Consider the following 72,089-nt stretch of genomic DNA (forward strand, 5'->3'; position numbering starts at 1 on the left):
ATGTGTGCGGTTTTTCAGAAAGCCGTAATATGCTTCGCGTGCCTTTTATCCTTCTGCAATTTGTTGATTTAGTGTTTTTCGATGATGCTGAGCAATTTTCTAATTGAAACCATGCCCTTAAACACAATATTAAAAAAGTTAATTACGCAAAAAAAATTAACAACTTAATTATCCCTGACTTTATAATTCTCCCAAATGGGCCCCTGACCCACGACCACGAGCACACCCGACCGGACATTGGGAGGCCCAGAGTTCATATCCTGGCTCCGCCGTTTTTTAGCTTTCGGCGGGTTCCTGAAAACTTCAATTCTTTGATTCATTGGGTTAAGTATGGTTCATTCATCTGCACATATTCGTTTATATATATATATATATATATATATAAAACTGAGAAGAAAAAAACCCTTAGTGAAAAACAGCAACAACGGACGATTTAATCTTCGACGTTTCGGCCGGAGTCCGGCCTTCGTCAGGAAGACGAAGGCCGGAGTCTTCCTGACGAAAGCCGGACTCCGGCCGAAACGTCGAAGATTAAATCGTCCGTTGTTGCTGTTTTTCACTAAGGGTTTTTTTCTTCTCAGTTTTATACCCACGCCTTCGGCCTCCCGCCACCATGCCCGTTATATATATATATATATATATATATATATATATATATATGCCTTTCGAACGCCTGGCCTCCAGCATGCGCCCCATGCCCTTTCACTGCACGCGCGCGCTCAAAGTGCACGAACGCCGACGCGTTTTCAAGGGTATACAGGAGGCTCGCGCTGGAGGCGGGACAACTGACGTTGCTTTCTACCGTTGTCTCCTTATCAGAAACTATTTGGAAAGAAACTTTTGACATATCTACTCAAGATATACTATGTTCAAATAAAAAATCCACAGAAAGTCTCTAGCTTTTCTAATGACACTGGCTACAGGGAGTGAACTGAACATTTTCAACACGAAGTAAACATAACTGCAGTCATCCTGATGGCACTGTCAACAGAATGTCAGCAGAAAAAAAAAATCAACGTAAAGTTGATTCGGTGGTCAAGAGATTTTTGTTTGACTCAGCTAAAGAAAACCATCAGAAAGGTTTCAACAGAAAATGAAAGAAAATCTGTTTACCATGTCAACATGAAGTCAAAGTCAAAAGAAAGTAATCAGAGTCAACAAGAAGTCAACACGTTTTCAATAAAATGTCAAAAAACATATTTGTAAGGGAACCAGCCGCTGCGCTGCCGGTCATAAGTAGTCGCCAGTGTTTTCAGCATCTGCGGTTGAAAGCATGGCAGAAAGAAATGTGTAAACTTGCCTTTACTTGAGGAAACAATAAATTAAACACACATATGGCACATGTTTCACCGTTTTAGAAATAAGACTCCACCTCCAGACATTTTTACATTATAAAACAAAAGTAAGAGACACAATACAGTTGGTCCGCGTTAAGACATACTTAGTTGGATTATACAGTTTACATAAATACATGTACAAACGCCTCCAATAGCCTTTGAAAGAAGGGGAAGAGGCGATTGGTCGCAAAGGTAAGGCAGACAATGAAAAGTTCGCGCGTAGCAGGTTCAACTGGAGTTATCTCATTTGATCTGGCTCTGTGGCATTTGTGTGAAGATAAAATGTAGCACAAAGGCCCTGCAGCGCTTAAAGGGTACTTGGCGGGTGACGTACAGGCCACCTAAAGGAGCGAAATGTCGTTCACATCTGCGGCAAAATTCCTGCCTAGTTTGTTCTGCAAGGTTTAGAAAGACGACGGTTAATAAACAGTAAAAAACGGAAAGCGACAATGCTTGTTTGTACCTTTCACTACGCATGTTCAACAATACTAAAACTGGGCACTAAATTAAGAAAAAACAAAAAAACAGGTATGTTAGTGAGGCATGAAGGACTAAATTTAAGCTTTACATTTGAATAAGATCATTATCACCGATCACCCCAAGCAGGTAACATTCAGAGCCAACCTACCGAATCGGTACATGAGATTTATCGTCCACTTCAACCCCTGATATATTATGCCGTGATTGAAATCCTGTTGTCGTGAATTTGACACGCCGTATTCCGAAAACACGATGAGTGTTAAAACTTGGTTAGAGGCAGAGGCGTATGAAGCGGATACCAGTGAGGTCTCAGATTAGTGAGGGTGAACGGAGTATAGCTGCATTTGCGTCTTCGGGTGTCAGTCATCCCAGCTGTTTTTTTTCTTCTTAGAAGTAGTTTAGATTTTGATGTCTGAAGTGTGTATCTTCTTTTCTTTGTCATTCTGCACTGCCTTGGCCGTCCGTTAAAGAGACACATCACGTATGAGTTGAATAAATTAAGGTGTTTTTTTGCTGAGGAACAGCCTTGGGTGGCTACTTCTTCCGGTTCATAGCTCCAGTCGTGAACAACAAGATAACAAGGCTGAAGAGGCAGTTTTGGCTCCAGAGTAGAATGCCTGAATGTTGCTGGGTGGCCCTCACAGAGGGGTGATAACTCTTCCGTCTGCTTACGGAGTCTCCACCTTGTCTTTAATCTTTTATGAGGTCATCACGCTGTTATTGTCATTGAACATTACCACTCGTGAAAAGGCACCGGGTAACCCCAAGAACACGCAGCGTTACAAATTACATCAAGGATGCGTTTGTTTTCGGCGTCCGTCAGGAGGGAGGAGGCATACTGGTGGCCACAGTAGGGAAAAGGGGGCACTTGCCCTCCCAACGGATGTCGCTACCCTTGCAAGGTGAAGCCAGCAAGCAACATTGAGGCACTCTACCCCCGAGCCATCCACAACGATTGCTTTACGGCGATATAGCTTTACGGGCAACACTTTTCTGAGATTTCGGCGGGGGTCGGTTGCCTTGTGGTCTAACAGGTCTCAGCCCGCAGCGTGGAGAGAAAGCTTGCGTTGCAGAAACTTATGGGTTCGTACCCGTTCCGATCTGGATGAGTTTTGTACCGACACGCGTTCGTGTAATCGCTACTGCGCGATGCACGTTAAAAAAAAACAGGTTAGCGGTTTAACTGCACTGGCTAAATTTCGCACATCAGCGAAGAGACAAGTTACGCGTTGCGGCGTACTAGTATCAGGGCTACATAAGCACGCAAGCAACACAATTTTAAATTTTTACTTCGTCCGCTATCGTCGCCGTTACGGAAAAAAATTCTCTCCGCTAGTACGCGAGGTCAGGGTTTTCTCGTCCGCCATGCTGCACGGAGATCGTTTAACCCCGGAATCCCCACGGCCGTTTTACCAGTCATCGGAGAAGGGCGACCAACGGTCCCCACATCCCCCCTCCTGAATATGTTTAGTGGGCCAACTTGATAAAAAAAAACAAAAAACAAAAAAAAAACCCGGCTTTCATACAAAAATAAAAAAGGAACAGTAGGCTTACCCGAGCCCAAAGGGGCTCGAAGTCGTCGTCCCTGCCCAGTGGTCTACAGGCCACAGCAGGTCGAGGTCAATGTCCACGTCCACCAGGTCCTGTATTCCGCTGGGCCCGACCTGCACTTCGGTGAGCGGCGCTGGCGGTCTGGGTGGAACATTTTACATATTTTTTTTAAACATTTTTCTGAGTGAGAGCTAAAATGAATAAAAATATAATGTGTGTCTCTACCTGCACCACCGAACAGTATAACAAGTTTAAACCAATTAAAAATAAATAAATGGGGCCTACTATGGCCAAAAAGAAAATTTTAATATAAGAGCCAATTCGCAAAGAAAAACAGGAGATACTACGAAGCCACAGTTATTGGAATGGACCTGAAGAAAGTCAGTGCGGGCGTTTACTTATAAAAAAAAAAATTATTTGTATGTATCTATACCTAGGTCTGGGGGGAGGGGGGGGGGGGCTTGAGAGCAAAGGAGGCTTTGTGTCTCCTAGCTGGTGGACGACGGCGACAGAGGGTTGTGTTCATGATGTTTATTCTGAAAAGAATATTTCGTATAAATATTATTTTTTAATTTTTTTTTTTTTTTACTTGGGAGGGTCGGAGGATAAAATAGTGGTATATTAATATTAATGGAAATAAAGTATTTCTCAAGTACTTTAATTACCTGTTCAGTATATGTCATTATTTAAAGAAGTTGTGATTGAAAGCTCAGGTTGTGTTTGAAAAATCCTTTCTTTTCTATTATATTTTTAACTTTTGTTTTACCTTTCATGGCGCTGGGCGCAGTGTCCCCTTTCAAATATATATATATATATAGATAGAGGTATAAGCGACGTGGAAATCTAAGTTTGAAGATAAATATTTCAAAATTGTGTCGTATATTTAATTTTTTCTTTTACTTCGTAAATGTACTCTGACTTCAAATTTTAGGAGAACAGATTGAAATAGTTTATCTCCTTAAGATAATATGAAGCAGTTAGGTTGCTTGGACCGTTCAATTTGAATATCAATATTTTATTTTATGTCTTCCTATTTTATGTTTTCATTTTACTTATTAAACTTGAAGTATTTGATATCTTAATTCATTCAATCTGTCAGGAGTGGTCTTTATATTTATGATTTCTCTTACATATTAAGATATTTGTAACACTATTTCATTGAATCTTTTAGAAATGGTCTTGATATTTTATGTTTTGAAATCGATGTAGTTATCATAATTGTTTAACTTGGAAAGAGTGATTTCAACACGTAGTAACCAGTTAATTCATATAGATGATCTCACTTTCTTCACAAAAGCAATAACATTAGGTGTATTTTTTTTAAGCTAAAGGAAGTTTTTTAAAGCTAAAGGAAGGGGGCGCGGCATCGTCACGGAAACTACGATGACCTTGTTTTTGGTGCAGATGCTGCTATCCGCTGCCGTGTCAGCGGCGCAGCCAACTGCCCCTCCTGGATGCACACTCACCGTCAACGCCCCTTTCTTCTTGGACGCGAGCACCCTCTGCATGGTGGATACGCCCGACGACCCGGCTTACATCCCGCCAAAACTGAACGACGAAAACTTCTTCGCCTGGCAACCTGGAACCATATCCGATGCATGTCTTCAAAAGCACTCAACGCAGCTCTACCAGTCGGGGCGCGGCATCGTCACGGAAACTGCGATGACCTTGTTTTTGGTGCAGATGCTGCTATCCGCTGCCGTGTCAGCGGCGCAGCCAACTGCCCCTCCTGGATGCACACTCACCGTCAACGCCCCTTTCTTCTTGGACGCGAGCACCTTCTGCATGGTGGATACGCCCGACGACCCGGCTTACATCCCGCCAAAACTGAACGACGAAAACTTCTTCGCCTGGCAACCTGGAACCATATCCGATGCATGTCTTCAAAAGCACTTTACGTAGCTCTACCAGTCGGGGCGCGGCATCGTCACGGAAACTACGATGACCTTGTTTTTGGTGCAGGTTAGTTACTTTAAAAATACCGCATGTTTTCACGATGATGACCCTTGCCCGCTTGTGATGTCGTGCCCCAACGACCTGGTTGATTTGTGTAAAAAAAAGCTACTGTGTCTAGTTCTGAACTATAGTTACGTGGCGTTTCTATTGCAGCTTCTCATTCTATCGGGTGATGTAGAACTAAACCCCGGCCCCATAGAAACCGATAAACTAGAGTCTATTCTAGCAGCTGTGCAGCGAATAGAGGCTGGACAGTCCGCAATGCTAGCGTCAATCACGTCGCTTCAAAACAATCAAAAAACGACCGACACACAGGTCAATGAACTGTTGGAGAGGGTCGCTGCGGTCGAACGCAATCTCGCGGCGGTCCCGTTACAAGCACCCCAGAACCCACCCATTGACAACGATAACACAGTAAACTCTGAGCTCTAGGAAATTAGGACCAGGTGTGACGACGCAGAGAACAGGCTTCGGCGGTCAAATCTTTTGTTTCTTGGCATCCCAGATTCGCATTCTGAATCTTGTTTCAATCAGAAGAGAAGATACTCGAGTTCTGTAGGGAGAGGCTTGGACTAACGCTAGATGCCAACAATCTTGAACGATCTCATCGTTTAGGTCGTTTTTTCTCTGAGAAAAACAGACCGATTATTGTAAAGTTTCTGAGGTTCAAAGACAAAACCGCAGTCTTGGCATCGGGATCTACACTGAAGGGCTTCCAATTTGCTGTCCGAGAAGACTTATCACCCTCTGTTCGATTAGCACGGAGTAAGCTGTTTCAATTCGCAACGCCACAAAACGTCCCATTCAAGACTCGTTTCGATAAACTCCGTATGCTAAACAAATGCTTTGTATATGAAGCTGCATCAGACCGTGTAAAAGAATTTTGTGCATAACTACGCTCTGTAAAAAGCCCATCTCGTAATGCTCCCAGTTCATTAACACGTACGGTAACAAAAAGTTCGTCATATCACGTTTCTTTCACTAATATTTGCAGCCTCATGCATAAAAGAGAGGAACTGTGCAGTGTTTTGGAAGATAGTAATTCTGATATTGCTGTGCTGACCGAGACATGGTTGAAGCCAGATGTTCGCGATGACGAGCTATTTCCCGATCACCTTAATCTCTGTATCTACCGAAAGGACAGGCTACTCCAACGCGGTGGTGGTGTTCTTATCGGAGTCAAAAGGCATATCACTTCGTTCTGCATTCAGTTACAATGCAGTTTGGAAATTACTTGTGTCTGTCTTTGTTCGGCTATAATAAAAACTGTAATTGTTGTCTGCTACAGACCCCCGAAAAGTGACTCTGCATTCACAAGTGAATTGCATAAAGTCCTATTGGAGATAACTGAACGTTTTCCAAAAGCGAACCTTCTGTTATTCGGAAATTTCAACTTTCCCAAGATAAGCTGGTCAAGTCTAACAGCCGATGCATCACGTGATTCTCGCGAGTTTCTGAAACTATATTTGCTTTTTAATCTAACCCAGGTCGTTTTGAGCCCAACCCGTGGGGATAACATCCTTGACCTTGTACTCACTTCCTCCCCTGATCTTGTTCGTTTCGTTACCTACAGCAATGGATTCAGTGACCATAAAATTTTGCACATCTCGCTGTCCCTTCCCATTTTGGTGAAGATGCCTGTCAAAAAGGTGATACGGGACTACGGTAGAGCAGATTTTGTGTCAATGAACAGAAATTTGACCACTTTCTTGCAGTCGTACCAAATCCATTTTAATCTAAGGAGTGGGAATGGCAACTGGATTTTATATAAAAATGAATTGAATGCCCTTATTCAGGCATTTGTACCTACTCTGTGGATCCGAAGTGATGGTTGCCAGCCCTGGTATAACAAAAGACTTAAATCACTTGGCAATAAGAAAAAACGCCTCTTTCGCAAAGCAAGACTGACCAGCTGTTCAAATATCTGGGAGAAGTATTATAATTGCCTTAAGGATTATATTCATCTAATAAAAGCTTCAAAGAGAAAATATTTCAATCAGGACCTTCCAACTATCCTTCAGGACAACCCCAAAAAGTTTTGGAATATAATCACGTCAAAAAACAACAATGATATCATTCAACTTGTCGATGAGGGTGGCAACCCAGTTGAGGAAAAAATGTGCTCAGAGGTAATGAATACCTTTTTCGCATCCATCTTCACCGACGAGTGTCCTTTAAATGTGCCTGACCTACCCGCTGTTCACTACGAGGCCATGGCCCCTATCAACGTTTCATCGGCCGGTATTGCCACTCTTATCGATGGGCTCAAGCTTTCATCATCCTCAGGGTCGGATAACATATCATCGAAGATTCTGAAAAATACTAAGATTATATCTAGTGATATTTTGCAACTGATATTTAATCAGTCACTATCCGAAGGTTGTCTCCCATCCGATTGGAAAGTAGGTAGGATTGTTCCAGTCCACAAAAATGATGATCGTTCCTTGCCTTCTAACCATCGTCCCATTTCACTAACTTCCGTTCCATCTAAACTTCTTGAACATATCATTTATTCGCATATAATGTCTCATTTAGATTACAATGACTTCTTCTACCATCACCAACATGGCTTTCGCAGAGGTTACTCTTGTGAGACGCAACTCTTTGAATTTACACATGACCTTCATTGCAGCCTTCAATATCGCGACGAAACAGACGCAATATTTTTAGACTTCTCCAAGGCATTTGATCGTGTCCCACATATTCGTTTAATCTCTAAACTTTCTCGCCTTCATCTAGACCCCCACGTCTTAATGTGGATACGTAATTTTCTTGACTCGCGAATGCAGTACACAGTCTTAAATGGGTACGAATCTGATTTAATTAACGTCACATCTGGCGTGCCCCAGGGCACAGTCCTTGGGCCTCTTCTTTTTCTAATATTTATTCATGACCTTCCAAATTCTATTTCTTCTCACATACGTATTTTTGCAGACGACTGTGTTCTATATCGCGAGATCACTTTACCTAATGACCGCAAACTCATCCAAAAGGACCTAGATAATTTATCTCAGTGGTGTAACACCTGGTTGATGCCACTAAATAAGTCTAAAGGCAAATTAATCCACTTTTCTCGTAAAAGAGTTCCTTCCTCCTTCCAGTATGTGCTGGGCGACGAGATCATTGAAGAAGTCGATAGGTATAAATATCTCGGTGTCGTACTAACTTCCGATATCACATGGATTAATCACATTAACACAATTTCTTCGGACACAGCAAGGACCCTTGGTTACATCCGGCGTTGCTTGAATGCTGGTCCTCCAAAGCTTAGGAAACTTGCATACGAAACCTTCATTCGACCAAAATTGGAATAGGCATCTACAATATGTAATCCACACCAAAATTACTTAATCACCCGACTGGAAGCAATTCAAAACCGAGCAACCCGCTACATTTTATCAAACTATGACTATAAAAACAGTGTCTCTACCATGAAAACGAGCCTAAATTTACTAACTCTGGAGGTACGCCGCAAGGTTGCACGTCTTTGCTTACTCCATAAACTTTACCACTACGATCCCACTGTTCGAAGCTCATTCCTGCGCACTCCCGCACGGTCATATCGTCGGCTCAATAACTCTTACAATTTTCAACGTATATCGGGTTCCAGTAATGCCTTTAACAAATCATTTCTCCTACTAACAATTGTAGACTGGAACAGTCTTCCAGAATCGCTCATTACAATAACTGACCCTGTGGTTTTCAAAAGCTCCATCATGTCGTATTTTTCCACACCAAGTTAAGTTTTTTTTTTGTTTTTTTTTTAGCTACGTTGCATGAGAGTGCGTTGTTATGCAATTTTAGCTACATTGCATGAGTGTGCGTGGTTATGTAATTTTTATGTTGTTGTTTTTTTTCATTTCTTGTATAATTTCTTGTGTTGCCCCCTCCTTATGTAATGTCCTCGACAGAGGACCCTTAAAGGGGTCATGAAACGCTTTTCCAACTTTTTCCTGTTTCGCTTTCCTCCTCAACTCATAAATCGCGCATTCCACCAAACAGTTCAAGAAGACGAAAGAAAGCGAGGCCCCCCTCGCTCGGAGAGAGCCATTGTCCCCCTAGAAGATTAGCCCGTCGCTCAAAACTCGGACAAAAGTTTCTTTCCCTACCCCGTTCACCCCTAAGCTGACAGTGCTGTGGAAGCTACGTGCTCCTTGGGCTAGCCACACTTTTGCTACGTGAGCGTGGCAAATGTAGCTGCAGAGAATGAGGTCAGGTGATGAAACGGAGGCGGCTGATTGGTCCGGCAAGCGTGTAGCTTCCACCACAATGCCAGCTTAGGGGTGAAAGGACTAAATGAGGTCCGGTTTCGTGTGACGTCAGTTTGGACCCGATGACGCGTTTTTGGGACCACGGATGTATCACAGTGAAAAAGCAGAGAGGTTACGAAGGGGAGGAGGTACGAAATAGTCCGCTGTGTTTTCAAATTTTCGCACTGAAAGTCAGGCTTTTGACTTTCTACCTTTTTTCTTTTGGCCCAACTGAACGATGTGCTATTAGTAAAATCCCAATCTAAAATGATTTATCCCAACCCAAAAATTGTTTCATGGGCCCTTTAAGGATTAATAAATGAAATGAAATGAAGTTAGAGGTTACAAATCTTGTCCACACCTCCCTACCTAAGAATAAGTAGGTCTTCTATGCATGCAACACGCTGTTGGTCACACCTATGTGTCCTTTTTGTGTCTGTGGTTTTATCCACCTTTTCATGTCCTTTTTATAGCTGTGGGTTTATCCAACGCACATTATACATGGTTTTTTTCTGCGTTTCCCATCTCGTTTTTCGTCGGTTAAGGTTGTTCGAACCCAAAGTAAGCCTTTTTTTTTTCCTCTATTATTTCTGTGAAAATGTGTTAATTGACAAAATGATGAGCTTATATTGTGATAGACTTACCCCGTTTTATTAAATGTGTGGGGTTGGAGTCGCTCCCTCATAGGGTTTCCCTTAATTATTTAGTTATATTAGATAATAAAAATATTGTTTTATCATGTCCAACATTATTTCCAGCTTAGAGATTGAATGAAGTAATTTTTGTTTTTGTGCAGTATTTAGATTTCAAATATTTAATAAATTAGCCTTCGTTCGTAGAGCCGGACAAGTGAAAAAGTAATGGTTTATATATGATTACATTGCATGCTACAAAAGCATCTATTGTGATTTTTAATATTCAATCTAACAAAATAAAATGGAAATCTGCTATGATTTGTTAATGATTGAGTTAAGTAATATGTTGAACGAAAAAATGGTGAAATGCTGTATGTTAACCGGATCCATTGGATAAGTGCACTTTCTGTTCCCTAGCTCCCTCTGCCACTGAGCGTTCCATAAACCATTAACTTTTTAAAATTAGTTCCCAGGCAGCACAAGGTGTTGGGCCAATATTGGAAGAGCATTAACAAAAAAAAGGTCCAATGATGGTCCACTTTAGCCAATCTGCACCCAATATTGTCTATGCCATAATATATAGCTAGGGTTCGGAGTTTTCGGTTTAAACCGATAAAAACCGATAAAAGTACGCCGAATCCATTTTCGTAAATTCGGTTTTAACCGAATAAGGTCAGGTTTCAGGCTCGGCCTTTTCAATTTAAACTAATAAAAACCGATAAAAGTACGTCTAATTCCTTTTCTAAAATTCAGTTTTAACTGGAAAAGGTCACTTTGACCTTCCAGTCGTACCGCAGAGCCTTGGCGAAAAAATGGAACGACAGTGTCTATAAACAGATGTCCGAATGTATGGGATAGAAGGATGCCATCACGTTGTTTTGGTTTAATGTGTCCGTCATCGCACATTAAACCAAACGTGAAGTCCGAAATGCTTCATGACTTCGCCATGTACGAGCGTGTTTTCAAACTCGTTGTGAAAAAAACTGACTTGATGCAAGCTCTGCATGGTGTGTTGTGCCTCAAAACGTCGCACCGTGTCTCTTTTTGCGGTCACAATTGATTTATTGGCCGATTTTGGCTCAGGCAGCGCTTCACCTCCTCATCCGGCCACTGTTCAGTGTTAGCGTTAAGAGGGCATTCTCGAAGCTCAGGGTCATATTAACAGGCAAGAAAGGCTGCGGATCAACGAGGAGAACCTGGGCAAGTACATGTGTGTTTACCAGAATAAGATCACGTAATCCTGATGTACAAAAGGTCAAGTTTCATGTTATTTCGGCATAGGCCTCGTATATGACTTGCTTGTACCAAAGTTGTTGTTTTCTTGTTTCTATTACAGTTGCACATATTTGCCGAATAAAGTGTCCGTTTATATTTCAATGTATCTGTACCGTTACTCTTTGAGTGATAACAAATATCAGAGCTAGAAGGACCATCTTATCCGGTGTCCGTTGGTGTTCATTTTATATTCACCGAAAAAAGCCGATAAACTTTTGTGGGCATAAATATACGCCGAAAAAAAACGAAAATTGATTTTTAAAATAAACACCGAAAAAAGTACGCCGAATTTTGAAAAAATAGAAACCGAAAACGCGGAACCCTATATATAGCATCTTCAGTGATGGCCCAGCTTCTCCAATGACCAACCAATATTGGAAGCACATTGGCATAAAATGGGCAATCTTGGCCTGTCAGTTCCATTCACTTGCGAATATTGGATGAACACTGGCAAAACATGGACAATGTTGGTCTGACAGTTCTATTGGCTTACGAATATTGGATGAACACTGGCATAAAATGGAAAATGTTGGCCTGTCAGTTCCATTGGGTCGCGAATATTGGATGAACACTGGTATAAAATGGGCAATCTTGGCCTGTCAGTTCAATTGGCTTGTGAATATTGGATGAATAGCGGCGTAAACCGGACAATTTCGCCCTTCGAGTACCCTTGGCTTGCTAACATTGGATGACAACTGGAATAAAATGGTCAACGTTGCCCTGTCCGTGCCGTTGACATTCCAATATTTGATGGGGACTGAAAATGGACACTGTTGGCTTGTCTGCAGCATTGGCTTGCCAATGTTGGATAAACACGAGCTTATAATGGTTACTGTTTTCCTGTTAGTACCATTCGTTCATCGTCATTTCAAAAACACAGTGGCATATAATGGTCAAAGTGTGTTAGTCTCGCAACACCATTGGCTTAATAGTGGACGCATGTTGAAATAGGCTGGCTTTGGCAAATTTAGTTTTACCTCAACAAGTTGAATTTGCTCGAGCGATTGTCAATTTAATGTTATTTTTTTCAAAGCGCGATTCAGGTGCTTTTCTGCAAAGTAAACAAAACAATAACAACGTACAGAACTTAATGGCGATGTTTTGCTCCTTCACTGTGCATACTAAGCAGTCGCGAGCGATATGGGCTCATCAGGACCGCCCACTGGGAAAAAAAAGAAGAATCGATGTGCGCGTTATAGTCACCATAATAGATTATTATGTTGACTTTATGATCTCGACAGAAAAGCTTCGTACTCTAACTACGGGCTTGTGGGCTTCACCTCGTGTCAGGTGAAGAACTTCTTTGCGATTGATTGGAACAAGACGCTATTCTGAAATGTGGTTGTACAATGACGGCTCTATGACTTTACGGCACTACTGGTGCTACAATAAGAGCCCTAATGCCTCCCACACGGCGCCAAGGCACTGATAGCAGACGACAATGTTGGTTTGATTTAGAGTCTAGCCCCTTTTTTCCGCATTTGATTTATCACTGTCTCTTTTCAATTTTGACATTAGGCTCCGAGCTGATTTCAGAGCTTCGTGTCTGTCAGTCCTTCTCCGTCCTCTTGCTGAAGAGTTTATCATGTATAAGCAATCTCTTCTACATTGGTTTTTGGAAACCCGGATAGCAAATACCAGCAGAGAGAAACGAAAGATTTCGAGGGAGAGAAGTATGCAGGGGAGGGGTCGCGCCGACGGCCTCGGAACTAACGTCCCTGAACGGCTTCCCCTCCCATTTTCCCCACGCCGTCACTAATCTCTCCTTTGTGGGTGAAGTGGACTCGACGACCTTGAGGGAGGACACTGCGCATTCCTAAGCTGACAGTGCCGGGGAAGCTACTTTTTGATATGATAAAGTTCCTTTTCCAGTGAATTATTTTTCATTATTTAGTATATAAAAAACTTAGTACTGCCTTCTAAAATAAATAGATGCGCAGGGAAAACACCGGGGCCAGCTTGCTGAAATCAGTGTCTCAGCTCAGACTGGGTGAAAGATGTAAAGGCTGGAACGCGCGAGCGTCTTCAGTCGAGGTTTGAGTCCCGTTCAGCTCGTACGCTGGCTTTGACAGTGCTTTCTCTTCCCCCGTCTCGGCTGAGACACTGTTTCTAGCAAGTCGGCCCAGGCGCTTACTACTGTTTTGTTCGTCCGACTTGTACTTACTCAAAGCTTGATTGATCCAGATTAAGATATTTATAGTGATTAAAAAAAATGTTCGAATAGTACGAAGGTTATTTATCAATTGCTTAGCTCTAATCTTGCAACATCATGGCGTCCCTTAACCTTTCATCCAGCATTAAGAAGTTTTAAAAATTATAATCTCGCCATCTAAGTTCACACCGATATTTCTACACGTAAGAACATGACAGCTGAACAAAATTTTATGCTTGAATCAATCAAGAATTCAAAAAAAAATCACGCATATAAAATAGCTTGCCGTGTAAAGACAATTAGTGGCAATTACACTCGCAGTGCGCGGTGACATAGCTGACACTCAACTTGCACCCATCAAGCCGAACCTTGTCAAATAAGCACTACTCAACGCTTTGTGGTATTCGGCTTTGGACATACCTGGAAGACTTTTTACTGCAGCACACATCTGCCGCCAAAATGACAGCCGTATTTTAACAAGAAAAATTAAATAAAAAAACTTCGAGCACAGAAATAACCAATCAGAACGTCTCTCGCGGTCTATTAGAATAAAAAGCACTACAAATAGCGCTGTACAGGGCTTTTCGGGCCGATCGCTGTGGATTCCGCGTTGAACTCGTCGGAGATCCCTGGCACACAGTCCGACACGGTTCAAACTCATCGGAAAGTGACAAAACGCACATTGCGTAGCAAGAATACCCATCCCCAATGGTCAAGAGGACCTCTCCTTGTCACTCACATGGAAGAGAAAGCGGTCCGTCGTGTCTTCGGTCCGTCGAAGCTAGTGGTCACATGTATGCCCACAACAAAGGAAGATCACCGGTATGTAGGCGCTGCCGAAAGAATATCCATGGTCTTGGCAATCCGCATGTTGAAGATCGCACTTGGCACTAAGACGAAATGCGCTGCTGGTGATCGGAACTCTAGAACCACCGTTCTTGCCCATGGATGGCGGAGATACCGAGCCGCTTCGCCCGATAAAAGCAGTCTGCTAAGCAATCAAATGCACTCGGACAACCTGGAAACGGACCCACGGTGTCCTGGTATCAGCATGATTATCTTGCCCTTCTTGTTCCTTCGAAAAAAAAGCTATTTCTGCCACAAAAAAAAAAATAAAAATAAAAAAACATGGATAATTTGCGAAGCGCACCTGCCCACTTGCAGTTCGCGGATGCGCGTGTTGGAAATTGAGGAGGCCGTCCCCACCGCCTTCCAGTCGTTGCCTTATCGTGTGGCCTTGGTGCTCGCGATTCCACTTTCTGTGTGCTTGTGTGTGCGTATTTGCGTGTCTGCGTGTGTTTCGCGGTCTGGACTCCATCACCCCTAAGCTGAGAGTGCAGAGGAAGCTAAGAAGCTCGGTGAACCAATCTCAGGTTTATTTTTATTCACGTGATCACACTCTCTCCCGTAACCACGCGCAGAGAGCGGTGCAGGTGATGACTGGTCCGGCCGGCGCGTAGCTTCCCCGCCACTGTCAGCTTAGGAATGCGCAGTGTCCTCTTCCCTCAAGGTCGTCGAGTCCGCTTCACCCACAAACAAGAGATTAGTGACGGCGTGGGGAAAATGGGAGGAAAAGCCGTTCAGGGACGTCAGTTCCGAGGCCGTCGGCGCGACCCCTCCCCTGCATACTTCTCTCCCTCGAATTCTTTCGTTTCTCTCTGCTGGTATTTGCTATCCGCGTTTCCAAAAACCAATGTAGAAGAGATTGCTTAAGGCCCTGTCACACTGAGGCAACAGTTGGACAACTCTATCCGGCAACACGGGGAAGTCGTGTTGCCGGCGACCCTGTCACATCAAGGCAACAACAGTCGGGCGACATGTTGCTGCCGCCCGCAACCGTGTTGCCCGATTTGTTGTCCGACAACCCTGTCACACCGCGCTGACGGCGAGGACAACACGGGGAATCCTCCGCCATCTTGATTGTTTACCTTCGTTCGTGTGCGGCGCGGAATCGCTGGAAATGTGACTCTACAAAGTGCTAGTGCGTTCGAAGGGCCGGGAATTACCACGGTACGACATCAACCAGTGACTGTGATTAGAAAACTTGACACGGGGAGTATTTTTCGATCTTTATTTTATTGAAATGTTCTTCATTCGCTGACAAAGCAGATAGCCCTAACCGAAGAAAGTGACATCGCTGAGGTATGTTCGGGATTTACGCCACCGTATGAAGTGATTCTGTCCGGTTCTTTCATGCAATTCCTATTTCTACTGTAAAATTGGGTTAGCACCGGCAGTACCCCAAAGCGTCGTTTGTAACGTGGTGTTGAGCTGAACTGACAGTGCTTCAAAACTGCGACACCGACACCATCGGCCTTCATAACAATCGGTGAAAAAAATATTTTTCAACGCTGTCTACTGGCCTACCGCTGCTACGTGATCGCTTCATTCCCACAAAACGTCCTGGCTTTTTTTAAAACAACTCAGGTGTCTGGTAGCGGCTGTTCCCAAGTTCCAAGCATCAACAATCATGATCAGAGTGGTCGTTTTATGCTTCGATATTTTAATCTTAAGTTTTCTGGATTATTTTTATTATACTTTCTTAGTGGGTGAGTAGGCATGCTGAACGTTCACGACCGTAGCTGTGACCATTTCGAAAATCGCTTTCCGTAAAGGCCCTGTCACACTGAGGCAGCACGACGGCAACAGCAACACAACACGTTGTCCAACAGTCGGGCAACTTGTTGCTTGCTCCCCGTGTTGTCCGACAAAGCTGTCACACCGCGGCAACAGCACGACAACATGGACGTCAACTAAAATGTTGCCTCGGTATGACAGCTTTCGGCAACAAAAACAGCAGCAACTTGTGTTGGACAACGAGCGTTGCCCTGATCGCTGGCTGAGCGAATTTCGGGCCGGCAACACGACAACATAGATAGCTTCGATGGTAAAGTTAGTCCCCTATCAATAAAGTCTTACTCAAACAAAGACTTGGAAAACGTTATTTAACAATAATTAGGGCTGGCGTGCAGCTAAAATGTATTCGATTAATGTTTTTGCTGCGTAGTTACGGAAAGCGATTTTCGAAATGGTCCCAGCTACGGTCGTGAACGTTCAGACTGGTTTTGAAATTAGATCTCCCGAGAGACCAGCGCACATTACGGAAAGTGAAATAAAATGGCATGCCTACTCACCCACTAATAAAGTATGATAAAAAAAAAATCCAGAAAACCTAAGATTAAAAAATCGAAGCATAAAACGACCACTCTGATCATGATTGTTGATGCTTGGAACTTGGAAATAGCCGTTACCAGGCACCTGATTTGTTTTAAAAATACCCAGGACGTTTTGGGGGAATGAAGCGATCAAGTAGCAGCGGTAGGCCAGTAGACAGCGTTGAAAAATATTTATTTCACCGATTGTTATGAAGGTCGATGGTGTCGCAGTTTTGAAGTGCTGTCAGTTCAGCTCAACCCCACGTTACAAAAAACTCTTTGGGGTACTGCCGGTGCTAACGCAATCTTACAGTAGAAATAGGAATTACATGAAAGAATCGGACAGAATCACTTCATACGGTGGCGTAAATCCCGAACATACATCAGCGATGTCACTTTCCTCGGTTAGGGCTATCTGCTTTGTCAGCGAATGAACATCATTACATCATTTCGATAAAATAAAGAGCGAAAAATACTCCCTGTGTCAAGTTTTCTAATCACAGTCACTGGTTGATGTCGTACCGTGGTAATTCCCGGCCCTTGGAACGCACTAGCACTTTGTAGAGTCACATTTCCTGCGATTCCGCGCCGCACACGAACGAAGGTAAACAATCAAGATGGCGGAGTATTCACTGTGTTGTCCTTGACGTCAGCGTGGTGTGACAGGGTTGTCGGACAACAAATCGGGCAACACGGTTGCCGGGTGGCAGCAACATGTTGCCCGACTGTTGTTGTTGCCTTGATGTGACAGGGACGCCGGCAACACGACTTCCCCGTGTTGCCGGATAGAGTTGTCCAACTGTTGCCTCAGTGTGACAGGGCCTTAACTACGCAGCAGAAACATTAATCGAAAATATTTTAGCTGATATTTTAGCTGCACGCCAGCCCTAATTATTGTTAAATAACGTTTTCCAAGCCTTTGTTTGAGTAAGACTTTATTGATAGGGGACTTACTCTACCATCGAAGCTATCTATGTTGTCGTGTTGCGGGCCCGAAATTTGCTCAGCCATCGATCAGGGCAAAACTCGTTGTCCAACACAAGTGGCTGCTGTTTTTGTTGCCGAAAGCTGTCATACCGAGGCAACATTTTAGTTGTCGTCCATGTTGTCGTGCTGTTGCCGCGGTGTGACAGCTTTGTCGGACAACACGGGGAGCGAGCAACAAGTTGCCCGACTGTTGGACAACGTGTTGTGTTGCTCTTGCCGTCGTGTTGCCTCAGTGTGACAGGGCCTTTATACACCAACCCAACTGTCCTACGTCACGCCGCGGTGGTGGCGCGTCGGACGCACTTCCGGTCTGGGGCGGTGGGCAGAAGTCGCCGTGCCAGACATGCATTCCTGTGTTCCTTTGGAATAAACGAGACAAAAAACCTGCCTTCTCGTCAAAATGCTGTGATGGGGGCTTTACCAAGACAGTCTGGAAAGGTTTGAAGATCAGTTTTCATGTGTTTTTGCACCCTCCGTTCCTCCGAGAACGTGGATAGTAGCCGTCAAAAGGGCAAACTAGACGCTGTCGAACTACGATTGCGTGTGCGGGCCACAATTTGTGGTCGCCAGATGTATTTGCTTTGTTCTAACATGAACGAGAGAAAACCCTCAAGTTGTATGGAGTCCGGACCACCCACGGGTTCAGTGCGTCTTCAAATTCACACGGCCGCCTGATCGTTCGAACTTTCGTCTGCTCTTTCAAAGATGTATGCTTTTTGTCGTCTGCTCGTTCAAACAAAAGCGGCCCGTAGACCAAACTTTGACCCGGTGATTGCAATAAGAAGTAGTTGCAGGCCTCAAAAGACTTAAGTAGGCTCGGTGTAAACAGCAGATACAAGATGTTAATTATTGGTACCGGTGGCCATCACCTATTTGTTACGCTTGGTCTGCTCCCGCTTCCGATTTTCAGTATCGACGTCGATCATCGCCGCTACCTTTTACACTTTTGCAGCACGAGCGACGTCGCGACCGAAAATAGCTACAAGAATCTCTTCATGGTTTTGGCGTCCATTTCTACGGCGTTCATGCGAATGAATCGCCGCACGTCAAATTATTTACGGAAAGTTTAGCGGCGTAACGAGCCTTGATAATTTCGCTCAGGCGATTCAAGTGTTAAGACATTGCGATGAGAACGCAGAATCGACAACTCCAACGCGAAAAAGAGTATGCAGACTCACAGAGACGCCTACAACGTGACATTCGAATGGTTTGTTGACGCGGGACGCGGTGCTTCTCGCCCGTACTCCATTGCGTGTGCGTTCGAACTGTCGTCTGCTCTTTCAAACTTGGCTGCTTTTTGTCGCCAGCTCGTTCAAACGACAGCGGCCCGTAAACCAAACGTTGACCCGGTAATTGCGATAAGAACTAAGTGCAGGCCTCAAAACACATTTGAAGGTTGGTTGGGGTAAGTCGGCTAAGTATAAACAGACACAAGAAGTTGTTGATCATTGTTACCAGTGGCCATCACCGACTTGTAATGCCCGATTCTACTTGCGGTTTTCAGTATCGATGCCCACCATCTCAGCTACGGTCCACGCTTTTGCAGTCCGAGCGACGTCGCGACTGAAAATAGCGAGCAGAATCTCATCGTGGGAGTCAGGCTTTAGCGCCCATTCTGCGGCGTCCACGTGAAATGAATCGCCGCACGTCACATTATTCACGCAAAGTTTTGCCTCGAAAGTTTTGCTGAAGCTGCTCAAGTAGTCAGACATTGTTAGGAGGACGTAGAATCGACAATTCCAACGAGAAAAAGAGCACGGGGACTCCCACCGACGCCGACAACAACGCAATTCAATGGTTTGTTTATGGGCGACGGCGGGCTTCTTGCCCACCATCCACCGCGCATGCGTGGCGCCGGTGGCGTCCGCTAGGGGCGCTCCGGTTTGTTTGTAAACATGAGTTGGTGTATACATGATAAACTCTACAACAAGAGGACGGAGAAGGACTGACAGACACGAAGCTCTGAAATCAGCTCGGAGCCTAATGTCAAAATTGAAAAGAGACAGTCATAAATCAAATGCGGAAAAAAGGGGCTAGACTCTAAATCAAACCAACATTGTCGTCTCCTATCAGTGCCCTGGCGCCATGTAGGAGGCATTAGGGCTCTTATTGTAGCACCAGTACTGCCGTAAAGTCATAGAGCCGTCATTGTACAACCACATTTCAGAATAGTGTCTTGTTCCAATCAATCGCAAAGAAGTTCTTCACCTGACACGAGGTGAATCCCACAAGCCCGTAGTTAGAGTACGAAGCTTTTCTGTCGAGATCATAAAGTCAACATAATAATCTATTATGTTGACTATAACGCGCACATCGATTCTTCTTTTTTTTCCCAGTGGGCGGTCCTGATGAGCCCACATCGCTCGCGACTCCTTAGTATGTACAGTGAAGGAGCAAAACATCGCCATTAAGTTCTGTACGTTGTTATTGTTTTGTTTACTTTGCAGAAAAGCACCTGAATCGCGCTTTGAAAAATAACAATAAATTCACAATCGCTCGAGCAATTTCAATTTGTTGAGGTCAAACGAAATTTGCCAAAGCCAGCCTATTTCAACATGCTTCCACTATTAAGCCAATGGTGTTGCGAGACCAACACAGTTTGACCATTATATGTCAATGTGTTCTTGAAATGACGATGAGCGAATGGTACTAACAGGAAAACAGTAACCATTATAAGCTCGTGTTTATCCAACATTGGCAAGCCAATGCTGCAGACAAGCCAACAGTGTCCATTTTCAGTCCCCGTCAAATATTGGAATGCCAACAGCACGGACAGGCCAACGTTGACGATTTTATTCCAGTGTTCATCCAATGTTGGCAAGCCAAGGGTACTCAAAGGGCAACATTGTAGGGTTTACGCCACTATTCATCCAATATTCACAAGCCAATTGAACTGACAGGCCAAGATTGCCCATTTTATACCAGTGTTCATCCAATATTCGCGACCCAATGGAACTGACAGACCAACATTGTCCATTTTATGTCAGTGTTCATCCAATATTCGTAAGCCAATAGAACTGTCAAGCCAACATTGTCCATGTTTTGCCAGTGTTCATCCAATATTCGCAAGTGAATGGAACTGTCAGGCCAAGATTGCCCATTTTATGCCAATGTGCTTCCAATATTGGTTGGTCATTGGAGAAGCTGGGCCATCACTGAAGATGCTATATATTATGGCATAGACAATATTGGGTGCAGATTGCCTAAAGTGGACCATCATTGGACCTTTTTTTGCCAATGCTCTTCCAATATTGGCCCAATACCTTGTGCTGCCTGGGAGGCTTTTCCGAGATTTTATACTTGAAGAGCAACCGAACCGATTAATCGAATAGTTAATTAAAGGGCACCGATTACTAATGAAGCTGTTTTATTTTGATATTCATTATTGACAGGCGTAAGAGAACTGAGAGCCTCTGAAACCCTTCCCCTGAATCCAACCCCCGCTTCTGTCTCTTTCAGAATCCTGTGGTCATGCCCCTGTGTGGTATCCCCTTCCTCGCCCAGCCCTCTGCCCTGTCCACTACCGAGCCTGCCGCCGACCCTGCCACCGAGTCTGCCCAGGCCCCCGTGGTTGCACAATGTATTAAATATATTTATTCGATCTAAATAAATTATGAACTCTCAAACGTTATGAACAATTCATTTGCATGCTTTAATGATTTCTAATGTGCCCAAATATGGTCAAATTGAAGCATTTATTAGATTTTAGTATAAGAAAGAAAACGGGGCCTCAGGAAAAAGGGAAAGATACTTGCTTGGTTCTCTGCACTGTTTTTGTGACACTGGTTAGAACACTGGCTGAAAAATAGCATCTAATAATGTCATAGACAATGGATGCAAAAATTTGGCATTGTATTAAACTGGATGCCAATATTGGAATAGATGATATTTAAGCCAATGTTGGAAGAGCCAGTGTGTAAGGCGTTGGATGCCAATGTTGGTTCAGCCAACGGTGAAACTTCTATGCCAATATTGGATAAAAAAGCGGAAACCACGTTAGTCCAACGTGGGCTAGAACGTTGGCAAACCAGTGGTCCAACATTGGCATCAATGTTGGACCACCATTGGATCGGGTAGCGTTTTCGAAAATGCTAACGTCAGACCAATATAGGAACCATTTTTTGCCAACATTGGGCCAACGGGGGTCCAACAATGGTGTGCTGCCTGGGTTGTTTTTTGACGTATTGTTTTGATAGTTTAAAAGGTAAGTAGACACCATGGTATCTAGCAAATGATGCATATTGATTACCTAAATTATTGCCTATATTACCAGGGTGAATTTTAACAAAAGAAAACTTAGAGTTGCACTGTGCATTTAAGGTTCTCAATTTTTATTGCATTGATTATTTCATTTAGATTAACAGGGTATTCATTGCTTGTAGGACTGATAAACTCTCTGTGAAAATATTACAGCCTCGGGTTTTTTTGTATAATTACTAAGTATTCGATTGCTTTCAGAATAGCTACTGCTTCTGCTTCAAAAATGGTGTTATGGTTATTTAGGGTATATTTTCCTATTTTTAAGATCCCTCCATTAGATGTTGTTATGGCAAAAGCTGCACCGACTGTATTTAAACAAATTGAAACATCTGTGTAAATGTTGAATGTATTTATATTGCTTTCGAAGGCGATAAGATTGTGTATTCTTTAATCTACTGCTAGTGTGCACGGCCCATAAATTAATGGGATATTGAGTATTTTGTGGTTGCAAGAACTAGACTTAAAATTCACTGGCTTTCCTCTCTTGAAATATGTTAAACATAAAAATATCTAAATCCAAAGTTTACGTTATTGGGCGAATATTACATAAAACAGGTAAAATAATAGTTGAAGTAGTTCAATATGCTTCACAGATTTTGAATAATGGAATTCAGATTATTTTACTTTTGAAATAACTATTGTATTCTTTTTTCCACTATACACGTTGTGGGAATCCCCTTCTTTGGGGGTACCACTTAGAAACACAGGAGGTTCCTTGGGTCCAGATAAAGACGTGTTTATTTGACTTAGATGGCACACGCTTGCCCGAAGGCCAACAATGTTTGAGATGACGGCGCTGTCTCTTTTGACAGGATCACCAGTCGGAGTCCGCGCTGCCGCTATTGACAGTATCACGGAGGGGGAGGATCAGATAAGGGTATGAAGGCACCGTCGAGCAGAGCCTCCCCCAGGGAGAGTCCCGCCCGTTGGATTAGGGCCGTCTTATAGGCTCCTTGCACAGGACGTCATTTCCGTTGCCCTCCAAAGAAGAGGGGAAGAAGGAGCTCCCCTCTTATCAGGGCCCTCCTTTGTACCTCCCGGATATGTACAGGCGTCGATATTCTCCCCCCAGAAGATTATAGAAGATTAACCTGTCACTCAAAATTCTTACAAAAGCAGCTTCCCTCTCCTCCTCTTAGTTGGTGTTCAAAAGTGTGCGATGTGACGTCAGTGCAAGGAGCCTATATGGCCTGCGGGAATGGACGCGCCCGGGGTGTGTCGGATGTAGGTGGCTCCCCGGAAGGGCGGACGCGTCCAAGTCATGATCCCGAGGGGTGTGCCTTAGGCAAATCACCCGAGAAGGACGAGGGAAAGCCGCCCACCAGGGAATACGGCTTCGCGCCCCCACGGCCTGCCTAAGCTAGGCCTAGATAGGGATGCGGGGAACACGTGTGGTTCCCACAACGTGCCCCGTATATTATGTAACGTTCAATGTATTATAGGCAAATTTTCCTCAGTTGTCAAAAACTCAGTCATTATTGCACAGAGGAGAATCGAGCTAAATTAAATCTGTGTTTAAGTGCTTTATTACAAATATAACTTGCATGCGGAATAAAAGGTAAATGAGTATCAAAAATGGTGCCTAATATTTTTAATTCCTCTTTGAATTTTAATTTGGGGTGGATAAATTTAATTTGGGGAAGGTGCGTTTGATATTTCCTCGATCAATTAATAAACAGCAATATTTTTCGGAGTTAAAGGTTAATTTTCTCTCTGTAGCCCATTGTGTGATATGATATAAAATATTCTCTGAGCGTGTTTCAAATTCCCGGCACAAAAATCCGTCTAAAACCAGCACCATATCGTCTTCAAATGCCCGGATATAATTATAGATAGGAATGGTGGTATTTAATAAATCATGTATTATGATATTCCATGACAATGGACCTAGGGGAGAACCTTGTTGACATCCTAAAGTTACTTTTTTTGTTATTGGATTGTGTTCTAAGTTAAAATAAATAGTTTTATCTTTAAGAAATGAATGAAGTAGGGAGTATAAATTACGTGGACAGTTATGTTTCTTTAAAAATTCTAGAATTAATGGCTAGCATACAGTCAAACGATCCTTGGAAATTCTATAACATTATTGTAAAAATATTCTGATGGATTTTAAGTTTATCAAGGTATTAAGTTAAGTGATATAATGCTCTGGTGGAAGATTTGTTGTGGGTAAAGTGCTAGGACTGGGAGTCAATTAAGAATTTTAACCCGATTAATCGCCACCCTTTAATCGATTAAATAATCGATTAATCGGTTGCGTTGATTTTTATAAATAATATATTCAAAAGAATGGGCAACAACTCGTCTTGCCTCTGAAGACTTATTTTACTCTCTGGTACACGGCACAAAGGACATTTAGAATTGAGGATACATATAGTTCAACGATTCAAAGACATATTTTTGCTCCAGCTCCGAAAACAAAGAAGTTTGTCCATATTGTCCGACAGGAAGACAAGAAGTCAGGGCTTCGGCGATGCTTTCTGATGATGTTCGCCCAATGCAAGTCCCCAGGAAGTCGAATAAGAAGAAAAAAAAAAAAAAAAGGTTGTTCGATCCCGCTGGACACATTACGGCGTTGGTTGGTTTACGATGGCCAGTGTGGCCACGTTTATTTCAAAACAAACCGATAACAAGTCAACAGTAATCTACAAGACAAAACTCTCAAAATTAAAACCCATAGTTTAGTCGCCCAGTTTCAAGAGCCGAATCTGCCTGGTCTCAAAAGCCGAATCCCACTGAGAATCCTCTCGGCACCAGTGTTGCGGAGTTGGTACTCCGGAGCTGGAATGATTCCGGAATCATTCCGCATTTTCACGACCCCGGAATGGAATGGCGGCAACGTTGAGAATGGAATGGGAATGGAATTAGGTGCCTTTTGCCCGGAATGGAATGGGAATGGAATAGACACGGTTATTCTTTTTCTTTTTTTTTTTTCTTTTTAGGGTTTACGGTCAGCTAAACCGAGCCAGTCAGCGAGTCAGTTGCTCAAAAATGGGTCCATATCACAAGAGCGAATGACATTTTAGCGAACGGCGACATTTGAGCGAATGGTCGTTTTAGCGAATAACGGGGGCGCGCGTTCACCCATCCGTCGCGCTGCGCTTTACGCCGCTTCGCGGCGACAGTCTGCGGCAACTCATTAAAAAAATATGAACTCATTTGGCCCACCCGAAAACGCTGCTTCGCGGCGTCCGACTATTCGCTAAAGTGTCGTTCGATGAAACGTGGGCGTTCGCTAAAACGTCATTCGATCAAGTGAGTGCCTCCCGCTCAAAAATAAAATGAGCGGGAAACTGCTAGCCCTTGTGGAGCCCTAACAGACTTATACGCAAAAAAAAAAAAAAAAAAAAAAGCAATACAAAAAACAAGCGTCAAAGCAAAGGGCAAAGGGGGGAAAGAGGGTAACAGTTGCGCCTTTTACGGACGCGCAGGCGTCGGACTTCGATGGCGTTACACGAGAGCGAAACAAGAAACCAAGCGCCAAGCAAAAGAAAAGGGAGCGGCAAACAAAGAAACCGCCATGCACAGCTGCTCATCGTCCTTCTTGTCATTATTTGTTTGTTGTTGTTGTTGCGACGGTTTGTAGAATGCACTCGCGCGCACAGACTGAGATCTGCGAGCGGAAGCGACTTATAACTCGCAGAGCTCTGATAGCTCGTTGACTCGGGAGCCGCCGAAAGATGATCAGGTATTGTTTTCTTATAGTTCGAGGAGCGTTAATTGTTTGGCAGGCAGCCAACCTTGCTGCCTTCCACGTTCATTCGTGCGCACTCCTTTGAAGCGCTAAATGGGGGTTTGCTTCGGCATTCAAACAGAGCGAGATCCACTTCCTCTTCTCTTGCGCTAGCTCCGAGGCTTGTTTTTTTTTTGTTTTTTTTTTTTTTTTTTGTATCGCATTTGTAGTGCAAGCCCGCCTTTTCCTTGCTCTTGGTTCCGATGCTTGTTTTCTGTGTTATATCCCTTAGTGGGTTGGGGTTACACGGATCCCCGCTCATTTCCTTCGACTTTAGTCTCTGCATACTTCGTTTCACCTCGCGATGGACCGCTGCGGACGCTACGAGCCACCCCAGGCAATCCAGCACCGTGAGCGGGACTGCAGGGTCACGCGACACTGAGGAGGCACTGGATTGGTTTCGATGGCTCTCGTGCTGTCTGTTGAGGTCCTTCGTAAGGTGAAGTAGACTATCGTCACCGCTCTTGGTGTGACCGAACTGACTAGACCTGCATGCCGAAAGACCGTCCCGCGCCAGACGAGGCGGGACCGTTGCTGTGGGGGCAACTGAGAAAGAGAGGTGGGTGCTAGCTGCCACTGAGGTTTTGGCTTCCGCGCTTCTCGGCTGTCCGGGCTGCGTTCGTGCTCCTTGTCCTGGACCCTGTTTGAGGCGGTGAGTAGTCAGTTGGAGGGTGTTGTTGAGGAAACACGGGGAATGTCAATTCGAACGGTGCGGTATTACCCTGTTAATTGTATCTTGATGTGAACAACGCGAACAACCGACACCGAGGTAGAAGAATGAATCGGTTGGTACCGTCTGCTGCTTGAACCCGCCTCTCGATCAGCGCGAAGAGGACAGATCGAGTCTGGGCATCGTGGAAGACATTTTTCGACATTAAGTCGTGAATAAACAAGCTGCACGCTGAAAGTTGTGCAACAAAACTATACTCGGTGCAATCGGCGTATATCATCGAACTTTATTCGGCATATGAAGAGGAAACACGAGAATGAGTATGCAAAAGGTGGAAAAGGGCAGGCGAACCAGCCAAAAATTGAATTGAATATGACAAGAAATATCGAGATTCGTAAAGCAAGCCTTGAGTTAGTAACAGCTTTCGTGACCTATACGGTGGTAATGCAAAACTATCGATAATTTGACTATGGATAGTTTTTCCGTAACTATCAATAGTGTCGCAGAACTAACGATAGTCAACTATCGATAGTTTTTCGATAGTCGACTATCGAGGGTTTACTACGGTTGATCGAATGCCATTTCATCGAAGCACGTTTTAGAGAAGGGACACGTTTTATCGAAGCACGGTTTAGAGAAAGCGGAGCCTCAGTTTAGGGAAACGCCGTTTATTGAAAAGGGGACGCTTTTTAAAAAAAGGCTTTCCTACTTCTCGCGTGTATCACTGGCGGCTGTCCCACGGCCCCAACCATAATACCGATGGCAGCTGTGCTAACGGTCCTGTTTGCGGTGCAAGTGTTGCGTCTGTGCGCGTGTCACGTATTTCGTTCTTTTTGCAAATAAATCGCCAATTCATCATTACTCGTTTAGTGCAAAATATTATACGCATGTTTCAAGACTTAACGCACAATAAGAAAACAAAAAGTGCAAGTTTCGATATTTTCAAAGACATACCTCTATGCATTCTAAGTTTCTAGACTGAAAATGCATACAAGACGCGTTTTTATTTTTTTTTTTATTGAATAGATGAAGGACTTGCCTAGTTCCGTGCATACGTGTTTTTCTTAATTAGTTCCCTCACATTTTTTTCAAATATTTATTCAAAAAGAGCCTTTTTTATGCGATTTTAAAGTATCGTAACTCAGTTTCCCATCATAAAGCCGCAACTACATTTAAGGGCATGCTCCTAGTAAACATAGAAACGATCAGCATACAAAAAAAAAAAAAAAGAAGTGCAACACCAGCAGTTTTCTTGTAAACAGAAATTGATTGTGATGAATTTTCAAAGAATTCCCTTAACGCGTTCTTGGTTTTCTCAGACAGTGTTCTGGCATCTGATCTATTTTTTTTTTTTTAAATTGTATGCTAGAGGAACTGAGCTGGTTCACTGCAAACGTGATTTTTTTGTATTCTTATTCAGATTTGTTTAAAATAATTTTAAATCATGGGACTATTTTGCGGCTCGACTCTGTACGCAAGAAACCGGCTTCAAAGAAGAGGATCGACAGCTATTTAAACAACGATTCTTTAATTAGAGCTTTTATCGTTCTAATGGAAATCACTTTCTATGATTGTAATTTTTTTTAAAGCATACTAATTGTCCTAAATAATAAAAAAGAACCGGTGTTGTAGCAGACGACCCGCACTTGCGCCATCTTTTGAAAGGTGGCTGAAATTCGAGGTGGAGAAGTTCAGGCAAAGTGGCGCCGATTCTGTCCTTGATGCAGAGGATTCTTTTTTCAAATATTTTCTCGCGCTACTTCATCGTTCTTGCAATGAGTAAATAATATTGAGTAAGTTCTTGAAAACATCTATACTTCGTCTCACCTTGGCATGGAAAATTGGGTTGTGTGGTATGTTTATACAGCCTAGAACTTGGTCTGCCTCACAGGGGCGACGAGTCTCCCAGCTGTAGATGAGAAATTTAGCCAGTGCGGTACAGCCGCTAGCCTGGGGTCTTTAACGTGCATCACGCAGTAGTGATACACGACCGCACGCCGGTACGATGCTCATCCAGATCGAAACGGGCAGGGGTGGGCCTCGAACCCAGGGATCCTGGGTTCGCGCCCCACCCCTGCCCGTTTCGATCTGGATGAGCATCGTACCGGCGTGCGGTCGTGTATCACTACTGCGTGATGCACGTTAAAGACCCCAGGCTAGCGGCTGTACCGCACTGGCTAAATTTCTCATCTACAGCTGGGAGACTCGTCGCCCCTGTGAGGCAGACCAAGTTCTAGGCTGTATAAACACACACACAACCCAATTTTTTTTTTTCCAAAGATAGAACTACAATTTACTATATACTCCCTTTCACTTTATGTTGTACCGCAGCGAAGGCTAGAAGCGCGAGCTCATAGCGTTGGCAGCTGCTCTTAATTCACAAGAGGGTGTGCCGCCAAGATGTGCCCCAGAGCAAAGAGCTCGCGCTTGTAGCCTTTCCTGCGGTACATCATAAGGTGAAACAGAGTATACAGAACAACATTAGCAGTTGTTTCGCACCGCGAAAAGCTCCAGTCAAACAACAGTAGTAAGCGCCGAACAGCGCTGATGATGGGGCTGACGGGGGCGCGCTCCTAGGGCACAGAACAGCAGCGCCATGGTGTCGTCTACGCGCAAAATCTTCACAAAGTGGCCGCCGCTCTTGCCACTACAACCCCCTCTAGAACACTCTACCCAGAGCAAGGATCTCGCGCTTACAGCCTTTCCTGCGGTACAGCATAAGGTGAAACAGAGTATAGCGCCCATAAATAAGCTATTCAATGCTGCCTGCCATGTTCCGACACTACGAAAAGTGCAAATATTGAACACCATTTAATGGTGACGAGGAAGCGGAATTTCTTTCCCCTCACTTCAAGATTTTTAGCAGACATTTTTTTTTAAGGTTCCAGCTTTGCAACCGCGCTGGTTCTGTTTTGTTCGCCTGTCGTGCATGTATTTGAGATTTTCAGTTTTAACATTACTCTGCTCTTAGACAACTTACGGAGAGTGTTGGCTGGTCCTTATGGACCAGCCACTGCAGCCAGTCATCGTGACTCAAATCTGAGGCTCAAGAAAAGGGTCTACTAAACCCCCTTTCCATGAAGTGCTCTATCAAAAGCGTTGCACATGTGCGAAACCTCACTAGGTCGTCTTTCTTTGGATTAATATTTATTTCATTTATTAAGAACAATGTCAGACAATCGAATTTCATGGTGTTGGTTGAATAGTGCAACGACTCCAAGCTTCCACTTTGCGCTTTACACCAACCACGACTCTTGTCCTTTGCAACTAATTTAAGCAGCCAGGTCCGACTTGCTAGAAACAGCGCCTCAGCTGGGACTGTGGGAAAGAAAGCAATGTCAAAGCCAGCGTTCGAGCTGAGTGGGACTCAAGCCGCGTCTCAAGACAGTCGCGCGCCCCACCCTTTGCACTGCTTTCTTTCACTCGGTCTCAGGTAAGACGCTGTTCTAACAAGCCGGCCCAGGATCGACACTTGTGAAGCTTCCTCGCGCTTCTCTCTCGTTTCTCGGAGTCCCCGCAATGAGTGTTGCGAAATAAAATCAAACGAGATGCTCAGTGCTGCCCTGCCATGCTCTTCCATGACTGGGCGGGAGAGCGGTTTCCTTGTGGCAAGCACGTAGCCAGGATTTTTTTTTTTTTTTTTGGTGGGGGGGGGGGGGGGGCGTTCATGACAAAATGTTGTATGAGGGAGAGAGGGGAGAGGAGTCCCCAGCAAAATGGAAGATTTCGGGGGGGGGGGGGGCGGCCCCATGGGCCACCCCCCGGGCTACGTGCCTGCCTTGTGGCTTACACTCTCGCTGAGGAGCAATGAGACTTCTTTAGCCGCGTAGGGGTGCGACCACCCAACTATACCCAACGCAGCCTGAGCTATCCTGAACAGCTGCTCCCCGACCACTGCGATTGAAAATGTGTGCAATTATACTCGCTTGAAATAACTGTAGTGAGCCGATTGAAAGAAGTTTCGGCTTACAATAATTAATTGCTTGTCTATACAAATTTGTTTCTTAAGGAGACGAAAAGAAAGACGTGTTCCGCATAAGTCCCTGAAGGCAGCCGGCCTTACGACCTGTAAGTCTAATTACTCTAAAACGTTATCCAACTCAACACCGGAGCAAAGAGGACAACACGGTGAGGAGGACGTGCCTTTCAGGAGGAATTAGAGCGCTGTAGGAGCGGTAGGGTTCCAGCGACCCCTCCAAGCTGCCGCAGCAGGGAGCAACTACTCCCGGTGCAAAGGCCATAGGAGATCGCGCCTGCTCACTCTAGCCCGGCCATTGCTCTTCAAACTGCTGAAGGAGGCAATGTCGGCTCACACAGGGGCGTTTATTTATGGGTTCCTACGTTACGTTATAACTAGGTCTGGGCACTTGATCTATAACCTACCGATGAATCAATTAATAATTTAATCGTGATTAAATTTTAACCAGTTACTCCGTTAAATTTTGACAAAGGAAGAAGTAAAAAATTAACGCTTTCACCACGCAGACGTGTACGAGTACTCCTATATCAAGGCAAACTTTAGGGGAAGATTTGACTTAAAGGGGCGAGATGGTGTGACCCGAAAGAAGTGGAGAAGGTTATGCTTGTCCCAGCCATGTCAACGCTGTGCGATTGTCCGTTTGTCCGTTGTCCGCACGTTTAGCGCAGCTGAGCCTATAGATCAGGCACGTAGTCAGGGGGGTAGCCTATGGGCCCCCCCCCCCCCCCCCCGAAATCTTCCATTTTGCTGGGGACTCCTCTCCCCCCTCTCCCTCATACAACATTTTGTCATGGGCGCCCCCCCCCCCCCCCCTCAAAAGGAAATCCTGGCTACGTGCCTGCTATAGACCTATTACTAAATTACCCAACCATCAAGGAGAATGCAGGGAACGGTGTTCCACGCGCAGCACGTGCTGGCCTCTGCAGCAGTAACTGTTCTAAAGCAAAAGCCGAAAACAAATGGCATATTGCAGGCGCGTTCGAGAACACTTTGGATTGGTTATTTACTTCGAATCTTTTATACCTGAAAGGCGTGCGTGTGCGGCACGTGGAACACCATTCCCTGCATTCTCCTTAATGCTTGGGTAATTTAGCAATAGGAAGTATTTACTGGCGGCCATAGCTGTGTGCACGACTGCTGAGCGCGTGCTGATGGCGAGCTTCCACAGTTCTTTTGCAGCGTGCATTTCACGCTGGGGGGATCGGTGGCCGAGTGGTCTAGCGCACACCAGCTCGGAGCACGTGGAGCGAAAGCTCGCGCTGCAGAACCCAGGGATCCTGGGTTCGAGCCCCACCCCTGCCCGTTTCGATCTGGATGAGCATCGTACCGGCGTGCGGTCGTGTATCACTACTGCGTGATGCACGTTAAATACCCCAGGCTAGCGGCTGTACCGCACTGGCTAAATTTCTCATCTACAGCTGGGAGACTCGTCGCCCCTGTGAGGCAGACCAAGTTCTAGGCTGTATAAACACACACACAACCCAATTATTATTGCATTTCACGCCATCAAGAGTGCCGGTCTTAGCAGCTTATTAATGTGGGCTCGTTCAGAGCATGCGCTCTAGACATCACCCACAAATATGGCGCCCAGTGAATACTCCTTATAGGTCTATTGTGAACAATCAAAGGAGTTCCCTATTGATGGAAAATATTAATGAACCTGTTTGCTTCTGCGGCTGAAGTAATAATTTGTGAGTGTGGCTGTCTTTCGGCTGTTCTCAAATACACATCGAAGTTGATTTAAAATCTGAAATTGTAAATTTTGCCATTTATCACAAATTTAACAAAGGCAAACAAAAAATTTCATTTTAACTTTTTTTAAAACTATGATGCATGGGAATGTACGAAACCTGCTATATTATCCAAGCATCAAGGAGAATGCAGGGATTGGTGTTCCACGCGCCGCACGTGCTGGCGTCAGCCCTAGTAACTTCTCTAAAGCAAATATCTAAAACAAATGACACCTTGCACACGCGTTTGTCAACGCTTTATTTCGGGCATTTAATTCGAATCTTTTATACGGGGAAGGCGTGCGCGTGTAGCCCGTGGAACACCAGTCCCTGAAGTCTCCTTGATGCTTGGGTAATATAGCAATAGGTCCATCGATTAATTATTCGACTAAAATTGACGCCCAGTCATAATTACATCCTATTCCGCGGGACATCTGTGCTTCACATGTCGCGTGCAAAACTACTATTTGAATTGGATCCCGTGCCTCATTCAAACCAGGAATGTCCCGTAGACTTTGAACTTTGCACGTGTTCTCGCGCAAACGAAAGCGTACGAGGGCGCGTTCATTGCTGTGCTTGTGCCATTTGCTTCCAAGGGCCGCTCGAGACACAGGTCTGGTGCACTGGCGCATTTGACGCTACTTCCAAAGTAAACGCAAACACATCGAGGGGCTTCGTGTCTCTGGCCACCGCGCAAGACACGTGCCACGAAAAGGTGCACCGCCACCATTCGCTTCCGAGGAAGGGGTGCTCATTTCAGTGCTGCGCCCCCATTTGCTTCCAAGGGTCGCTCGAGACATGGGCCTCGTGCTCTGACGTGTTTTACGCTACTTGGAAAACAAACGCAAACACATCGAGGGGCTTTAGGCGGATGTAAATCCCCTTGATAAAGGCGTTTTTATTTCTTTGGTCAAGTACCGCCCACCATTGTGGTGGAAACACGCGAGACACGTGCCACGAGCGGCCATTCGCTCCATAGGGCCGCTCAGGTCAGCGCTGCGCCTCCATTTGCTTCCAAGGGCCGCACGAGACACGGGCCTAGTGCACTGGCGCATTTGACGCTACTTGCAAGACAAGCGTAAATAGATAAGGGGCTTTAATAGTGTGAACAAAGCATTAGCTAGATTAAACGGATGTCCACCTGCTTTGATCATGATCATGATCATGAGCAGATTATGGAGCGGCATACACGAGGAGCTGGCACGAGAGGCACTTCGGCGCCTCGTCACTTCGTCACAAAAATGCGTCCGAATTGGACATGCTCGCGCGTTTTTGTTTTGTTTCTTGTGCGTTTCCAAACCACCCGCCTTGCGCCCGTTATTTGAGTGGTAACTTTAGCGCAGCACCCGCTTAAAATCTTTCAAATATTCACTTTACAGTTGTTTTCAATGACGTTCATCTAGTTTATTAGTCAAGCCATACGTTTATTTGCAATAAATAAAAAGACCCTCATTCTTTGGAAGCCGCAGGTTCGCTATCCGCATATGCGTTCTGGAAGGAGTGGCTAGGTAACGTCTGTGTCTTGGTCTGCCGTTTCTTTTTTTTTTTTTTATGCGAAAGCATTAATTGTTTTATGGAGCCAACCGACGTTATCAGCTTTTGAAGCGGCGCCAAAGGGCACCTAAATTTTTCTGTCCTATGGAGCGAAGCCTGAAGTCTGTAACAACGAATTGATGGATACATTTCTATTGGCTCGCGCGCGCCATAGTTTCAAGGAACGCCACCCCGCAGAGAAGCGCTCTCCATGACCCAGCGGCCCGGCCTCCGGTAAGAGGGAGAGCGTGGCCGGGCTCTGCAGAGCTGCCGGCCGCTCGAGCTCCATTAGGTTCCCGCTACCGTCGCATAGCTTTCGTGAATGGATCAAAAGATTCCAAATGAGATTCCGCTCGCTATTTTCAGTTGCGAGGTCCCTCGTGCTGCAAAATAATTTTTGACGGAAACCGCGGTGCTCGATGTCGAAACTGATCATTTCAAGCAGAAGCGGATCATGTAAATCAGACATAACAAGTCGGCGTTTTCTACCAGTTACAATGTTCAGCACCACCTTCTATTTACTGTTTACACTGAGTCAATTCAGCCTGAACATCCATTAAGTTCTGCTTGGGAGAAGAGCGTGTTGGTTTAAGTCATGGATGAAGAAAGAACAAAACAATTAAAACGGGGACAAGAAAGATGTGGTTGTGTTGTCCATGTTTTAATTGTTTTATTCTTTCTTCTTCCATGATCCATTAAGTTCATAAGCCTTTAGAGGCCTATGACTTTTATTTCGCAATTATCGTGAAGACAGCGTGCATGTACATTCATCTGGTCTACGGTTCGTTGTCATTTGAAAAGGGAAGATGGTCTACGGTGCTTTGCCATTTGAACGTGAACGTGCAGACGGCCATAGGAACGTAAAGACACATTGAACTTTGGATGATCTGGACCGCTTGGCGGTGCTCCCGTGTACATGTTGCAAAAATAAAAATAAATATTACGACAACAAGTGTGCGTGAGTTAATAATAATAGTAATAATAATAATAATAATAATAATAATAATAATAATCCTTATTTTCAGCCATACATTTGTCTGAGGGGCTATGGCAAAAGAATGCAAAAGGAAATTCGGCACAGACACTTAAGATTGCTTACGTGTGGGAATGCGAAAACATTGTAGTTCCTTTGGTGAAAAGACTTCGATTTAGTTTTTGCACATGCGTTATTTTTGCCGATTCGTTGTGTGACGCGCGGGAGACAGCGGGCACACTTTATACACTCATGACGTGGCGCCACCTTCTCTCCACTGGCTGCGCCGTCACCGGCCCAATGACGCACGCACTTGGCCACACCTTTAGTCAGCCAGATGGTTGCGACGTGACGCCTGCAATGACGCACGCACTAGGCAGACCTTAGTCAGCTGCAGGACCGTGGAGCCGCCGTCGGAAAAGCTTGCCCGTCTCGCCCCCCAGAGGCCCGGGATCGATTCCCATCCAGACCGAAATGTACTAAAGTTTGTTTCCAAAGCCACTGATTTACTTTGTTTATAGGAACCTTCGTGAAAATTGTAACGTCAATCCGAGCGTTTTTAACTTGTTTTCACTCTTTGCGCCGTCGGCCATTTTCGGTACCATCGCTTGGTCATGCCGCCGCCGCTGCCGCCGGATATTCGTGTAGTGGGGCAAATAATCTTTTCGCATTAAAGAGTCTTCTGACCTGGCCATCAGCCCCTTTTTACAGCATTCAACGGTGTACAGGACCTTTGTCAGCATAAAAAGCAATTATACATAAAATAATCAAATAGACATTGGCTAAGCACCGTATAGTCGCAGATATTAATATCAACTTCATCAAATGTTTGAAATAGCAATCATTCACATCGACATCGTTGAGATCACATTCATTTACATACAATGTCAGCGCTACTGTAAAATTCTCCATTTCTGTTGCATTCAAACAGATATATATATATATATATATATATATATATATATATATACATTTAAGTAGTTGGTATATATTTTTTCAACATCAAATTATCCATAGACTTAAATATTAATGAAAAAATATCAAAAGCACTATAAAAATCACTTTGAAATCTGCTACCCACTCGCCTAACAAATTTTAAGTTAAGGTCACTGGGACTGAAAAAGTGAAAGTCATTTACAACTCCCTGTAACGCCGAATTAGAGCGCAGCTCTTGAGGACGAGGGAAGGTACTGAGGGGAGAGGGTCATGTGACCTCGGGAAGAGGGGGGGTCACGTGACCTCGGGGAGTGGGGTTCATGTGACCTCAGGGGGGGGGGGGGGGGGGGGGGGGGTCACGTCCTCCCCGAGGTCACCGAGCTACCCGAAGTCCTCCCGAAGGAACCCGAGGTCCTGACGCCGACGCCGACGCCGCTCAAGCTGGTAACGGGCGCCTAAGAGCTGCGCTCTAAAATACACTTTTACTCTTTTCTTGAACATACAAAATCTTCGACCTCGGCGTACTATTTCAACAATATTGGGGTGATTATTTATAAGGTCAGATAATTGGTAATTAAGCTTAATCAAACTACCAATAAATGATGAGCTAAATAGGGCGTCCTTCTGAACACCCGTCATGAAAAAAAAGTTTGCTATTGCTTGTTTTATTATAGATCAAAATGCAGTCAAAGACTATAAGATACACAAGCACAAACACGCATACTAAAAGCGCCAGGCCATGGTGCATGGTTTGCGCTTGATTGCTTTGACCGGGGACAAAAAAAAACGCACTATAAGAGGTTGAGCTCCGTGACATAGTGTTTTCTGGCTCTGCTTGCTTGGCCTCATTGACCTGTTATGTCGGTTGCGCTCTGACTTACGGCGAAAATGAATTTAAACGTTTATGTCGTGCAAAAGCCCTTTCGATCGCGAAATGCTGACAAGGCATGTCTTATATATGTTCTTTAAAGGGGCGATGCAACAATTTTTGTACTTTGCGGAAATACCGCTTAGAACGGATCCCTGACGTTAATGACCCATGAAACAGGCGTTCGTTTTTCACCCCACGGAATAGAAGTCCCAAAAAAAAAATTAAAGAAAAACGAGCAGCGTTCACCCCCTCAACTCGCAGCCAGAAGAAGCGGCCACATGATCCGGAGCGGATTATATGCCGCCAATGGCGATCATAGGCACGCCCTGGGGTTGGCAAAGCACAGGACACGCGCTGAGTTCCAGACATTGTTATGGCTCGGCTATTGCCGTCGTTGCAGCGATTGGACACGGGCCCGCTACCCGAGTGCTTCTCGAGCTAGTAATTATAACGAGCCCAAGTCGAGTGCCCACGCAATGCTCGGGTCCAATCTATGAACCGCATTCAAATATCGTCTCTGGGGGTGTACTGCGATCCCCACGTTACGTCATCAAATTTTGCAAAGGAGAGATTGAATGAAAATGATCGCTTTTGTCCTTGAAATTACACCGCAACAAAGGAGTTTCTTGGCCAGTGGCGTTGCGTGCGAGTATCCTTGAGTCCCACTAGTGCCAGTAAGCTCGTGTAAAGTGAAAAACATTCCAATTGAATATCGTTGCACCGCTCCTTTAAAGGAGCTGTGCAACGATATTCAATTGGAATGTTTTTCTCTCTACACTAGCTTACTGGCACACCTCGGACTCAAGGATACTCACACGCAACACCATTGGCCAAGAAACTCCTTTGTTGTGGTGTAATTTCAAGGACAAAAGCGATCATTTTCATTCAATCTCTCCTTTGCAAAATTTGATGACGTAACTCGGGGATCGCAGTACACCCAAGTGACGATATTTGAATGCGGTTCACAGATTGGACCCGAGCATTGCGTGGGCACTCGACTTGGGCTCGTGACAATTGCTAGCTCGAGAAGCATTCGGGTTGTGACCCGTGTCCAATCGCTGCAACGACGACAACAGCCGAGCCATAACAATGTCTGGAACTCAGCGCGTGTCCTGCGCTTTGCCAACCCCTGCGCGTGGCTATGATCAACACTGGCGGCATATAATCGGCTCCAGATCACGTGGCCGCTTGTTCTGGCTGCGAGTTGAGGGGGTGAACGCCGCTCGTTTTTCTTAAATTTTTTTCTGGGACTTCTATTGCGTGGGGTGAAAAACGAACGCGTGTTTCATAGGTCATTAACGTTAGGGATCCGATTTAAGCGGTATTTGTGCACAGTACAAAAATTGTTGCATCGCTCCTTTAACGTTTGATAACATTCTTCACTGATTGATTGACTATGTCTTTAATTCTTGAATAGTTAAAACGATAGCTACTAGCTTGTGAGCCTCTAACGAAATCGCTTTGCCAACCCTGTAGCGCGGAACCAAGCTAGTATCAAAGAACAAATTTTGCCCAGCTAGGCACTTTCGATCGGCTCCATGAGGTAGCTGGGCTTCGCTTCTGTGCAAATTGGGCACTGCTAGCACCACTTGCACGTTTGCTGGCATTTGTGTCAGCGGGAGCACGCGCTGAGCCCTGAACGTGCACGGGCGAGCAGCAGAAAGGAGGAAATTAAGAGCAGAGGAGGAACATCACTGCCACGAGACTGTTTTCTGGCCACACGGATGAGTTCCGCCATCTAGTGGTTGAACTAATAACTTGTTCAAAATGGCCACCGAGGGACCGCCGCCGCCGCGAAGCGGCGGTCCCTCGGCGGCTCATTGCGGGTAAATCAGGTCAATTAACATTTTTGTAATGAGCCGCCGCTTCGCGGCGGCTTATTACAAAAATGTAAACTCATCTGATTTACCCGTACACGCGGCTTCGCGGCGGCCGAATTCGCTAAAAAGGAGGCTCATCGCCCTTTTCTCTTAACTGGGTTCTCTATAAAAGCATTCGATAAACCGGGGTCGGTAAAACGGCGTTCGCTAAAACGAGCTTCTCTAAACTGCATGCCTCCGGACTATCGATAAAACTATTGATAGTTTTTCAATAGCGGACTATCGATAGTGCTATCGATAGTCTTGTTTTTTTCATAGTCGACTATCGATACTACTATCCATAGTTTTTCGATGGACGACTATCGATAGTACTATCGATAGTCTTTCGATAATCGACTATCGATATATTTTTGCTATCGATAGTCAGATTTCTGGCGACTATCGATACTACCGATAGTACTATCGATAGCTTTACACCACTACTATACGGTCCCTCATGCTGCGCCGCAGAGGTTGCATTTTGTCAGTGGATGTATTCTTGCCGCTGTACATGGAGTCACTTCCAGCAGTGTACTAGCCGTGTTGCAGTATTTGAAGAATACAGTAATATAGCTTATTCCTGCGCTACGCACGAACTGGACATATTTATGGTCTTATCAAACAAACACGCTGGCCGCGTATGTCCTAAAAGTCAAATGCAAAAAAGTTAAAAAAGGAAAAGAAAATGAGCGGATTTAAATTTTGCTGTTTGTTGCGAGCCACGTGGTCGCAAAACCGATCTCTTAGACAAGCATCAACATATCAAGGGGCTTTCTCGATGTTTGCAGTACATTATAAATAAAAGCTTTGTGGCACCAGTGGTCCGCTTAGTAATATCAGTGCTTTTTTGAAGAATTTAGCTTCTTTTTTTTTTGCAATTGTCTCTGCTTTTAGTTATGTCAGCTTTATGCTGCTTATGCCGGCAACACAATGTAGCTGTCAAGTGCCAATTTTTACGTTTAGGAATTAGAGGAATGGAATGGAACGATTCAGCCAGTCCAGGAGTGGGAATAAGCCGAGTGTCTCCATTCCTAGGAATTGAAAGGAATTGAACTATCGAAAACTCTAATTCCCCGGAATGGAATTGGAATGGAATGGGGGTACCCATTCCGCAACACTGATTTCCAGTGTTGCCGGGGCCTCGAGCGGCTAGTTTCGGTTTTGTTGGCCGCGCCCCAAACAAAACTTTGAGGCGTCGATATCTTTAAAACTACGCACAATAAGGAGAGAAAAAATTACACCTTGAAATTCAGGGACCCTGACTGCACTAAAAACGGTCATAATCCCAAAATCGAAAGTATGAACCAAAGTTGCCCTTTAATGAAAAAAAAAAAAAAAAAAAATATATATATATATATATATATATATTGATGATCTCTGAGAGATTCTTGGTCTAGGATTTCCCAGTGGGAGATTTTATTTAATAAGTCGCCTGAAATTATTAGTAAATCTATCCAACTTCGTCCATTAGTAGTTATAAATATTGGCGGGAAATGCTTAATATTGATGATAAAAAGGTTATGTATTATTAGAAATTTAGTTAAAATTTCTCCTTTGTTATCTGTGACGTGTCCTCCCCATGTTTCATGTTTTGCATTAAAATCCTTCCTATTATTATGTTTTTATTTGTTAATGAACGAAGAAATTTATCTAAATTATCCAAAGTTTGTTAAAATGCAGAGCTGGGAGATAAACCAATATTGATTAAGACTATTTCGATGTTACTATATGTACATTGCATAGTTACGATGTCAGAAAGTTGCAGTAAAGGAAAAATAAAATCGTTATTATCATTGGAAATAATTCGCATTCAGGATTAATCTGTGATGCTGTAATTTGAAATCGTAATGGTATTCCTAAAATTTTATTGTTTATTGCACGAGGCTCTTGGAATAAAATAAATGCGGGTTTAGTTTCAGTTATAACTTCCTCTAGGTGTGCTGTCGCTACGTTTGATTTTTCCAAATTAATCTGAATTATTTGTCTTCTACTGGGATTGTTTTGCATTTCGATTGTATAGTAGTGTCTGTACATACCGAATTATTTAGCGTTGTGTACACTATGGTGCCCTCCTCAAGACGGTGAAAGTACAAATAAATCTATATACAAAAATGGCCTTAAATGCGTTAAGTTCTATATTTACAAATTTATATAACGATGTGAATATCAAAGCTATATACATCTTTGTCCAGGGTGTCCATTTAGCCATACTCTTTCTCTCTAGGGAGTGCAGCCTAGTTGTGCGCCACCGGTGACAGGCGGCTTTCCTACGCTTCACGAACATGTTGGAGCTCACGACAACCGGGCCGAGCGTTCCGAACCACGGCCGTTATACCGGCCATCGGGGACGAACGACCAGCGGTCCCCACATCCATCCCCCCCCCCCCCCCCTCCTCCATAAAAGGCTTGGTGGGCCTACCTGATATAAAATGGAGATCCACCGGCTCTCATAAATTAAAAAAAAAACAAGGAACAGCAGGCTTACCTGAGCCCAAAGGGGCTCGATGTCGTCGTCCCTGCCCAGCGGTCTACAGGTCACAGCGGGTTGAGGTCAATGTCCCCGTCGATCAGGTCCTATAGTCTGCTGGGCCCGGCCTGGCCTTCGGTGGGCGGCGTTGGCGGTCTCGGTGGCACAGTCGCCAAGGCCGAAGCAGCTACCCCTTGCAGTCCGGCTGCTTCCAGGGCGGCGGCAGAAAACACAGGGTCGCGGGCCAGCCGAGCGCCGAAGCACCGGATGGCGTCTCGATGTTCCGCCGGGTCGTCCACGCGCCGGGGCCCGCTGACGTCAGCGTTCTTGCCGTTGGCCCGGCTCCGGTGCAACAGGGACCGGTCGTGCCCGCCGCCGTGGAGCCGCAGTCCGTCACAAATGCGGCAAAAGACATCCTCTGGCCGAGATAGGGCAAGGTTAGGCAGAAATACTCAAAAATGCATTTGGAAATACAAATACTGGGATACATGAGAATAGTAGCCAAAATACTGATACTAAAATATATCCGTCAAAATCTATCGCGATACGTGTCAGAAATACACTTTAAAAATATTCAAAAAGTCTTTGGAAATACAAATACAGGAATTGTAGGGAGGGCAGAAATACATATACCGAAATACTGATACCGCAATACATTTTTCAAATTTGTTTAAGACGCCAACTGAGATGAAGCTTGACGTTTGCAGTGGAAGTTTTGGATTCCGAAATTACTTTTCCGTTGGCTTGGCACATTGCCTTGAAGGTAGTGATTTCGGACGACGAGTAGTCTTCAGTGGGCTCAAAAAAACGTCCCATCAAAGACTGACAGCGGCCCCTTCCCGGACATCCTGTCTGTCGGACGAGCTAAGCGAAAAGACTTCGACCTGTAAATAAATTCCATGACGCCTTAAATCCCATAAAAACGTCACCACGCTCCTGTCCAATAAGGGCGCCCCTGTCAGCATTGATCGCATGGCGTCACGGTGGAATGAGCTGGTATTCGTGTATATGTAGGTGGGGTCTTCAACATCAAACTTTATCCACGCTGCTGTATGAAAGGACAATACGTACTTTCCTTGTAGGTGATCTCGTTGAAGATCGTGCAGGCAGTTGCATTTGGAATTTTTGAAAATAGGTAAACCACCTGAAGCATCCTGGGACACATGTCTTACCTTCTGTTACGGTTGAAAAAACGACACGGCGGCATCGCTGTTGTGACGATCCTTTCTACTGACCTGCTGACGCACGGATGGTGTGAGGGCCCACGAAGAAGGAATAACTTTAAAGATTAACTGTTTATTACGGAAAAGGAAGGTCTGTCTGAGTCAGTAGGACGGGCGGAAGCAGGCTGCCTTGGAGAATATTCAGGCTAGAGTGCCTTCATGTGCGCTACTTCAGGCGAAGACGGCGAAGAGGCGATGTCAGCGGGCAGAAGCGAGGGCGAGAGCGAAGCTGGTTTGTGAGGAGGGGGGTAAGGTTACAGCTGCGGCAAAGTCGGCTGCCGGGGCTGTCGAGCAAAGTCGACCTTGCTGGCGTTTACATTTGGGCGATGGGTAGAACTGAGGATGAGGAGAAGGGACGGTCGGTTTGAGCGGCGGAGACTCGTTGGCTGTAGAGGACTCGGGTTGCGGGGAGCAATTCGGACGGAAAGAACGGAGCGGGGGCCGCAGAGGGGATGGAAGAAAAAAGGATGGCTACGGTTAAGCTATGCTCACAATGGCAGCACTCAAGTTTCGCCTAGCATCATCCAAACAGAGGCCCTCGTGGAGTGCGACCTGAACTTTTCGTCGCAGGTTTGAGCTCTCTGAGAAACAGCGCTCTTGAGACGAGTCACAGGTGTACAAAGTCTGGGTCGGCACAGCGAGGCCTCGTCTGGCCTCCTTCCCATGGGTATCGGATCACCAGAGCAGCGGGTCACGTTCACGTCGACTGATGACGTACCCTTGAGCCGTGCAATACTAAGGGCGCAGAAGCACTCGGAAATCTGTTGAACTTCATTGCGTGAGTCATTCTACTATTTCAAATCAATCACCGCCAGGCTTGTGCTGCAACGGACTGTGACTCAGCTTTGCCGGCTGGTTGTACTAGGCCGGCGCTGCCGTAGCCTTGGCTGTTGTAACGCGCTTCGGGCGTCCGAGCGAGCAAAGAAGCGAGAAAAAGAGCGACCGGTGAGCGAAAAAAAAAGGAGAGAAAAGTAGGGTGACGTCACGATGACGTCAAATATGTTAATAACCGACTCCGACCACTAGGACGAGTACAGCCGTTAACATCCCTTGTTTCCTTGGGGCGCTCTTTCTGCGCTCAAACGTAGGATTCTTGTTTCCGCCACCTCAAAGCATGGCGCTCAATCGCCGTCTCTACTAGAGTAACTGTATATGCTCCGCTTGCGGAGCAGAGTACCGCAATGGTGTCATTCTGGAGCCAAGCACTGCGGGAAGCCACGGTCGGTTTTTGCAGGGGACGTGAAGGCGCAGACGCAAGGCAGCGTGATATGGCGTGCTGCGGCGCGCTGCGTAAGGAAAATAGTGCGGCGTGCGGCGACGAGCCGCGCATGCGCCGTCATCGTTCTCGCGTCGTTTCCTGTTTCCCTCTCGATTGCGAAAATCGCACCCGCGGATCCTGCGGGTCGCGTGTGAAGTGAAGTCGTCATTTCATTGCGGTAAACGACGCAGCGGCTCACGAAAACGCCGTCCCCTCGCTTTCGGACGAGAGCTCGCCGACTCACCAAGAAGGCCGGATGCGCCGGTCGCGTATCGCGTATCACTCCGCGAGAGCCGCAGACGCGAGCAACACGATCGTCGTCCGTGTCGTCTGCTTCCCATACCTTGGAAACGGATGTCCTAAAACATCGCTCGCGTTATAAAAAAAAACAAAAAAAACAGGATTGTATTGTACCCAGCTGACGCACATAATGCTCAATGACTTAGGAAGCTTTCGGTTCGTTCGAGTTTAGTCTAGGATCTATATTTTGCGAACTCAAAGCGGAAAATATGTTCCCCCGAAACTCGGCGCTCTGGAAGGCCGCTTTCCCGCACGAAGCTCGGATCCAGTTCTGCCCACGTGACCACTCCTCCGCCAATACGGAGATGGCGGCGAAAGGAAAAGGAACGCGATACTCTGGCTCTGCAAGCAGAGCCTATACAGTTACTCTAGTCTCTACTGGCTATTCGCCTCGAGATTGAACCGTGTCACCACCGTGCGGCCGAAATTGGAAACGCGCGAAAGCGGGGATACCGCCGTGCGTCGTCTGCTACGGGCGCACGCTCAGAAGCATGGATCTAGACGACGCAAGCCCGTTTCAGGCTGAGCTTGACATTCTTTACTAAATGTTTTATGCTTTTGTTGCCGTTTCTTCTTACTGAAGGTTGTGTTGTATCGTTTCCCATGCGTAGAAATTCAGCAAAGCGAGTATTATGAAGTCGGAAGCTTCCATAATCTTAGTGTGTTGGTTTGTATACAATTGCTGCATCCCACGTATTTTTGTTATCTCGCACAAACCGTGGCTTTCATAAAGGATTGGATGTTGAGTGGGGCTGCGGCTCGATTAGGAAATTAACCCGACTGATCGCTATCCTTTAATAAAATAATCAATCAATAAATCCGTATGCTGATTTTTCGCCGGTCACATTGCGTGAAAGGCGTTAAAACTACACATTTTTTTACTGGTTTTACTGTGTCATTAATGGCATATTGCATTCCCATTCTAAACTTCACGTTGTGTGTCCTACATAAATATGAACACGGGAAGCCTTTTAAAATGAAGTACTTTTTAAGTTATTATTTAAACAGTATAATCACCCTCGGTGAAATGACAAGCACGCTGAAGTGGTTTACCGTGCAAGCCTATGTCACAAAAGAAATAGAGACGTCAAGAATATTAAAGCAGGCATTTTTTACTTCTTGTTGACTTTCTTCAGCGCAAGACTAAAATTAACCGTCAAAAAAATTGCAATTGAAGCATTACTTGAATATTCTGAAAGTTAATCGATGAACTGCCCAATCCCGATATACGTTAGGTGAGGGCGCAGGCTGTTCGGAAAGTCTCGTGAAGGTCGCTAGCCCTGATCAGTAAAACAGTATCACTGAGGCCGATGCTGTCTATGTCGTGGTGCGCGTCGTTTGTTGGGGTCGCAGAGTCTACTGTGTTTGAATACAAGATTATTTATCCAGAAATATATAGTATTAGCCTCTTGACATCCGCGGCTTTCACCAAGAAAATTGAAGCGGGTGAACTCACACTACCGAGAAAAGCATTTAATAACAGAAGCATTGCTGCGTTGCTCGGTTACACTCGTTTTTTACAGTCACGGCAGATATATTAGAACAGTTTGTTTCACTTGTTTCCCTTATCCTGCCAACCGTGCAATTTGCTGATCTTAACTAGAAGAGACACTCTCTCCTCGTCGCAACGCAGTAGATTTGTTCCGACTCCAAAAAACTTACCCACACCATGGCAGAGTAAAGGACTGTTCACACATGCAGCGGAGCGCTACAGGCGTAGTGCTAACCTCGCGCTAAGCGCGCGCTGACGGGAGCATTGACCAGCTTTGTATCGCACTGTCAATATGGTTGCTCATGGCAAGTGGTAAGTACCCGACAGCACGTGAGCAGCGCTACATTAGCGCTTCGCTACATGTGAGAACCGTCCTTAAGAGGGCAGAGGAACTCAATAGCGTAGTAATTTCCAATACAGCGCTAACTTATCTTCATTCCAAATATTTATATTACTGAAAAAGCTAGAAGTTTAAATAAAAGCATAGACGCTGCGATTTCACAGCCCGCAGTACCAGTATTATGTTATCTGGGTTGGAAATTATGGTTTTTTCTTTTAATTCCCGCGTTGATGAACCGATACATCCATTTTAAAAGAAACAAATATTCAACATAAATATTCCAGTTCAGCCGGAAACAGGCATCAGTCGTGATGATCCATGCTTTCCAACGTCGGCCTAGAGCAGACGACGCTCCCACAGAAGCGATTATATAAATTTAGGCCGCACGCTTGCAACACCATTCGATCTTCACTGAAGCACCGGACAGTACCGCATCCTCTACCTCTAGAATAGTTTTCTCACCGATAGTATGTGACAAACTAAACGCAAGAATCTACGCCGTCTCGCGCGCGAACGTGGAAAGCCTATGGGGCGGCCGTTCTCCTATCCCCGCTTTGATGGTGATGATGGCGCGACCGTAGCGCCACCTCTAGGTCGATCTCGAGGCCATCTAGTCTCTACTGCTGCCCGGCCGCCCCTATTTGCCTCTAGATGGCGCAAGTTGTACTGTGCCGTCCAGGGGGGGAAGGAGGGAAAGGGAATGCGGCGCAAAGCGGAGGCTGCCATATTAAAACGATTAAAACCGCTTACGTTGCCAGCATAGGTTTTGCAGCGGAGAAGTTGCTGCCATATACGGCGGACTGAGTTTTACTTTCTTTTTCGTTTTGGAACGAGAATGTATTGTTGTGTTAGATAAGTCCTCCTGCATACAGACAACGAAGTTTAATTATATTTGTCTTGTTTACTTGGTTTGAAACCCTAGAAACGGGTTTTTGACGACTTATTGCTTTCATCATTTTGGAGTACGCAAGGCAGTTATCTCGCTCTTCTGGTTTCGGTTACGAAAGCAAGGCGTTTAGCCTTACTTTCGTGTATTGTATTGGGGCGTAGTTCCCGCCCTCAATACACGTTGGACACCTTCCACACTTTGACACCGGATAACTGTATGAACAAGGATTTACATTTACTTCAGAAGTAACTTTCGCCGCCTCCTCACCGTCGAGCAGCCGGATCAGCTAGCGGCAAGCCGCGGATGGAAGGCTTGAGCATCAACAGCCTAGAGCCACTACAACAACCCAAGTGCACTCAGTGCCGATGCGGGCGACGCGGGCTTCTGTCAACCCAGCGGCGGACCCAAGAGGGGGACGACGGGGACGGCCGCCGCCCCCCCCCCCCCCCCCCCCCTCCCAGAGGGCGATTTGACATGGGTGGATCCCCCGAAATAACACCAACTACCGGCCTGCCAGGTGGTAGGAGGCTCGGTACTCAAGGACGAGGGTTCGAAATAGGGTAGGCCGCGCCCTAGCAGGCACACTTGTAATCTGAACTTGGAGAACCACTCCGTCGCTTCAACCGAGACTAAAGTCCGCGGCGGCGGTTTCAAAGCACGGCTTAGAACCAAAAGTCGGCGCAGCGGCCCACATCTAGGGGCCGTCGGTGCACTGTGGTTCTGCGGCGGTTAAAACAAAAGGCGCAACCTGAGTCCTGTCTATCTTGCTTTAGATTTTCCCTCCCCCTCCTCTTCTCCTCCTCCTCCTCCTCCTCATCCTCCTCCTCCTCCTCCTCCCCCCCCCCAAAAAAAAAAAAACGGAGTTCTGGATCCGCCTTTGGGTCAACCGGTAGCCCAGCACAATCCGTGAACGTTCCAGCTCTTCGCCATGACACGGTGTTGCAGAAAGCAGGGCAAAAATACAACTACACGGACCACCGAATCAAATGCACTGTTATCGTAAATATTGGCTTGTGATTGCGCCTTTGTAGATCATCTTATTCGTTTTGCTGGAGACGCAACCGACGGGCGTAACAAAATCGTTTGTGTAATCTGCATACTTCGCAAAAGCACTTACCCAGTCACCTTGCGAAAAGCGCGAAACACGGAGTCCGCACCGCCCCGACTTAGCAGTCTTTTACCTGCTTTAGAGCAGTTTGTACCTGCTAGTAGGCATGTCTACTGAAACTGCAACTAGGGGCAACGCCAGAGAGAAAAGGGACAAAGTTGGGAAAGCATGCTCGCTCTGTCCAATTTCTGAACTCTCAAGTGATTGTACCATAATAAATTCCCCAACACCTCTTTCCAAAATAAAGAAAAAACGCTATGTTCACTACGTAAAAAATGGTCTCAGTTCATGCATCCGCAGGCAGGTAGGAAACGTCGCCCTAATTTATTCACACCACATGACGAGCACAACAAACTCACACGAGATTTACAAGAAAATATCGGTGGTGACTTAAGTTTCCCTGAAATTCTGTATGACCGGTCGTTTGCAGGACCGAATCATCTACTCGGGCGGTGTGCGTCGCTGTGCAAACGCCAACACGAAGCATAAAAACGGCAGGTCTAGGACAACAATCCGGAGTCCATTGTTCAATTAATACGACGTAATTTTGTTGCAAACGCCCGCAGCTTTTTACTCACGGTATGCGTCGAGAATCTTCCACATTTTGAAACGGAACGAAGGAAGATTTACTTTTAAAAGCGCTCACTGCATCCTCCCGGACCAGCTGGACCGGATCAGCTGACGACGACGGTACTGAAACCACTGAATTTCAACCCCACAATAACCAATTTGCGCTTCGTGTTAGTATGGGCTTCTACCTCCAAGCACCGCACCACACACCACGAACGTTTCAACTCTTTGCCGCATCGCCGTGTTGCACCAAACCCATCTCTATGCACCAAACAGAACGAGATCGCCGAAGTCAACGGAGCGCTGTCGTGAGCCTTGGCTTGTGGTTGCGCACTCGTGGACCCTGTGACTCCCTTCGCTTTCAAAGCACACACGACGATTACGAATGATACTTTCCGTCTTCCGGGACCATCAAGGGGCACTTCTCCGGTCACGTCTTCGCTACATGTGCTCGAAAACCGCGTCAAACGTGGTCAAACCGAAGCTGCCGAAGCAATACCGGCGCCATGTTGAACGTGCGTTGTTGCTAGATTTTCTCCGATCAAACAAAAACAACGAAAGCAAACCGGCTCTAGCTTCCAGCGTACATCGGCGTTGCGCCGTGGCCAGATTTTCTCCGTCAGCTCTAACTTAAAGATGACCTACAGATGCAGCAACACTGGTATCAAGTTTTAACATGGCGGCCCCCACAGAGCGCCGTAAATTCTTAGGAGGGTGCATTGGAAGCGGCGGCACCTTCACCCCCCTGGTGCCGTCCTAGGCTGCCGGTTCGCCGCCGCTCCTCCTCCTCCTCCCCCCCCCCCCCCCTTCCCTATTTCGCTTGCCTGATTTTGATTCCCTTCGATTTCCTTCTCATATATATATATATATATATATATATATAGACGCTTTACACACGCGCCAAATTACAGCCGCCATTGCTGACCTTCTCTTGTCTTACCGACATGCCGAGCAACTGAAACGGTAGTTGACGATCCTCTACAAAGGCCGATGTTTTAGAAAAGGACACAGTTGAATCTAATATGGCAGTAACCTGGCCTGCTATAGTAATGATGAAGTGAAATAAACGGAATAAGAGGAAACAAAAACTGAAGGTCAGTTATGGCGGCGTCCATGCACAGCTACTGCAAAGCGTCTATATATACTCAACAAAATATTAGCCCTTAAAGGGATACTCCACCGATTTTTTGAGCTACCTCAGCTAACTATATTTTCTGACTCCCCGGCCTTTAGCCTTTTCGGCATGCTATTTAGCATCGCGAAATTCATAATAGGTATTGTGAAATCGGCAAATGAAAATGGTGCAAAAACCAATATTCAAATATTCGCGCACTTTTCAGTGCCGTGACGTCAGTGGCAGGCAGGCTTGCCAATCGAGCAAGTCGTCTAAAAATTGAATATTCCAATCATTTGTTCCGTGCTGGAGCGCGGATACGGGAGCGAGCTTCCAAAGCACTCATTTGACACCATGAAACTGCTTCACATCCGTTGGGAACAACTTCTGTAGTCCAAAAAGTTAACCCCTGCCTTCCACTGACGTCACTTTTTCTTTGTTGCCAGTAGAGACTTTCAGTTTGAAAAACATGGTGAAGACCAAAACTGTAAATCCAATAACTTCCCGAAAAAACAATATTTTGACCTAATATTTGGGATACTATTTTAGCAATGTTTGTTGGTTAGTTTAGCAATATTTCAAGCAAATCGGAGACAATGAAAAAAACGGTGGAGTATCCCTTTAAAGGAGTAAGCCGAGGAGGTTGCCAAAAAAGTGAGATTGATGAAACGTTTCGGGCCTGGTAGGCTCTTCGTCAGTCAAGTGAGAAGACTTCGTTCTCCTTTTCTTTCAATCAAAGAAAAAACGGTCGGAAAAAAGAAGTTAATTGGAAAAATGCTTACCGTTTAGCGGGTATCTACTCAACCAAATTCTCGCTTAAAAGTTTAATATATCCCGATACCAATGCAATAAATACTATGGAAATAATTAAATATAATATTATTACTGCCATTCTTATTATAAAACCAGTTTTTGGGACATGTGGTTGGGTATAACCCAACTATACCTGGTGTCATGTGAAGCCAATGAGAGGCCCAATGTTACGCGTTTGCTCGTGTCACATTAAACGATGAAGCGAGAAGAAAAAAAAAACAAAAAAAGAAAAAAAAAGCAACAGTGCGGTACCGATTAGAATATCTCAGTTAAATGTCCATAAAAATAGACGGCAATGATCCTTTCGAACTGTTAAGGCCCTTCGGTTCTAAAGTATTAACTCTATAGATAAATTCAGATTCTTTATTTTTTCGATCCCTGGTGGTTCGAAAGCCCCCCTGGAGTATAATAAAATTAAAATCAGAAAGTCCGTTATGTCCTGTGGAGTTTAAGTGACGGGAAACCGGTCCGGCAACGTGTTTACGTATATGACTTCTATGTAGATTCATGCGTTTTCTTATGCTTGTTTTAGTTTCTCCTATGTATTGAATTTGGCATTTTCTCCATTGAATTAAATAAATAACATTTTCCGAATTACAGTCAAAGGTACCATTTATTTTCCAATTAAAGTTATTCGCTGTGCTACGAATAGAGTTAGCTATAATTATGTCCCCACATAAACTGCATTGGTTATGATTGCACTTGGTGCAACCAATCGGGACCAGGCTACGTCCGATGGAGTTTCGGGACTGTTTAAATAAATCTAATAAATTACGTGGTCTCTTGAACGCTATACCAGGGGGTCGAGGGATAACTGCCTTTAAAGCTGTGTCCATGTGTAAAATATTCATGTGTCGTCTAAGAATATTGTTTATGTTTGAAAGTTTTGATTGGTAAGGTAAGATTAGTCGTAATTCATGATTATTTCTTTTCGGCCGCTCTACTAAACACGCGTTCCGACAGATCGCTCGACTTTTTGATATAGAATTATTTATTAGCGGTGAGGGGTATCCACGGTTAATGAAATCCTCTCCTAGTGCTCTAGCTTTTATATCAAAATCCTTATCTTCTGAACATAAGCGTCTTAAGCGTAGCATTTGACTGTATGGTATACCTTTTTTGTTTTGTATTGGATGACAGCTTTTATAATGTAGAAATTGACGTCTATCGGTAGGTTTTCGATATGAGGTTGTTTTCAAAAAATTTTCAGTAAGTCTTACCTTAATATCTAGAAACTCTATTTCTGTATCAGAGTATTTATACGTAAATTTAATATGTGGATTAAAATTGTTGGCAAAATTAATAAATTCAAAGAGCTTATCTTCCCCATTATTCCAAATTATAAATATGTCGTCTAAGAAACGTTTATAAAAAAGGGGTTTATGCGGGAAGGAGTTAAGTAGCCGCTCTTCTAAAGACATCATATATATATTTGCATAGGAGGGAGAAAAGCGAGATCCCATTGCTGCGCCATGTATTTGTAAATAATGCTCATTCATAAATGTGAAGTTATTAAGCTCTAAAGCTAAGTGCATAAAAATATTTAGGACGCTTTTACTAACAGTGAGGTCGTTCTCATTAACAATATTAAGAACTGCTTGAATACCTTCATCATGCGGTATATTAGTGTAAAGAGACACTACGTCCATTGTGACAAGCAACGTACTATTAGTTCTAAAATCTATTTGGATATCATTAATCAAATTGAGAAAATGAGAGGAGTCTTTTACGTAGGACGGGGCACCGGCTGCAGTACTTTTAATTTGTTCGTCAATAAAGGCGGAAATATTCTCTGTATTAGTACCTATTCCCGAAATAATTGGTCTACCTGGGTGATTTTGCTTATGTACTGTCATTAGCGTATAGAACTGTCCTGGTCTCGGATTTTCCTGAATGAGATACGTAGAAATGTTTTTCTCTATTTTCTTATTATCTACTAGGTATTTTAATTGTGTTTTTATTGTCTCTTGAAACTTAAGTGTTGGATCATAATCTAGTTTTTTATAGAACTTAGTGTCGTTCAGTTGTTTAATTGCTTCCGATACATGGTCGGCTGTGTTAACTATGCATATACGTCCCCCTTTGTCAGCCTGGGCTATTATGATATCTCTGTTATCCGTCAGGTTTTTTAAGCATTGCCTATCCTTATAAGTTAAATTATTATTAAGTGGTCTGTCTTTTTTATACACTGATAAAGCATCTTTCTGGACCGCCTCTATGTATTTTATGACATTAACATTTTGTTTATTCAGCGGCAGAATCCAATAGGATTTGTGTTTATATAAAGGCTATTGATAAGGAGCTCCTTTCAAAAAAAACTTTACAGTGCAATTGCCGTGCAAATTCATTTAAACCTTTGTGCAAGTCCAAATCATCACTATTGTTGCGGGGAGGGGGGCAAAATTTTATTCCCTTCTTGAGAACTATCTCTTCGTGTTTAGAAATTACATAGGAAGAATAATTGAATATTTCGGACTTTTCTCCACCCAAATTTGTAGAATGTTCTGAGTTACATGGATTAGTATGCTGTGTTCTATTAATTAGGCGTGAAAAGAAGTTTTTCCATTTTTCTATTAGGGGCGAGAAAAAATCCAAGAGTACATTATCTCTAAGTGCCTAACGTCGTTTAGTATTAATTACTTCTCGCTCCTTTTTATCTATGTAATGCTGCAATTCTTTTAATATTATTAAAGGTAAACCAGGGGAAGTTTTTAATATAATATCGATCTGAGACTCTAAAGCACGAATATTTTCCATTGACTGCTGTATTGTAATGTCCAGTAAAGACATTCTAAAATTAAAAATAGCGCTATCCCATGTCTGTACATTTACATGGGATAACTGAATGGTTGGAGCTGTATATGTGTTATGAAAACCGAACGGCATCTTTTTTTGTGTGCGGCAGTTTTGCAAAAAAAGCTTATGGGATTCAAATCGAATTAATTTATCGAAACCAACGCGAAGATTAAAAAAGGGTTGGAGAAAAGCCTGTGGGAGTCAATGTGAATCCGACGAACGTCGGCGTTTACATTGTGGAGCGCGTCGAAAACGACCCGCTAAGGGATTTCTATTACGTGCGGAGCCATCCCTCACACTTTGCCGTGAAAGCTGCGGGAGTGACTCCGGCAACGATAATAGAATAGAATCTGAAGGCGTGCCAAAAGAAGGAGGAACAACCCCTGAAACCTGCCCACTATGTACCCTCCTCCCTCGGGCAACATCTTCAAATTCAGGGGACCTAGGTGTAAAGGGACACTTGCACAGCAAGTGAGTAACTAAAAAATCTTTGAAATGGTTGGCCAATTCAGCTATACCCTCCCTACTTAGGTGTAACCCATCGAAAGACAAAAAACGATGAGGGGTCTCAAAAAAAGAACGGTGATTTAAGAATACTAGATTTTCGTAAATAAAAAAGAACTCCCTCAGAAAAAAGTTTAATTCAAAGATTTTTTCGTTAATCCATCGTATCTAGCCTGGTCCACGGGGCCTAAAATTAAACTAACTTTAATTTGAAAATAAATGGCACCTTTGACTGTAATTCGGAAAATGTTATTTATTTAATTCAATGTAGAAAATGCCAAATTCAATACATAGGAGAAACTAAAACAAGCATAAGAAAACGCATGAATCTACATAAAAGTCATATACGTAAACACGTTGCCGGACCGGTTTCCCGTCACTTAAACTCCACAGGACATAACGGACTTTCTGATTTTAATTTTATTATACTCCAGGGGGGCTTTCGAACCACCAGAGATCGAAAAAATAAAGAATCTGAATTTATTCTATAGATTTAATACTTTAGAACCGAAGGGCCTTAACAGTTCGAAAGGATCATTGCCGTCTTTTTTTATGGACATTTAATTGAGATCTTCTAATCGGTACCGCACTGTTGCTTTTTTTTTTTCTTTTTTCTTCTCGCTTCATCGTTTAATGTGACACGAGCAAACGCGTAACATTGGGCCTCTCATTGGCTTCACATGACACCAGGTATAGTTGGGTTATACCCAACCACAAGTCCCAAAAACTGGTTTTATGATAAGAATGGCAGTAATAATATTATATTTAATTATTTCCATAGTATTTATTGCATTGGTATCGGGATATATTAAACTTTTAAGCGAGAATTTAGTTGTGCAGATACCCGCTAAACGGTAAGCATTTTTCCAATTAACTTCTTCTTTTTTCCGACCGTTTTTTCTTTGATTGAAAGAAAAGGAGAACGAAGTCTTCTCACTTGACTGACGAAGAGCCTACCAAGCCCGAAACGTTTCATCAATCTCACTTTTTTGGCAACCTCCTCGGCTAACTCCTTTAAGGGCTAATATTTTGTTGAGCATATTTCTCTCGAGTGCCGTCTTTTGTTCCCAGGTGCTGTATATATATATATATATATATATATATATATATATATATATATATATATATATATATATATATATATAAATCACCGTAGAGAAACTTTAGAGAAGCTGCCTCTCAAGTGAGTGGGAGGCAAGGAGCACACGTTTACTTTTCATACATACTTTAATATTTACACGGATCTCGCACATAAAATAGAAGATATATACAGGTAATAAAATTTACGGGACAATAGAACTGATAGCACGAGAAACACGTAAGAGCACAATTAAAGAAATATACATTTATAAAAGATATCGCACCACCACAGTTTTGATCAGCAGAAACCTAAGTGTTTTGTGCGCTCTGTGGTGTGTGTCTCTCCTACTCGTCCGCCGTTTTTAGCGCTTTTAACCCCTAAACATGTTCAACCAGCTAGCCCAAATCCAAACCCTTCTGCTAAGTGTTTTCTGCAGACACAACAATATTTTTTGTACTTAGCTGATAGATGAGCCGCTTCACGGTTTCTGTGCTTTCCTATTCATCAGCTGCAGACCTTTTAAAATCAGGTTTTTGCAGATCTCTTCTTTTTAAAGGCGTAAATGCCCCAGGGTTCATAGCAGAACACCTGGAGGAACTTCTAGCAGATTGCTGGAAAGAGAAGGTTTTCTAACTGTTCTACCATGAAAGTACAAAGATTTTTCATCACATCATCCTTGTATACCAGATTGAGAATCATATCAGAAAGCACTCTTCAAGCTTGCCTGCCTGCGCTTAGCGCGTGGCACGGTCCTATCTGCTTGCGAATTTTAGGTGCAACGTTGCTCCTACATAAAAAAAGAAAAAAAAAAAAAAAAAAACGTGGGCGTGCTGTGTTCACGGGATTTCTTCCGCGCGAGACTCAAAATCGCAAGCCGGATCGCACCACATGAAGCTGGCTTGAAACAAAACCAACGAAAAACGAATCTTTACCTCTCGCTTCGGAACTCCTTTGGGAATAGAAAGAGCGACAAGACCTTCGACTTGCTAGAGTTCCCGCACCATTTCGCAGCGCAGTAGCGCCAAGGCATCCTCTTCCGAGAGCACAAGAACTTTTGAGATCGAATTAACGCGGACCGAGCGAACACCATGTTTTCCGCAGAACACTCGGAGCAGACGTTCACGCTCATCGGATGTCGGCGACCGTCGTGCCGGCTGCGCCTTGCCACGGTTTCCACAGACGGTGGCGCCCGGCGGTCCGGCAGCAGTGTCAATCGTAACGCCATGATTTGAGGTGGTGGAAACAAGAACCCTAGACTTGAGCGCAGCAAAAGCGCCCCAAAGTAGCATGGATGTTAACGGCTGTAGCCATGGGCGTCGATTAAAAATTGTATCCCGATTAATCGCCACCCTTTAATCGATTAATTGGTTGCGTTGATCTTTTATAAATAATGTATTAAAAAGAATGCAACAACTCGTCTTGCCTTTGAAGACATATTTTACTCTCTGTTACACGGCGCAAAGGACATTTAGAATTGAAGACACATATAGTTCAACAATTCAAAGACTCACATATTTTTGCTCCAGCTCCGAAAAGAAAGAAGTTTGTCCACATTCTTCGACAGGAAGACAAGTAGTCAGGGCTTGGGCGATGCTTTCTTCTTTTTTCAGAGAAAAGGGCCTCAATGAGAAGGCGTTGGTTGTTGTCTGCGTTTTGGCGGGGATGGTCCTTACTGCAGCGGCGTACATGGGTGCTTCGCTCGTAGGTGATACTGAAGCGAACCTAAGCTTCCACTGTACGAAAACGGCTTTTAGCATATGATGCAGTGTACTTCCTTCGAGTTGAAAATTTCACCGCTGGAGTTTGCTTTAAACCCAAACTTTCCAGCGAGATTGCCTTTCATACTCGTGAACTGGTCCATTTTTACGGGCTGAATACTGGAATAAGTAACCATGGCGCTGTTTGCTCCCGAGCTTGTTTGTCTTGCCTGGGCAGGATGTGTAATAGATCCTCAAGAACGTGAAGTTTCGCGGTCGCGCGGGGATCAATTGCGGGCCCGGCTTGTTCGTCTGGCCTCGGCAGAACTGTAATGTACAGTCGGCCGCAAAATTTTGCGGGACATGGGAGCGCCAGCCAAACTGCATTGCCGCGCCGTCTCGTGGCCCGCTGCCTGGTGTCAAGACCCGCGCATTGCGCATGCGCGGTCTTTCATACTAGGAGGCTTGTCCTATTCCCTGGCTTCCGTCCGACGCGCTCCCGATTACTGCGACCGGCGCAAGGTGCCGCTTCGCAACCGCTATGCAGCGAGTCTGCTTCAGCCGGCGCGACGGGCAGCTGGGCTCGCTTGAACCGTCTTCGCGGCGCGGTACACTCTCCAGATAACATTTCACTGGAATTCACTGCTCAACCCGTAGCCGAGATTCCAGCGAAATGTTATCTGGGCTTCTAAACTCGTCATGCACAAAGTTGGGGCCGAAGTTGACGGAGCGCACCGATGGGCTCATCACGACGATGACTTCGCGCTTTTTGCGCCGACGTCCAATGGACGCGCTCCGCGAACTTTCGGCTCATACTTTGTGTTTGACGAGTTTAGGGCCCTTAGAAAGTGCACCGCGACGCGAAGAGGGTTCAAGCGAGCTTGGCTGCCCGTCGCGCCGGCTGAAGCAGACTCGCTGCACAGCGGTTGCGAAGCGGCATCTTGCGCCGGTCGCAGTAATCGGGAGCGCGTCGGACGGAAGCCAGTGAACAGGACAATCCTCCTAGTATGAAAGGCCGCGCATGCGCATAGCGCTGGTCTTGACACCAGGCAGCAGGCCACGAGACGGCGCGGCAAGGCAGTTTGGCTGGCGCTCCCATGTCCCGCAAAATTTTGCGGCCGACTGTACATCCTCGAACACGTGACGCTCCGCAAGCGCGAGAATTGAACCTTGCTCATAGCACCTGGCTGGGAACGGAAAACCGCTCGGGACAGAACGACCGGATACACGCCACGCAGCGGGGCACGAGTCACCTCTAGTTCGGGCAGGTCGTCCAGGATAGAGCCACGCGTGCGTCCAGTTGAATTCTTTTAGAGCGCAGCTCTTAGGGGCCCGTTCCCGGCTTGAGCGGCGTCGCCGTCGGCGTCGGCGTCGGCGTCGGCGTAACCGCAACCCTCGTAACCCTCGTGAGGGTTACGAGGGTTACGAGGGTTAATCTCATGAGGGTTACCCTCACGAGGATCACGAGGGCCACGAGGGTTACTTACCCTCGTAACCCTCACGAGGGTTACGAGGGTTAGTTACCCTCAAAAGGGTTACCTTCACGAGGGTTACCCTCACGAGGGTTACTTACCCTTGTAACCCTCACGAGGGTTACGAGGGTTAGTAACCCTCGTGAGGGTAACCCTCGTGAAGGTAACCCTTTTGAGGGTTACGAGGGTTAGTAACCCTCGTGAGGGTAACCTTCACGAGGGTTACCCTCACGAGGGTCACGAGGGTTATGAGAGTTACCCTCACGAGGGTCACGAGGGTTATGAGAGTTACCCTTACGAGGGTCACGAGAGTTACCCTCACGAGGGTCACGAGAGTTGCCCTCACAAGGGTTACTAGGGTTACCCTCACGAGGGTCACGATGGTTACCCAGGTCGTGACCCCCCTGGGGTCACGTGACCTGGGGATACCCCCCGAGGTCACGTGACCCCCCGTTGACGTCATAGGCACTGATGACGTCGTCAGTGACGTCACTGATGACGTCACCGGCATCCGCATCGTCATCGTCATCATCACTGATGACGTCATTAGTGACGTCACTGATGACGTCACCGGCATCCGCATCGTCATCAATCATCACTGATGGCGTCATCAGTGACGCTACTGATGACGTCATCGGTATCGTCACGTGGCCCCAGGTCACGTGACCCCCCGACGTCACGTGACGCCCCAAGGTCACGTGACTCCCACAAGGTCACGTGACCCCCAAGGTCACGTGACCCCCAAGGTCACGTGACCCCCCGCCCCCCGAGGTCACTTGACCCACCCCCCAGTACCCTTTCCTCCTCCTCCTCAAGAGCTGCGCTCTAATTCGGCGTTACAGGGAGTTGTAAACGGCTTTCATTTTTGAGTACACGCCAAAAACTTTTTTTTTTTTCATGCTAGGCGGGGGGGGGGGGGGGGGCGCTGCGGTCGCCGAGAGGAGCGGACGCGTTTCCACATCGGCTCCTGAGTTAACGCCACTTTACGCGGTGCCAATTAATCAATTTCACCCGGATTTTGGTTCTCACGTGTGCGCGCGAAGGTGTGGACTACCGAAGGACACCGGACTTTCCCAAGTGGTACGTGAAGTTTCCCGAAGTCGTGGACCTTTCACCCGGGGCGGCGGGGGCACCCCGCTAAGCCTAAAGTAGGCCTAGGTCGAGCACGGCCATCGGTGCCGGCCACTAGGCCTGACCCGAAGGCAGCCATGTTCGAGATGCTGGTCGAACAACCGGCCACCGCAACGCCAGAGGAGACGCAGCAGACGGTGCCTAGAATCGGCAACGTGGACGGGCGTACGTTCGTCGAGGTACCCGGGGAACGAATCCCTCCGGGTGAGACCGAGGGATAAAAAGTCTCAGGCAAGAGAATCAAGGAGATCGTGAACGGCACGTCCGGCGGTGAGTCCGATGCAACTCAACGCCAATCTAGACCCAGAACTAGGGTTAACTACGTCAAGAAAATTACGTCGGCAATCACTAAGGAGGCAAGGATGCCAGTTAGCATGCCGAAGGAGGACATCAAGATCGTAGTCAGTCCGCGTGGCGGACTTAACGTTGCAAAGATGGGGGGCCCGGCCGCCATGGCGGCGCTTGCAAGGGCGGCGAAGGTCACCAGAGAGGAGGCAAGCGAGGACACGGTCGGCATAAATGCCCAGCAGAACATCATCGTGGTCAGTACTCCAGACGAACAGCGAGCTACGCGGTGCGCTATAATGACGACAATCGAAGAGGGAGGCAAGACGTACGAGGTCAGCGCTTATGGAACGGCGCCTGACGGGACAGTTTAGGGAATTGTGAGAGGCATAAACATCGAAGAAACGGCAGAGGACATTACCCTAAATATCGTCAATAAGTACAATCCCACGGCCGTAGAGGCACCCCGGATCGGAGACTCCACCGCAGTGCTTTTCGCTGGTAACAAGGTACCGCACAAAATCAAGTACGGAATAGTGTTGATGAAATGCGGGCTATATCGCAAACATTTCGACGTCTGTAGGACGTGTGGTAAACTAGGACACAGAAGGTACGTCTGCCCTAACCCAGGCAACAGGTTCTGCTTTGGCTGTTGGAAGGTAGACCCGGAGGAGGGGCACGAGCTCGCATGCCAGCCAAAATGTAAGCTTTGCGGGCGACCTCATCCGACTGGAGAGCGTAATTGCAAGAACAAGTACAAGCAGCCGTATGCGGTTAAGTGTCGCCAATGGGAAAAGAAAACGGACGCTTCGGAGTGCCGAACAACAGCAAAAGACTTCCCGCTGCTGGGACCGCGCGCCATCGAGAGGACTAATAGTACATCTAGAAGGAGGGCGAACAGTCAGCGTCGAGTGGATAGCATGGAGAGAAGAGACAGAAGTATCAGCCGACGAAGAGAAGCTTCGCGGCCGAGAGGAGAAACCTCTTGGGCCGACACGGTTAGGACCCCAAGTTAAAGGACAGACAATCTAACGCCGATAGCCAGCACGACAAAAACAGACAGGAAGACTCGGCGGCTATAAAGGCCCTCAGGGATGAGAACGAGAAACTAAGAAAGAAGATCCTAGAGCAGGATAACAAAATAAAGGAAATTAACGAAAAGCTAGAGGCCTTGGTTAGGAACAAGGAAGAGCAGGCGTCTCCGGCGCAGGCAGCGAAGACGAACGAAATCATGATTGAGGTGGATCCAGAAAGAGAGCTCGGTCCCAGGACAGACAGAGCGGCGGAGCCGGCCCCGAAGAGAAGGGCCATCAAAAGCCTTAAAGAACGGAAGACTCTAGATAGACACGGGGAAAGGTTGGACAAGGTAGAGGAACGACTCACATCGCTCGAGAAGAATGTGGCACAAATTGAGAAGAACGTGGCTCAGATGATACTACAAGTACAAGCCGACGCAGATGCAGAGTATGGAAGCCAGGATCGTAGCTAAACTTCAGCAATCATGAATGGGACACATGGCGCAGCAACAACCACCTCGCCAGTGAAGGACTTAGTAGTCTGGCACTAGAACTGCAACGGATATGCAAGGAAGAAGGCAGTGTTAACCAACACCTAAAGACGGTGGACAGGAAACCGGATGTGATCATAGTGCAGGAATCCAATGACACAGAGACACCAAAGCTCACAGGCTACCGAGCGTTCAACAAGCCATCGGACGCCTGCGAGCTGCCCAAAGGGAAGGGCAGTGGAGTGTGTATATTCGTACGCAGAGGCATCACATTCATAGAGCACGAGGTAATGGGTAAAAGCACTATTGAGCACTGCACGGTGGAGGTTATAGTAGGGAAGAAGAGACAAAAGGAGAGTGTCTTCTTAGTCAACGTGTATAGCAAACCGGATCATCATCACCAAAGATTCAAAGAGCTCTTTCACAGAGCATGCAGGCTAGCGGGGGATAATAAATTAACGATCTGTGGCGACTTTAACTCGGCTAACCAGGCGTAGGGATAAAGTAGAACAAATATTAAGGGAAGAGAACTGCTACAGGACGCATTGGAAGCGGGGCTCAGCCTCATCACGGATCCTGCATACCCCACACGGACGGGATCATCGGTTACCCAGGACACTACTCCAGATCTCACCTTCTTCAGGGGGATAGGGCGAACAGGAGCGGTAGGGTGGCGTAAAACAGGCCAAGACTTAGGGAGCGACCACTTTATAGTCGAGGCGACAATCCCGATAACGAGACCCGGCAGTCACACGGAAAGGAGAAAACATAAAATCACTAACTGGGACGCCTTTCGGGAAGCGCTGGGTAGTTGGCAATCCGAGATTACGGACATTGATCAGTGGACCGACCGTGTCAACAGGACGATAGAGGCGACAACCAAGGAGGTCGAGGCGGAAGAACACATAGAGAGGGTAACCAGTAAATTAGCACATTCGCTGGAAGCCAAACAGTCAATTAAGGCCAGATGGTCAGGGCAACGTACAAACAGGAAGCTAAGGAGGAAGGTGGCGGAACTTAATCGACGCATCGAAGCTCACTGCAAGGTTCTCTGTACTCAACAGTGGAACGAAGTATCTAACGAAGCCGGCGGTCAGATAAACAAAGGCAAAACCTGGAACTTGCTCCGGCATCTAGCTGATGAATCCAACACCAAGAGCAGCCAGGCCAACAAGTTAGCGAGAATAATGCACGAAGCCATTAGGAGGGCGGGAGAAGCAGAGGTTAAGAAGCGACTAAACGAGAGATACCTTCCGTTTACCCCCAGCATAGTACATCCGGAGTATACCGGTAATGACAACGCGATCCTGGATAGAGACATCGAGCAGTGGGAAGTGAGAGCGGCCATGCAAAGGCTCAACGGCAGGTCGGCCGCCGGCCCGGACCGCATCACTTACAAGGCGATCAAGAACTTAAGCGATGATTCAAATAAGCACATCACGAAATACTTCAACAAGTGCTGGAGAGAAGGCACGTTGCCTAAGCAATGGAAAATGGCCAAGACAATCTTGATCCCTAAGGCAGGCAAGCCACCTAGCGTGGAGAACCTGCGGCCGATCTCGCTTACCTCGTGCGTGGGCAAGCTGCTCGAACACGTACTGCTTAGCAGGTGGCAGCAATACCTGGAAAACTCGGCCTGTACCCAGACTCTATCATTGACTTTCGGAACAAGTTGGGAACGCAGGATGCGATGATCCAGTTAAAACACGAAATCGTAGACGTACCGCTAAGTACCGGAGACAATAAGGCCATAGGGCTAGATTTAGAGAGTGCCCTCGACAAGGTACACTCTAAGAAAAAGTGAGCACCCCCCGTCGTCATCATGCGTTTTGACGGCTGTAACGACCCCACAGGCTTACTTAACGACCCACTGGGCTCGAGCCATCGAGCGTTACTACCCTGTTCGCAGGTGACAAGCCTGGGGTTGTCACGTTTTATAAACTCTTGAATTGAACATTCAAGTGCATGCAGTCGTTCAATAGTAAAAGTCACTTCAAAAATCTCAAAAAGTACTTGAAACTTGTTTTCTTTGTGCCGTTGGTCACCATTTATTCAATTTTGAACCGGCCGAAACAGGCGTGTGGCTCACTTCGCCTAAACTGGCAGAAAACAAACAAGTACAGGCAACCTTGGTAGGCACCTACTAAAACACGAGACAAATAAAAAGTTTCGCGGTTGTTCTTCTTGCTTCCGTCGCGGGTTTTACCCAACGCTTGTTTTGTCAGTGGTTTTACGGTTTTACCAGTTTTACCGTGTACGTACTACAACAGAAAACAGCTGGCAGCTGGCGTCGTGCTCAAGGAATTTAACCAAATATCTAGCAAAGCACGGGAAGCTACGCACGGGCGTGAGTTGACTTGAATGTTCGCCGGAACGAGGTAAGGATACACTTGTCGTCTTTTATTATGCGGTTCAGTAAAGAGTGTCTTCTCATTAAACTTGTGCTCGGTCAGTTCTGCGTGCAGATAAGTTGCAAATGGCCTCCTCGGTTTTGCCGAACTTCCACGCCTGTCATACCCATTATTTTTGCCTTGAAGTGCAGTGAAGTGTGAAGCATTGAACACTACGACTGAGGCCGGACAGGACGAACGTACACAAATATCTGGGATCATGTCCGTGTATTTCAGTATTTCTCTGTCTCGGGATATAGGATTCGCCTTCACTGACTCATTTGGCACATTTGATCGAGCATATTTGATATGTGCTCAGAGTTTTGGGACGGTTGCACGACAAACAACATCCCAGCGCGAATGTTCGTTCAACCGGTTGTACGTTCAAGAGGTCGTACGAGAAACTCCCACATGTCTGCCCCGCACATTAATCGAATTTCTCGAGGAGGTTCCATTGAGAAGAGTACCCTATGTCGTGCACCTCGACGGAAAAGGGTGAACCAAATGCTCACGCCATTTGGGTCACCCTTTTCGGACGGCCCGTGTGTCACTGGGGAGCGTCTTAAGCCAGCCCCCCGCATGCGTTCACGCCGCTTCGCGGCGACAGTGTGCGGCTAGTAATTACAAAACTATTAACCCACTTGATCAGCAGATTGTACAGGCACTGTAGGTAAAGGGAGTTTCCCACCGCAGGTTAGCGCAATTATTTATACTGCAGTGCTCGTCTCATTTCAAATGTGGACAGCATACCTCGAAAGGAACCATTTACTTTGCCATGTAACACTAATACAATAAGCATATTTACAGGCTCTGAATGGGCACTGGCTGTTTAAAAGAATACGTCATAACGAAGACACACGTGTCCACCACTGTACAGGTCCAAGTGCTGATGTGAGGCCTCCAGTTCAGGACCCAGGGCCGGCCTTAGGGATGGGCGCCATCAAAAGGGTGTCGCCGCCGCCCCCCCCCCCCCCCCCCTCCCCTTTTTTTCGAACCTTTCTTTTCTGATTTATTTGAACATGGCGCCCGACAGGACGCTATATGCTCGGTCGTCGTTCGTTTTTGGGAATCGTGTCTCGTCTGACAAAATGCTCGTGTTGGCCATACCACGGTGGGCCATACTCACATGTTTACGAACAGCGTGATGTCGATAGCTAGGGGTGTATAAAGAGGGGGTTGGGGGGGGGGGGGGGGGCACGGTCGCAGTTCGCCCAGGGCGCTTGATGATGTAGGGCCGGCACTGTCAGGACCACATTTCGAGAGTTGAAGCACCCCTGTTTTGGTCACCTCATAGGCGCAGATGTGTTGGTGAAAACAGTTTGTAGCAAGTCTCTCAAGCAGTAGGAAATCATCATTCTTTGAGACATAAATGTTCCGTACCTGTGCAAACTGGGGGACTTCTTTGGTACCTACCACCAGAATGTCTTCTACCCTGTAGCCTCCGGCGTCTAGAAACACGCTTTTTGCTTCCAAGAGATCTGCTTTGCACTCCAAGCTTTGGGCAGCAGCTGGCAAGCTAGCTTTGTCAACAGCTCGGGCACACAGCATTCTCGGGCATAGAGGGAACTTGGGAGAGTTCATTTTGTAGCTCTGCAGGAGTTGGTGCCGAGTCGCAAGGGTTTTGCAAATGTTGATGAAATTTTTTACTTTTGAAGCCATGGACTTAAAGTACTGGTGCTTCGCCTCGAAACGAAGGCACCAGTACTGGCGCAGTGGTCCAAGGGCCGCAGTCAGTCTTCCATAGTGCACCATGTAGTGCATCTTTGGGAGGACTTTAGCCAAATCAGTGAACTCTCAATTTGCCCTTTTTTATGTTTGTGTGTCTGCGCACTATTCATGTTCGACGAGGGTGGCATTGATATGTCCGCATAAAGGATAAAATCGATTTCTTGGCAATAAAGTGAGAAACACCAGCACTGCAGATCTAGGTAAAAACATTTGGATGTCGCAAAGGCCCTGTACGAGCAAACAATCAGTACAATTATGAAGAACAAGGGAATCGAGCAGTAGCATGTCTCTGGTGACATCTGCGGAAAACACTTGCGACTCTGGGAGGCTAGCTACCTGGCCCGTGTGTTGCGATGGTCCCTTTGTTGTGACTGTGAGGCGCATTCGCGCTGAGCATTCCTGTAAATGGATTGCTCCTGAGAAAGCGTGCTGAAGAGCTTGCTGTGATTTTTGGCCTTGTCCTTGTCAATTTCAGATAGGGCTGACTTGGTCTGTTTAAAATCCGACACAACGTTATCTTTATGCAAATCTAAGGAAGAGCTGTTATCGTTAACGAAGGAGTCGTCTCCGAGTAGCAGACAAAGTAGTTGCCTTAAATCCTGGCCAGATACGAAGATAGAAACATAATCAGTGAGTACGAAGATGGATCGTTTACACAGCTAAACCAAGTAAAATGTACACTCCTGCATATAGTTAAGATCCAGTGAAAAGTTACTGCATGTTCACTCAGACAATCTCAGCAGCCTCTCATCACACTGTTCTTTCTGAAAGATTTGCAAATAAAGCTTCATGAAGTTGCTCTGTAAGAAATTATCCATTTCTGCACCTCCCCGTTTTGGATACAGCATAGTTTGGATACAAGGGGGGATGTTTTGCGCTAGGTCATGTTAGTCCGTTGTAATGAATTTTGTCTGTATGACCAACTACACTCCATTTCATACTTAAGCTACAATGTTGCCAAGGCTAGTAGCACGAGAGCTTGACTTTGTCTAGCGTCTCATTTGCATGTGGTCGCATGCGAGTGAGGTACTAGACAAAGCCATGTGCTTGCACAACTAGCCATGGCAGCATTTTAGCTTAACTATGAAACGGACTATAGTAGCAGTCATGTTCCACGTCTGTTGAGGTCTTCACTTCACAACCTGATGTGTTCCCAGACAGCACACGACGTCGGGCCAACATTGGTATTCAATTGGCAAACAATGGTCCAATATTGGGCCAATGTGGCCATCGTAGAACCAATATTGGTGGTACAGTGGAATATACTGGCCAACGTTGGCCTGACTTGACCAACGGCTCACCAACGTTGGTAATCGATTGGCTTAGTCCGGCTAACATTGGCCTACCTCAGCCAATGGCTTACCAACGTTGGCAATCGATTGGTTTAGACTGGCCAACATTGGCCAACCTCAGCCAACGCCTTAACAACGTTGGCTATTGGTTGGCTTAGGTTGGCCAACATTGGCCTGTCTTAGCCAATTGGTTACGAACATTGGTAATCGATTGGTTTTGGCTGGCCAACATTGGTCTATTTTAGCCAATGAGTTGCCATCATTGGTAATCGATTGGCTAAGACAGGCCAATGTTGGCCAGCATAAGCCAATCAATTGCCGACATTGGTAATCGATTGACTTAGGCTGGGCAACATTGGCCTGTCTTAGCCAGTGGCTTACCAATGTTATATATAATTGGCTTAGTTCTTTTAATGTGCTGATCGCGCACGCTGAGAACAATCTCTAGCTATGCCTCCGGGGGGAACGATTCTTCTGTTTTCACACGCAGAGCAAGTTAGCAACTGAATTAGAACGCTGTATGCATTGCGAGCTGTAGCAAGTTTGAACGTCCACGCAGAAAAAAACCGTGTTCGGTGACAGGTTAAAAATAAACGATTGGTTTAAGCTGGCCACCAATTGCCTGTCTTAGCCAGTGGCCTCAGACACTTGCGTTTGAGTGCGTTTGACTGAGTTGCGTCGAGTACCGAAAGAGAGTCACCGGCACATCTGTGCTTCGTATGAAGCGTGGAATCCAATTCAAGGAATCATCTTGGCACGCGATATAAGCAGCAGGGATGTCCTGGTTTCTCGCTGCCGCAACGCAGTAAAACGCAGTCAAACGCAACTGTCTGAACCAGGCTTTAGTCTGGTGTAATGAGCGATCCCGCGACCAGCCGAAGAGGACGAGAAAGAAGAAGACGAGGTGGGGGCATGCGAGGAGCGCGAGAGGGGATTCGGGCGGTTGACAAAGGACGGTGCAGACGCGACCAGGCCGGACCTCCGTCGGCGTGACCAGACTTCAAGAGGCCCGACCCACAACCCACTTCTCACGCAGTCCGGGCGCCAACCTTCCGGAGGTAGACAAGACTGCATGCGTGGCGCAGTTGAACTCCCGCTGCCACTCCGTGCCACAGACGTTCTGAGCCTGACTCAAGCCTTCGGCCAACGCCCAACTGCTTCGTCGCTACGTCCTTCGGCCCAGACCTTGGCGGACACCTGGTCCTAGGCTGCCACCGGCGTACGGGGCCTGATTCAAGCCTTCGGCCATCGGTCAACTGCCTCGTCACTACGTCCGGACCTCGGCCCTGACATCGTAGACCCCTGATCATCGGCTACCACGGGTGCTACGCCGCAAGGACTGAAAAGTCGTGAGCGAGGGACTTTTTAGGGGACACTCAAACCTTAACATTTGTTGAAGTGCTGCTTGGGAGTGTGCTTTACTAAGACCAATGTGGGTTTGAAAGCGTTGATCTTTGACCTTTGGATCTTTTCGTAGATGCCATCAGTGCGAAGCTAACAATTGAAGAATCGTCAGCTTAAAAATGGTGCTGAAGTGGCTGCCAGGGTCTTGCGACAGGGGAGGCTGCAGGAAGAGGCGTTCGGAAGCCGTAATGGCTCCCGAGCCCCAGGACTCGCCCCAGGACCTTCCCCAGGACCAGGCATAGGCTCCCCGCTGAGCTTCCTCCCTAGCCCCTTTCAATAAAAGTTCCGAAAAAAGTATTAATTGACATTGAAATAGTCATTTGCTCGCCAGATAAAATAGTGCACAGACAAAGCATAGGACGACCTTGCCATTTGTGCCCAGAATGTTTTTCTTGCAGTGGGCTGCTAATAAGAAACAGGCCAGGGGTTCTTAAAACCCAATGTTGGAATAACCAGGATTTAAACACATTGCCATCATTGCATGGCCAGCATTAAAGATATGGCATTAACACTGGGACATGCCATTGAATTAGTGTGAAAGCCAAAATTGGCATAGCCAATGATCATTGGCTATGCCAATTTTGGCTTTCACACTAATTCAATGGCTATGCCATCATTGGTATATAAGTTCAATCATTGAATAGGCCGTTATCTGCAGTCAAGCTGATTCATTGGCATGTCCCAGTGTTAATGTCATATCTTTAATGCTGGCCATGCAATGATGGCAATGTGTTTAAATCCTGGTTATTCCAACATTGAGTTTTAAGAACCCCTGGCCTGTTTCTTATCCATCATTAGCCATCATTGGAACCTTTTTTAGGCCATCGTTAAACCAATATTTCAGCCATCGTTGGCATCCACACTATGTCGACATAGTGTGGATGCCAACGATGGCTGAAATATTGGTTTAACGATGGCCTAAAAAAGGTGCCAATGATGGCTGGATCATTGGTTGAACGATGGCCCAACGTTGGCGCCAATGACGGCTGGAAGGTTGGTTGAACGATGGCCCAACGTTGGTGCCAATGATGGCTGGAACATTGGTTGAACGATGGCCCAACGTTGGTGCCAATGGCTGGGCCAACATTGGAAGAAGTTGCGCTCGGCCAGAATACCAATGTTGGACCAACCTCCGGAGCCAGCGTTTGCCATTGTTGGCCCAATGTAGGTCCAACATTGGTGTGCTGCCTGGGTTAGCTGCCACTAGCTGTAGCATTTTCTTGAACCATGACAAGTTATCACAATGCCCTTGCTGTACAGCTCAATGGCTGGCTGATTATGGAGGCTGTGAACATGATTACCGTCACAGTAATATACGGTTCAGATTGTTTTTAGGATTCTTACGCTATTTATACATTTAGGTAGAATGATCCAAAAATATTCCAATGGGAGACATCAATTCCTAATCATTTTGTTTTACGTCTTATAAAAGGCTAGTATAGTCACAACTTGTCTACATATGCCAGTAACTCGACAGCAATGTAAGTTTCGGCATCAAACAGAGAAATATGATTAATGTTAATGTGCAGCTGAGGAAACTATTATGCAGAACTCCAAACATTGCAAGAAGTCAAAGCTAGATGGTTGAAATAATAGTACTAAAATATATCATTTAGGTAACGCATCTTGTATCTCCGAGAGCAAAAAAGCATGAATAGCCTTAATTGTCATGCTATGTTATTGGACAAAAATCTTTATGAATGTTTTTGTTATGATTTTGACATATTTTAAATAAGTTGAGCAAAGTTTATTATTACAGATTCAGCAGGAGTTCCGACGCCAGACAGGGAGAGATGCCCAGGAGGGTCTCACAGCCTTCCTTGAGAGAAGCACCAAGGCCCTCTATGTGCTTTTCCGTATGAAGTCATCATCAAAACAAAAGGAAAAACAAATATTGGAAGCCGCCGAGAACTGCCCGGAAGAGGGTAAAAGTAAGTAGCTGAAGAAAAAGTGCTATACCTCTGCATTAATTTTGTTTACAGGCAGAAATATTTTCTACCCTTCCTTATTTGCCTATGTGTGCCAACAGAACCAGCTGTTGTGATGCTGCTTACATTATAGCTAGGGCTTCGTGTTTTCGAATAAATCCGAAAACCTCCGAAAAACACCCACCGGTAAAATTTTGGTTTATTCGGATTTATTCGATAAACTCCAAATGTTTATGAGCCCATGCCACCTCCCCCCCCCCCCCCCCCCCGCAAAAAAAATGTATAAAATGAAGTGAAAGACATATATATATATTTTTTTTACAATTTGATCAGCACGGAGTTAATGGTCCTGAGAAACTGGCACCATAATTATCTTCCAAATCTCAGACCGTTGTCAAAAGGGGTCTTGCCGCTTCTTTCGTCGAGGTTGATTCAGGGCATCAGGTCATCGTACATTCGGGTCACGACAAAACCCAATCTTTTGGTTTCCATTTTGAGCCAAGCGATTTGTGACTTAGAGAAAGCAGAAGGTATGCTTTTCTAACAGTGAAAGCTATGCACCATAGAGATTCTATTAAATAGAGAAACGAAACAGTTGAAACTTTCTATTACCTCCTTAACCACTCCACCTCGCGCGGCCGTTGGCTAGATTGATGGAATAAGATGGGATGACTACAAGCTTCGTAGTGACTGCCCCCGGGAGTTTATTGATTTTTCAGGTATCGACGTTTATCGAAGCAACACTTTTGTAGTGGGACAAATTAATATTGCCAATGGCAATGGCACGAACGTCAAATTCATCTGAAGCAATTTTAATCGGTACAAGCGCGTTTTATTGTTTATCTGGCATATGTTTACATCCGGTTATTATTTACATGTTTATGTTGAATAGGAATTACTGCGAAATTAAACTCCGAATTTCGGAGAATTGGGAATCAACCAAATATAAACTCCGATAAACTCCGAATCTTCGGCAAAAAATAAACTCCGAAAAACACCCTCCGAATTTGACGAAAAATAAACTCCGAAAACACGGAGCCCTAATTATAGCTTATGGCTCGAGCAGAACTTTTTTCAGCAATGGGGTGTATTTAAGCTCAGCTTGGGACCTATGCATTCTGCAAACAGTGCCATCTTTGTGTCCGCGAAACCAGACAACTGTGCTTGTACGGCCCCCCTGCCCAGTGATTCTTGCATGCAACACCACGCACAAGTGACAGCGACGGATGCTCTATGCAGTTGCGGTGGTGCGGTGCAGTGTATAGTCTAGGCAATGTTACGATGCTGTCTACGGCACGGGTTTCTCCATTGCTGGGCTCTTATGGTGGACAGTGGAAAAGAATGCACAGGCTATGAGGAGAAGGTGGAAATCTGCGGTGTGGATCCGTTCGCTCCACAGCCGCACGTCCAAGAGCTTAGCTATGGCCACTGGGGGAAATTACTGACATCTCGGATTACCTCCTGAAGACAGATTTTGTCACGCTCAACCGAGTATTTTAAGGGGTCCAGGAGCCGTTGATGAAAGCAGCGAGTGCAGAGAGAGCGATTGTCGTCTCACAGGTGAGGTAGACTTAAGATATTCGCGTAATTCTGGAGCACGTCTGCACCTTTGCTTGATTCACTTTTAGAAGGCTAATCATTCTCCTTAAGAACTGTACAGCACGTTGTAAAGTGATACTGTGAATTGTTGCCGCCATGCGAGCAACACGAGGTTGGAGTACGGGCTGTTGCTTGTCACTGGCAAGCAACAGCGCCCGAAAGCTTTGATGTTGCTGCGACTCAAAAGACGAAAACATGCTCAAGAATGGTATAATTTCTTTCAAGGCCGATTTTCCGCCTCCTCCAATAGGAAGCTTACGTTTGGGTCTTCTCTTGGGAGTCCTTTATAGCGGCTGAACTTGACCAGCACGATAGGCCTAGCCCTCTTGAGATGTCGACATGTCAAAAGAAATAATGTCTGCCAAAAACAAGAAGTGCCACAGACGTACTTGAAAACAAGTGCCGCGAGTTCAGTCTACTTCGCCAGATCAAAGAATGATTAAACTTGTAAAAGTAAATATTCGTAGGTCTACCTTACCTGCGAGACGACGATCGCGCTTTCCGCAATTACTGCTTTCATCGACAGTGCCTGAACCCATTAGCCTGTAGTTACCGGCATTTAAGACTTCCTTGCACATAACACAACTTGTTGTTAACATCAAGTACAGTGCTACCCACTTAAGATACGACTAGACTGGAAATGATCAGTTTCTCATTATCGTTTGAAGTGGGTTGCACTCAAGTCCTGGATGTCAGTCATTTCCACCCGCATCTGCCACCTGTTTTCTTGGATGAGGCCATTCGGCGACAGACCGATGGGATCCACGCTGCAGATTTCCATCTTCTCGTAGTGTACATGTTCCTGTTGGCTGTCTGCCATAAGGGCCCAACGGTGGAAAACTACTTTCCGAAGACAACATCATAATATTGCCGCAACTATCCACTGCACTGTAACAACACAACTGCGTAAAGCGTCCGTCGTTCGTGCATGGTGTTGGCGGAGAAATCGCCGGGCAGTGCTGGTGTGGCGGTGTGGTTGTCTGCTCTCGCGGACACAAAGGCGGCACTGTTCCCAAGACTCGCGTGAATACATACTATACACGAACTCAACTCTCCTACGTCACGCCGCGGCAGTGGCGCGCGGGAAGCACTTCCGGTCTGGGGTGGTGGGCAGAAGTCGCCGTGCCAGACATGCATTCCTGTGTTCCTTTGGAAGAAACGAGACACAAAACCTGCCTTCTCGTCAAAATGTTGCGACAGGGGCTGTACCAAGAGAGTCTGGAAAGGTTTGAAGATCAGTTTTCATGCGTTTTTGCCCCCTCCGTTCGTCCGAGGACGTGGATAGTAGCCGTGAATAGGGCAAACCAGACGCTGTCGAACTACAATTGCTTGTGCGGGCAATACTTTGTGGTCGCCAAATGTATTTGCTTTGTTCCATC

At 45.7% G+C, this 72,089-nt stretch overlaps 1 long non-coding RNA gene across 1 annotated transcript; it reads right to left on the bottom strand.

Moving 5' to 3' along the window:
* Positions 1-3,832: 3,832 nt before the first annotated feature.
* LOC115317298 lies at positions 3,833-43,141 on the bottom strand. Its single transcript, XR_006078199.1, has 3 exons — positions 41,962-43,141; positions 40,808-41,207; positions 3,833-3,904 (listed from the first exon to the last, which is right to left on the bottom strand). It is a non-coding gene; the product is annotated as an uncharacterized LOC115317298 (long non-coding RNA).
* Between the last annotated feature and the right edge of the window lie 28,948 nt (positions 43,142-72,089).

Source organism: Ixodes scapularis, unplaced genomic scaffold, assembly GCF_016920785.2.
Source record: "Ixodes scapularis isolate PalLabHiFi unplaced genomic scaffold, ASM1692078v2 PGA_scaffold4__175_contigs__length_147842914, whole genome shotgun sequence".
In the NCBI taxonomy this organism is placed as follows: domain Eukaryota; kingdom Metazoa; phylum Arthropoda; class Arachnida; order Ixodida; family Ixodidae; genus Ixodes; species Ixodes scapularis.